The sequence below is a fragment of the Emydura macquarii genome, unplaced genomic scaffold (assembly GCF_026122565.2).
Source record: "Emydura macquarii macquarii isolate MOO-44397 ecotype Brisbane River unplaced genomic scaffold, CSIRO-AGI_Emac_v2 contig_1230, whole genome shotgun sequence".
NCBI classification, from domain to species: Eukaryota; Metazoa; Chordata; order Testudines; family Chelidae; genus Emydura; species Emydura macquarii.
The window spans coordinates 22,271,906-22,342,797 of record NW_027131367.1 but is presented as its reverse complement, the minus strand read 5'-3'; the positions used below and the strand labels follow the sequence as shown (position 1 = coordinate 22,342,797).

Below are 70,892 nucleotides of genomic sequence, written 5' to 3'. Positions count from 1 at the left end.
CAGCTCACAGGCCCTGATTCTCCTGGGGGACTTCAACCACTCCAACATCTGCTGGGAGAGCAATACAGCAGAGCACAGACAATCCAGGAAGTTTTTGAAGAATGTTACGGACAACTTCCTGGTATAAGTGCTGGAGCAGTCAACAAGGGGCCGTGTTTCTCTTGACCTGCTGCTCACAAACAGGAAAGAATTGGAAGGGGAAGTAGCACTGGGTGGCAACCTGGGCAGCAGTGACCATGAGATGGTCGAGTTCAGGATCCTGACAAAAGGAAGAAAGGAGAGCAGCAGAATATGGAACCTGGACTTCAGAAAAACAGATGGGCAGGATCCCCTGGGAGGCTAATATGAGGGGGAAAGGAGTCCAGGAGATCTGGCTGTATTTTAAAGAAACCTTATTGAGGGCGCAGGAACAAACCATCCCAATGTGCAGAAAGAATAGCAAATATGGTAGCCGACCAGCTTGGCTTAACAGAGAAGTCTTTGGTGAGCTTAAACACAAAAAGGAAGCTTACAAGAAGTGGATGCTTGAACAGATGACTGGGGAGCAGTATAAAAATACTGCTGGAGCATTGCAGTTAGCAAGGAATGTAGAAGGTAACAAGAAGGATTTCTACAGGTATGTTAGCAACAAGAAGAAGGTCAAGGAAAGTGTGGACCCCTTACTAAACGGGGAGGCAACCGAGTGACACAGGACGTGATGTGGAAAAAGCTGAAGTACTCAATGCTCTTTTTGCCTTGGTCTTCACAAAGTCAACTCCCAGACTGGGCAGCACAGAATGGGGAGGAGGTGAGCAGCCCTCAGTGCTGAAGGCACAGGTCCAGGACTATTTAGAAAGATTGGACATACACAAGTCCATGGGCCCAGATGCAATGCACCTGAGGGTGCTGAGGGAGTTGACTGAGGTGATTTCAGAGCCATTGGCTATTATCTTTGAAAACTTGTGGCGATTGGGGGAGGTCCTGGATGATTGGAAAAAGGCAAATCTAGTGCCTGTCTTTAAAAAAAGAAAGAAGGAGAATCCAGAGAACTACAGACCGGTCAGCCTCACCTCAGTCCCTGGAAAAATCATGGTGCAGGTCCTAAAGGAATCCATTTTGAAGTACTTGGAGGAGAGGAAGATGATCAGGAACAGTCAGCATGGATTCACCAAGGCAAAGTCATGCCTGACAAACCTAATTGTCTTCTATGAAGAGGTGACTGGCTCTGTGGATGTGGGGAAAGCGGTGGATGTGATATACCTTGACTTTAGCAAAGCTTTTGATACAGTCGCCCACAGTATTCTTATCAGCAAGTTAAAGAAGTATGGGTTGGATGAATGGACTATAAGATAGACAGAAAGCTGGCTAGGTGATCGGACTCAACGGGTAGTGATCAATGGCTCGATGTCAAGTGGGCAGTTGTTATTAAGTGGAGTGCCCCAGGGGTCGGTGCTGGGGCCAGTTTTCTTCAACATCTTCATTAATGATCTGGAGGATGGAGTGGACTGCACCCTCAGCAAGTTTGCAGATGACACTAAGCTGAAGGAGCAGTAGATACGCTGGACGGTAGGAATAGGATACAGAGTGACTTAGACAAATTGGAGGATTTGGGTCAAAAGAAATCTGATGAGGTTCAACAAGGACAAGTGCAGAGTCCTGCACTTAGGACGGAAGAATCCCATGCACTGCTACAGACTGTGGACCGACTGGCTAGGCAGCAGTTCTGTAGAAAAGGACCTGGGGGTTACAGTGGACAAGAAGCTGGATATGAGTCAACATATGGATATGAGTGTGCCCTTGTGGCCAAGAAGGCTAATAGCATATTGGGCTGCATTAATAGGAGCATTGACAATGAATCAAGGGAAAGATTATTCCCTTTTATTTGGCAATGGTGAGGCCACAAGTGGAGTATTGTGTCCAGTTTTGAACCTTCCCCCTACAGAAAGGATGTGGAGAAATTGGAGAGAGTCCAGTGGAGGGCAACAAAAATGATGAGAGGGCTGGAGCACGAGACTTATGAGGAGAGGCTGAGGGAATTATGCTTGTTTAGTCTGCCGAAGTGAAGAGTGAGGGGGGGATTTGATAGCAGCCTTTAACTACCTGAAAGGGGGTTCCAGGGAGGATGGGGCTAGGCTGTTCTCAGTGGTGGCAGATGACAGAACTAGGAGCAATGGTCTCAAGTTGCAGTTGGGGAGGTCTAGGTTGGATATTAGGAAAAAATTTTCCAGTAGGAGGGTGGTGAAGCACTGGAATGGGTTACCTAGGGAGGTGCTGGAATCAACGACCTTAGGGTTTCAAGGCCTGGCTTGACAAAGCCCTGGCGGGGATGATTTAGCTGAGGTTGGTCCTGCTTTGAGAAGGGGTTGGACTAGATACCTCCTGAGGTCCCTTCCAACCCTCATCTTCTGTGATTCTATGTGCATGTAGGTGTGCATGCATGAGTGTGTGTGCTTCCTCACCCATGGTTTGCTAGTGGCTCTACTGGTAACTTTGCTCTTCTTGCTGTCTAATTAAACTCATTCAGAGGGGTGTGCAAACTGCACCCCTGTCCCTATCACTTGGGGAGTCTGCAGGACTGAGGCCTTGCTTTCTAAGGCTAAGCGCAGCAGCTCTGTGGGTTGGTTCTCTGCCTCCTGCCCTATTTCACCAACTAGACACCAGATCCTGAGCGGGTGTAAATCAACGCGGCTGTGTGGTGGTCAGTGGGGCTCAGCTCAGCCGAGGATCTGGCCCCACCTCTGTAATAACGAAGGATGGGTAAGCTGAGTGCTGACTTGGGTTCCACACACGTTTTGATGCTTTTCCAAAGAATATTTTCCTTTAAAAAGTGGGTCCACCCAAAAAGTGACGCTGGCCAAAGGGCATTAGGGGGTTTCAGGTGTCCTGGCTCTGTCAGTGTTTGTATCAAGTGACAGATTCAAAAGAAGTTTATGCCAATTGCCAGCCTGCAAACTCAGTCTCTAGCCTGGAAGTAAAGCAAAGCAAAACTCTCTTCTTCTTATGCATCAAGGCTGTCATAGAGCAAACAGGGCCCTTAGTTTCAGGGTAGCTCCTTTGCCCTGAAATCTGCCCTCAGTGATACCTGTGGTGCATATGCATTGCCCTCTTTGCATTGCACTGGCATAAGTGGTTGGCATAAACTTACTGAACTTAAACAGGTCTTGTTGCACAAGAAGAAACAGAATCCATCTTATTCTCCCAGATCTGGGTTAGTTCTGCAGAAGGAAAAAGTAGTAAAGTAGCACAGACTTCTTTAACTCACTGAAGTCAGTCCTATTCTACATAGATTTCTTTGTCGCATCTTATGCCACTCTCCTCACTGCCTTATCTGAGCACCTTCGTTTAGTGCGTTATGCAACGTGACTAACATCTGTATGCAGTGTAGTTGTAGCTGTGTCGGTCCCAGGATACTAGCGAGACAAGGTGAGTGAGGTCATATCTTTACTGGACCAGCTTCTGTTGGTGAGACACAAGCTTTTGAAGCACACAGAGCTTCTTCTTCAGGTCTGGGAAAGTTGCTCCCAGCATCAAAGCAAACTGCAAGGTGGAACAGACAGTTTAGTCTAAGTAGCTAGCACAGATTGTAAGGGGCCATTCAAGGTAGAGTGGCCCGCTTTGTGTCTCTAACCTTTCTAACTTAACATGCAGACAAAGTGGAGCTGTATTTCAAGTTAAATTTCCCTTGGAAAAATAATGTTTTAATGTAGAAGACACATGGATTGCTAACTAAATTTCAGCTTCTGCTGCTCAAAGACTAAAGATTCTTTTTCTTGCTTCTACAACAACTGGGGGAGTCCAAAGTTTGACATTAGTGCATCCTCTCAGAACGAAGGGGAATTCCTATGTGTAAAGCTTTTTGGAGCTCTTTTCTAAATCTAGAAGCCCATGGTTTGTGAGTGGGTTCTAAATTTGGCCAAACAAGGTCACCCACCCAAACTCTGTAGGTGAGACTTGAATATGGAAAACCACCAGCAACATTAGCAATAATTGCCATCCTTGATAGATACTGTTCATGAGCACCCCAAGGCCTGGAAAATCCTCTAGGGGGTGAAAGGAGGGTAGAGGTCAGTGGTGCAGCCCATCGTGTAGGAGTATGAAGAAGACCCGCCCACTCTGTACTTGTTCTGTGGATAACAAGAGCATTCCAGTCTCCTGGGCTGCTGGGCTGGCCCCTTTTCCAGCAGTAAATTCACTTTTAAAAACCAGAATCATCCAGAAAAGTGGTGTTGCTAGCTCTGGGGATTTTAGCACAAATCTTGCAATGCCAAGTGTTCTTCCTGAAGCCCCAGTTCCTAGAGTCATGCAACTATGGGAGAATCTCCACTTAAAAAGAAATAAAGGGAGTAAGTTTCTAGCCCTTGTGGATTCACAGAAAAGCCTGAAAATGTGACCCAAGTGATTTGGGAAGCGTAGGATCTTGTGATATTGGAAGCACCACCACTGCCCAGAGCCCACAGTCTCTACAGCCAGGCCATGTGCACCAAGTGCATAGAGACTGAGCCAGGTATTTAACAAGGGATGAGAACTTGTTCTCTGGGCAGGTTTTGTGAGTCTCTCCTGGCAGTGGGATGTCTACCCCTGCAGGGCAGTCCGGCGAGGCGAGAGAAGCGAGCGAGGAGATGTGGTCTTTGTGTGACCAGGGTGAGGTAGAACAGTTTGTACAGCTAGTTGGTTTCCCCCAAAAGGCTTCTGACTTTCCAGGAGTGGAGAGGAAGGAATGGTTTTAGGCCTCGAGTTGGCTTCCCTGGGATGGGCCCGAGGAAAGTTTGCTGATTTCTGGCCTGTGTTAGGTCTGTGTATTAGTGGGGAGGCAGAGAAGCAAAGCCAGTGCAAATTTAGCCTATGATCTGCACCTTTCTAGACAGAGCTGAGCTGCATGAGCTCAGATGGCTGGGGGTATTTGTTGCCTCCATGGTCAAAAAAAGAGCGAAGAGGAAGTAGAGGTGGCGTCATTCACTGTACGCACTCGACAAGTAGCTTAAAAATAGAACAGAGGAAAACATTAAGCCGGCGAGGGTCCCTCGGCATTCATCATTGGTTTAAGCCCACGTGTCTCCCGGTTAATGACTCACTAATTGGACATTTATTTTTAACTCCTGAGACACAGATATAGCCAGAGAAGTGACTCTGAAAAAGCCCCAATGAGCTTCTGCTCCTGTTTCGAGGATTAGGTGCAGGCCGTTAGCCTGGCCCCTCTCATTGGGTCCACCCAGGGGTACTCCCAGGACCGGACTGCAGGACTCCTGGTGTGTTTCCCGCAGGCAGTGTCTCAGATCGTTGAGCTGTTATCAAATGCCTTCGGTCACGCTGCTAGCAAAGCTGCCGGGTTATTTCTCTGTGGGCAAGGGGCCACCTCTCGCAAGTCACCTGATCACATTTCCAAAGAAGGAAAGAGAGAAGTAGAAAAAGCGAAGTGTGCTGTGCTGCTGTCAAGGTGAAGGTTAGCCCGAGCGAGATAAGGAGGGTGGGTGGGCGTGTGGCAATGCGCTCGAGAAATCTGAAGAGAGCAGCGTTGTGCGCTCTCAGGAAGCGCTGCTGTAGTCAGAGACCTCCTTCCACTCGGGGCTTGGGGCTCAGCCAGGGCTTGACTCACTTAATAATAACTCTGAGTTTTTTGCCTTCCCTCTGAGGATCTCCCAGCACTTTCCAGACATGAATTAGTTAAGCCAAGCAACTGGCCCTGTGCGAGGGGAATAGTGCTGTCCCCCACCATGCTGAGTGGGAAACTGAGGCACATAAAAACAAAATGATTCCCTCCCTGCTTTAGGTCCTAGACCAAGCTACCAGCCAGACAGCATGGAGAGGGATGGTGTTTATTAGAAATTGAGCCAAGGAAGGAGCTTTTGCCTCTCATTTTCTCTGCTCTTCCATCTGCTGCTGAGACAGTGAAGCCCCCACTTCCGAAGCTAAGCTAGTTGCTGCCCGGTGAGCAGTGGAAGTCAGCATGGATGGCAGAGAGCCAGCTCTGGTTACCGGTGCCTGCAGCCAGAAATAGAGGCTTGTGGGGGATGGGATGGATTTTGCAAACCGCAGCTTTTGCAGGAAACGTTTCATGAATTGCACACACTCAATGAGTCATCACATTGATCTAGAGCAGCCCAGTGCTGCATGGGGCTCACTCCAGGGCCAACCCCACAGTGGGAGTAAATTCTTGGCTTGGTAGTAATTGTTCACAGGATTGGGACCTAAACTATAATTCCCCCTCCCCAGTTCCCTTGGCTGGTTGGAGCTCTCCAAGTTCAATCTCTTGGTAATGTTCCGTCTGTCTATCTGTCCTTCCCCAGTCCCCCAGTGACACTGCATTGCGAATTGAGCAGTTATCACAGTCTCCAGAGAGCAAATGCAGTTAATTTATTCCCCCAACGGTGTCAACCTGAGATCAGGTTCAAGACAGCCTCCTGCTGCTCTAATGGCCGTGGTAACTGCTGGGGTGACATACACCACTGCCGCCAGGATACTTTGGCTGCGGCTCTTTCTGCCCTTGGACAGCGAGCTCTTATTTCAATGACCAGCCATAAGGCTCGCTCTCGTTAGACCAAGCGCTACAGCTGGATTGCTGCCTGCTGTTATTGCTCTGATGCGGACACTGCTTGGCCCATTACGTTTCTGTGCAATGTTTTTCAAGTGCCTCCATGCAAAACGCTGCAGATGAATGTGCCCGGCTGTAGAACAGAGGTTCTCAGCCTGGGGGTGGCAGACAGATGCCAGGGGGCTGTTAGCACCTTGTCTTTCCTATATTGCTTAATGGAAGCAGGTCCCAATATGGAACAAGCTGAAGCCACTGACATGGGGCACATGTTCCTTCTCCACACCCCGCTGTACCAGTCAGCACCAGGAGAAGGAACACTCCTAAATGCCCTCTCGCCAGCTGGCTGCTGTGTGTTTAACGTGTCAGCAGTAGAGCTGAGCAGAAATCAGAGGTTTCTGACATTTCAACGGTTGTTTTCTTCCTGAAGCAGGACGAAACGGCCACATTTTTGGCAGAGTGAAAAATTTAGAAAACTTTAGATTTGGAAATGGTGAAACATTTTGAGTCAAGTCCGTCTGACGTTCAGCCGCAAGCTGCCACCGTTATGTGGCTCCCATAATGCAGCATGTGGCCCAGGCAGAGGGGAGGCTGTGGTGCATTATGGGAGATGTAGTCTGGACCAGGAGCCAAAGGGAAAAATGGGAGCATGAGGCACCTTGATGTCAGCTCCCACAAGGCATTGCAGCACCAAAGGCAGATGCAGTTTAATGCTGAACCAACCCAAGATTAAATATTTTGCTTTGACTAAAGTTTGCAAATTTGTTTTCCCATGGAAAATTTTGATTTTGCAGAAACCTTGTGTTGAAAAATTGTTTCGCCAGCAAGTTCCTGACCAGTTGCCTTTTTGCCATCACCAGTCTGCTGTGAGTGCACTCAAGGACTGGGTCCCATGTGCTTCCAAGCCAACTAGGTCTGGGCAGAGTCCAGGGTCCATAGGCACACTCAGGGGCTAAGCCCTTTTGTCTGATCCCTGTCCATAAGGCCCTGCCACCCCACTGCCTTACACCCTGAAACCAGAGGCTCAGGCCTCCTGAGCCCCCCGGTAACTGATAAATTCACCCCCAAAACTCTGCCAGGGCTGTGGGTACTCTGGTCTTCCTGTTAATGATCCCCTTTGGGTCAACCAAGCAGAAAAGCAAGGAACACAGGCCTAGCAAAGACACTTGGCTCTTGAAGTTCTTGAGAGTTACAGATCTTTGGAAACAACAAAAGTCCTCAGCTGTCCTGCCCCTGGTCTGATCTGACTCCTTCAGCATGCCAGGCTTGGCATCCTCCTGCCCCTTTGCACCTGCTCATCCTTCTTACCCGTGGTGTTGGCCAGCCCCCGGCACAGATCAGGATCCCATCTCTGAGCCATGTGCTCAGACTGAGAAGCTGCTCAGCTGTCAGTTACATTTGCCTCTTCCCCGCCATGGCCCTGTGTGGAAACCCTTTGTTCCATGGGGGTGGGCCAGTAGTTGGAGGGGTTGGCTCCAGGCTGTGGGCCTGCTGGCTCTTCGGCCTGGTCTATACTTACAGGGAAATTCGGCGGCAGTCGACGGGAGTTACACAAGCTACGCAAGGGCAAAGTAGCTAGCGTAACTTATGTCTACTTCCTAAATCCTCGTCTGCGCGCCGTCTCCACTACGTTGCACCCACGGGAGCTGCGTACCCGTCGACACAGCACTGCGCTTTGTGGGGAGGTGGTTTTATTGAATCGACTTCCGGATCGATTGAGCGGGTCTTCACGTCCGCTCAGTCCATGTGGATAAATCGATCTGACGGCGGCGAAGTTGTTGCCCTCAGTGAAGACGTACCCCCCGTGTTAGTCCTTGGGTGAGATGTGTCAGACCTTCCCTGGGCAGGGCAGCTGTCTGGAGGGCAGTGCAACAGGCTGTCTTTGAGTGTGTGCAGGCTTGTGCGACCGCAGTACTTCCACCCCTAGAACCAGACAGTGTTCTCACTCTGAAACAAACATAGCCCACCACCCGGTCCCTCTCCGCACCACCTGGCCTAGCGACTGAAGCGTTCGGAAGTGCCAGGAGCTTGCGTCTGCACAAAGAATCCTCCTGAAGCTCGTCTGTGACTTCCTCCAGTCCCCATCTCTTGTCCTCCTCACGTGGCCTCCCATCCACCACTGTCCTGGGGCAGGCGGGCTGGCAGGTGGATAAGCTGCCAGTGGAGTTCCTTCTTTTCTCCCATTCCCTGCAGCCAACCTGATAACGTCCCTTTGTAAAAGTGAGTGGCTGACAGCACGCGCTAAAGTGATCCTGCCCCACACAGCTACCACTGCCCTCAATCCCGACCGCAGCCTCCGCTGCTATCCCCTTCCTGGGCTCACCTTCCACACGCACTCAGCTCTGCCAGTCTCGACCCCCTGCCACTCCAGACCTGGGCTCCCCACACCTCACTCTGTCCCAACCCAGAGCCCCCCTGCTACGCCAGCCCTGTTCCTGCCCGCAGCCGTGCCAGCATTCTGCAGCATGACCTGCTAATCTAGTCCTCGGCCCTCCTGAGCCGCGACAGCCAGGGGCCAGCCGGGCCAGAGTGAGCGTGGCGGCGTGACGCAGACAAATCTCCCTTCCTTCCTTTTCCACTTCTTGTTTTTTTCCGTCTCTGAAGAGAACAATGAGGCCTCAGCGCCAGGGGAAGCCAAGAGGCTTGTGGCTGGCTCCTGTCTTGGTGCCCTGCAGAAACCCCGATGAGCACAGGAGACGCTGTGCAGGAAGGTGCCTCGCAGCCTCTGGCTCTCTGAGACACTAGCGTGATTAGGAGGTGTCTGATGTGGCCATGGCTGGTGTTGCTTCTCCTCAGGTAACATGCCAGGCTGCCCTCTGCTGTCCTGTTAGTCACAGATCGGGTTTGTGCATTGCACGTCTGGCTGGCTGCAGGACAGCGTGTCTTGGTGAGGTGACGGGTAGGCAGCGGGGTGGGGGCAGGAGGGATTTCACCCCTCCAATCATTTACATCCCTGACGGGCACCCGCCAGCAGCTCAAATCCAGGGGCAGAGAAACACTACAAGCAGCTGAAATAAAGCTGCTCACTTTTCAAAGTCAGCTAAAGCCCTGACTCTGCAGATTTTGCCCTCATGGGGTATGTGCTGTCCTGACGGGGGCGCCTGGACGCTGGGTTCAATGCCTGGTTCTAGCACTTACTTCCTGGGTTGCTCTGGGGAGGGCAGTTAATCACTTTGGGTTTCTTTTTCCCCACGTATAGAGCAGATAATGATATGCACTCCAGGACGGGCTGACGTGGGGGTCTCACTGAAATACTCCACCCTGCTTCTTCTGGGGAGAAATCTAGTGTCCAGAGAGCATCAGTTCATTTCTTCTCCCTCAGTCAGGAAGCGAGACAGAGCCCTCTGGCAAACAGACTTTAAGGGAGTGGCACTGGCTGGAAATGTTGAAATCACGTCTCTGAAATGCACATCAAACAGGTTCTCCTCTAACCTAGACAAGCTTCTGCACCAGGATAACTCACTGTTGCCCTCTGCCATCATTCCCCCCCAGTGCAAACTGCGTGGGCAGCACTAGCAGAGCAGGGCGGTAACATTCGCACCTGGCGAAGGAGAATCAGTCCCGCGGACTTCACTGGAGTGACACCTGATTAACACGGGGATAACTGGAGAGCTCGGGGTGACACTGTACACTCAGCTGGTGCCATTCAGCGTGTGTGCGCACGTGCGGGCTGTGGGGCATTGGAGACCTTGTGGGGACTGAGCGTTCGATTTACCACGGGAGATTTTTGGAGAATCCCTGAGCCTTGGTGCGACCAGGCCCCTGCCGAAGGCACAGATCGGCTCTCCAGTGTGTTTCTAGGAGAAGGCCTCTCTGTAGGGATGCAACGGCAGTCGCCATGCAGGGGAACTCCCTTCCGACCCTCCCTTCAGTCTGGCTGGAGAGCATGGGGCAGTCCGGAGTCCACACGTTAGAGACTCTCTGAGTGAGCGCTTCCGTTCGCAGCCGTGAAGCCTCTCTGCGTGGAGGGGCGGTGCTACAGAAGTGACCACGCCAGGTAGTAGGCTCTGCTTTACCAGCCTGTCCCGGGGCTGGCCCCTGCAAGGGGAGGCAGGATGCCGCCTACCCATGCTGGGTTTCACTGAGGTGAACGAACCCATCTCAGCCCCTGTGAGCAGCTAACTGCCTAGCTGGCGGGGTGGCAGCTAATTAGCTTAAAAAGCTCAGCTGGGGAGGTGTGGCTGGGAGGCCAGGGGGCTGCCCACGAGCCGTGCTCCCAGGGACAGGCGCTCGGGGTGGGAGCTAGCTCCCAGAGAGCTGCAGGAGGCCCAGCCTGCGAGCAGGTGGCAGGAAGGCCCTGGCTCCGGGCGGGTATCCACTTTGGGAAGGCCTTGTGGACATGGGCCTGCCATGCTCAGCCGGCGTCTGCCTCCCTGCTCGGAAGCCGGGTGAGGGGCTTTCTTATAGTTCTGCTGAATTTTCTAATGACCGAGACCCTCTGAAGGGGGCACGGTTCAGTGAGTGACGACCTTGCTGAACTTACTGAGGGCTGAGTCGGGGAAGTTAAGGCAGGGTCTGCCCGGCGCGGCGCCCAGGTGCAAGGGGGTGCGTGGGGCAGCGTGCACCTTTTACACGGCCATTCCGCTGTGCGCTGGCAGCTGGGCGTGCGCTCCCCGCTAGTCGAGACTGTCAGCTGCAGCTGCTGCCTTGCTGCTTTGGCAAAGCACCCTGCCATGCCCAGGGAAAAGCCCCGGGGTTTCCAGTGGCATTTCTCACTGTCTTCCTGTCACTTTCTGCTCCTCCTACAGGTGCCAGCCCGCCCGAGTTAAATTCCCCACCCGCTTTTATCGGGGATTCCTCCTTCTCCTTCTCCAATCCCCCAGGCAGTTCCCCTGGGTCGTTCCCAGTGAACGTGCTGTTGCTGGGCCGTGCAGCCTAGCTGAATTCGGGGAGGCGGGGTGGGCCAACACCCAGCTAGGACAAAAGGCCCATCCCCAGGTGAGGGAGGAGCCACAGGACCCAGAAGCCAGCCGATCGCTTGGACCCAAAATTGAAAAAATGGGAAGGGGCCTGCAGGTGAAAGGTGTAACGCCAGGGTAGCAGAGGGGGGCCCCAGCAGAGAGCCCCCGGCAGCACCACTGCTTGGTGAGGGAGTCCAGGGAGTCCGGGGGTGTCGCCCAGAGCAGAGGAACTCTGTCTGGGTGCGTGCTATGACCAGGAAAGGGAAAAAGGCCCTCCAGTCGCAGAGCAGCCCCCTTCTCCCATTGACCTGCCAGCTCCTGGGCTGCGGATGGCCAGTCTGGGCAGCGCCAGGCGGAGGCTGACAAGGAGCTTTCGAACCTTTGTGGGGCCCCGGATGGGGAGGTGCGTGCACAGAAGGTGATGTGGGGAGAAGTGCAGCCAGAGCCTCAGCAGGAGGTTCTGGAGGAGCCAGAAAAGGGGCTGCAGCCCGGTGCATGGGTGGCAGGCATTCGTCAGGGCCCCCCTCTCGCTGCAGAAGGGGCAGGGGGCAGGAACCTGTGAACCATGCCAGCCACACGGCCATGCTCAGAGCTCCAGGCAGGCGCTACCGACTAATAACCCCAGTGGGCTGAGGGACCGGGGTGGAATAAAGGCTGGCCCGTGGGGGTTGCTCACCCTCACGGGGTGGTAGAACATCTTGCAGCAGGGTTGGGGCAGGACGTGAGGGTGAGGAAATGCAGGGTAGGGGCATGAGGCCATGGAGATGGTCTCTAGGCGTGGTTCAGAGCTGGACTGGGCGGGTCTGACCTCGCCTTCACCCGCGGCTCTCTTGTTTTGCAGGCGAGACGCAGGATGCAAGGCCATGCAAGTGCTGAGTGAGAAGCTGCCACCTGCTCACCCCGCTGTCCGAGAAGTGCTGAGACAGGCACGCCTGGCCCCTGCCCACTCATGGAGAGCACAGGTCCGTGATCAGCAGCGTTTCCCTGCACGGGTGGGGCTGAGGCAGCTGGGAAAGGCAAGCTGGCCCAGCCTGCTCGGCAGCCCTGCGCTCTTCTGCAGAGCGAGGTGGGGAGAGACGTAGCCCACCGAAGGACTCTGGAGGTTGCCCAGCTGCACTGGGGCGGGGGTGGGTAGCTCATCAGTAATTCTCTCCATCAGGCCCAGGCAGGAATGATGGGCGTATTGCTAAGGCGCAGGGCCAGGAGCCATGGAGGAAGGCTGTTCGGGGGGCTGAGTTCTTGTCCTATTGCACGTCTTTCATTGTGGTTTAGTTTCCCCATGTATAAACTGGAGATGGTATTTACCTACCTACTTCACAGGGGTTAATACGCCTTGTAAGCTGTTGCTATCTATTTGGCTGTAGCATCTAGAGGCCCCAGTTTTGATCAGGACGCCATTGTGCTAGGAGCTGCACAAACACACAGTGGGAGACAGCCGCTGCCCTGAGAGCTCACAGTGAAACAGACAAGACAGACAAAGATGATTATCCCCGTTGCACCGATGGAGGAACTGAGGCACAGGGAGACTAAGTGACTTGCCCAAGATCACACAGGAAGCCTTTGGCAGAGCAGGGGATTGAACTCAGGTCTGCTGAGGTCAGCTCAGTGTCTTTACAAGTCAAAAGAACATCTAAGTGGGACTTACATAATGCAAGGACTTTCATTAACCTTGAATGGTCCCTTATAATATCTGCTAACTACTTATGCCAAACAATCTGTTCCACCTTGCATTTAGCTGTGACTCTGGGCGTACCTTTTGCAGACCAGAAGAAGAGTTCTGCGAAAGCTTGTCTGTCTCTCACCAACAGCAGCTGGTCCAGTAAAAGATATGACCTCACCCACCTTGTCTCTCTAATATCCTAGGACTGACACAGCTATAACTACACTGCATACAATATTTCACCAGGAACTTTTGGACAAACGCTATTACTTTTTTACTTGAGTATTAGCAGCTGAACTGATTTTATTTAAATTTCCCCAAAATATTCACCTTTGGGTTGGGGCTAAGCATAAGAAAACCTTCAGTTCACCCCAAAAAATCTGTTTCAGAAATGTTTGAGCCACTGAAAAAAGAGGGTTAGGATTGAAACAGCTTCTCCTCCCTACCTAGAGCATTGGCAGGTAAGGCAGGGACAGCAATGTGTGCGCACTCTAGTGACGGGCTCTCACAGTTCTCCAGACTACGTAAAAAGACTTGCAAAAAATTGGCTGATGATCTCGCTGAATAAGCCACTCTTAAACTGAAATTAGAATCTGCACGGGTTTAACTGAGGCCTGATCTATTCACACCCCCGATGTAGTTAAGCCAATCTATGCCCTGCTGCAGACACTGCTAGGTCAACAGAAGATTTCTTCCTTCAGTCTAGATACCAACTCTCAAGGCGGTGGATTTACTACATCAATGGAAAAACCCTTTCTATCACTATAGCACATGTCTACCCTACAGCGCTCCCACCACATGGGAGCCAGCTACATTAACGAGCCATCCCACCTTCCGACTGAGGTCGGGAAACCCTAGTGTTTTCACACTTCATTTTCTACACACAATCCACAAACAGCTCCCTCCCCATTCACAACCCCACCAACATGCCTCTTCATTCACAAAACCCGTCCCAGGCACTCAGTCACCATTCTACGTAAACCACAACGCGTCTTCTGCTCTAAAAACTAGAAACGCCACCATCGTCATCTTCATCACCTTCCTGACGTGGTTCTGAGATCGTGACATCTACACCTGCATACTGTGCTCAGCATGACAAAATCCACTCTGAACTTAGAATCATACAAGATTAGGGTTGGAAGGGACCTCAGGAGGTCATCTAGTCCAGCCCCCTGTTCAAAGCAAGACCAACTCCAACTAAATCATCCTAACAATGGCTTTGTCAAGCTGGGCCTTAAAAACCTCTAAGGATGGAGATTCCACCATCTCCCCAGGTAACCCATTCCAGTGCTTCACCACCCTCCTAGGGAAAATTTTTTTGCTAATATTCAAGCTAGACCTCCCCACTGCAACTTGAGACCATTGCTCCTAGTTCTGTCATCTGCCACCACTGAGAACAGCCTAGCTCCATCCTCCCTGGAACCCCCTTTCAGGTAGTTAAAGACTGCTAACAAATCCCCCCTCACTCTTCTCTTTTGCAGACTAAATAAGCACGGTTCTCTCAGCCTCTCCTCATAAGTCTTGTACTCCAGCCTCCTAATCATTTTCATTGCCCTCCGCTGGACTCTCTCCAACTTGTCCACATCCTTTCTATAGTGAGGGGCCCAAAACTGGACACAGTATTCCAGATGTGGCCTCACCAGTGCCGAAGAGGGGGAATAATCACTTCCCCTGACCTGCTGGCAATGCTCCTCCTAATGCAGCCCAATATGCTATTAGCCTTCTTGACAACCAGGGCACACTGCTGACTCATATCCAGCTTCTTAGCCACTGTTACCCCCAGGTCCTTTTCTGCAGAACTGCTGCCTAGCCCGTCGGTCCCCAGTCTGTAGCAGTGCATGGGATTCTTCTGTCCTAAGTGCAGGACTCTGCACTTGTCCTTGTTGAACCTCATCAGATTTCTTTTGTCCCAATCCTCCAGGTCACTCTGTATCCTATTCCTGCCTTCCAGCGTATCTACTGCTACCCGCAGCTTAGTGTCATCTGCAAACTTGCTGAGGGTGCAATCTACCCCATCCTCCAGATCATTAATGAAGATGTTGAACAAAACTGACCCCAGGACCAATCCCTGTGGCACTCCGCTTGTGACCGGCTGCCAGCTAGACATGGAGCCATTGATCACTCCCTGTTGAGCCCGACGACCTAGCCAGCTCTCTAACTACCTTATAGTCCATTCATCCAACCCACACTTCTTTAACTTGCTGATAAGAATACTGTGGGTGACCGTATCAAAAGCTTTGCTAAAGTCAAGGTATATCACGTCCACCGCTTTCCCCACATCCACAGAGCCAGTCACCTCTTCATAGAAAGCAATCAGGTTGGTCAGGCATGACTTTCCCTTGGTGAATCCATGCTGACTGTTCCTGATCACCTTCCTCTCTTTCTTGGATTCATTGAGGACCTGCTCCACGATTTTTCCGGAGACTGAGGTGAGGCTGACTGGTCTGTAGTTCCCAGGATCCTCCTCCTTCCCTTTTTAAAAGATGGGCACTAGATTTGTCTTTTTCCAATTGTTCAGGACCTCCCTCAATCGCCACGAGTTTTCAAAGATGATGGCCAATTGGTCTGCAATCACATCAGCCAACTCCCTCGGGTGCATTGCATCCGGCCCCATGGACTTGTGCATGTCCAGCCTTTCTAAATAGTCGTGAACCTGTTCTTTCAGCACTGAGGGCTGCTCACCTCCTCCCTATTTTGCACTGCCCTGTGCAGTAGTCTGGGAGCTGACCTTGTCTGTGAAGACAGGAGGCAAAGAAAGCATTGAGTACCCCAGCTTTCTCCACATGCTCTGTCACTAGGTTGCCTCCCCCATTCAGTAAGGGGCCCACACTTTCCCTGGCCTTCTTCTTGTTGCTAATATATTTATAGAAATCCTTCTTGCTACCCTTCACTTCCCTTGCTAGCTGCAACTCCATTTGTCCTTTGGCCTTCCTGATTTCACTCCTGCATGCTCAGGCAATATTTTTATACTCCTTCCCCCCCCCCCCCCCCAGATATCTATCCAAGCTTCCACTTCTTGTAAGGTTCCTTTTTGTGTTAAAGCTCACTGAAGAGTTCTCTGTTTATCCAAGCTGGTCGCCTGCCATATTTGCTATTCTTTCTGCACATCGGGATGGTTTGTTCCTGCGCTCTTTCTTTAAAATACAGCCAGCTCTCTTGAATGCCTTTCCCCATCATATTTGCCTCCCAGGCATCCTGCCCATCATTTCCCCGAGTCGAAGTCTGCTTTTCTGAAGTCCAGAAAAGTGGCAGAAAATTTGGTAATTAAGTTAATAATAAAGGAAATCTCAAGAGGATGGTAAATTTGGGCCAGGTTGTGTGTATAATGCTGTGAGGAGCAACAGAGTTGCTTTCAGTCCCATAATTTAGAATATAGAGCTCCAGGATTATCACAGCCTGCAGTTCAGTCCATATCAGTGAAACTGGATGCATGCTATGCCCAGGTTAAGAGAACAAAACTGTTGTATTCTGAGTCAGGGAATGTTCTAAAAACTCCATTCTGCGTCTTTCTGTTCAGAGGAAAAAGTACAAAGACCCTTTGCAAAGAATTAAACATGGCAAATCTGAATGATCTTTCAGATAATTAAACATGGCAAATCTGAATTATCTTTCGTTATTTTGATGCATTTCATTTATTTTATATATATATATATATATATATATATTTTATTTAATTTTATTTAAAGTAATTTTTATTTATTTAATAAATTAATAAATAATCAAATTAAATAACACTAATAATTAAATTAAATAAATTAATAGTTTACTTACTTACTTACTTACTTAATTTAATAATTTCATTATTTTAATCTCCTTTTAATTAATTAATGGATTATTTTAATGAAGAGAAAGGCAAGGTGCCTCTGGGGTTCTGGAGCAGGATTTTACAGCTATGGAATAAAGCTGCTTTAATTGTTTCATCTGAAGATTATTTCTCTTCTTTCTTCAGACCTGCCTTCTCCCAGCCGTTAGAAAATTGGATCTAGACACTACTAACACTTACTAATCTCCCCTGAAGCTGTCTGCGTCTGTCAGACTGTCATGCTGGTTTTAGAACAGCATATAGTTTGGATTTTGATTTAATTTATGTTGCTGTAGGGCCTGATCCAAAGCCCATTGAAATTAGTCGGAGTCTTTCCATTAACTCCAATGGGCTTTTAATCAGGCACTTTCCCCACCCTATTACTTTAACACACTTACTCTGAATATCTGGTCCAAATTTACTATCCTCCTGGGAGTTCCTTGGTTATTAACTTAATTACCAGATTTCCTGCCCAATCTTTCTCGTGTACTTAGCTGTTCCGTGGGTTCCTCTCTACAGAGCCCCCTCTATCAGAGCCCTTAATTCCCCGTGTTTCAGAGAGATGTTTGGGGGAATTCACTGCTGCCCTGTGGCTCCTCTGTGTTATAACTTGCCTAGGAAAATGGAGCACTCTGGAGGTCTGAGACAGTATGTGCAGAGTGGATGTTGTCAGGCTGAGCACAACATATGGCTGTAGGTCAGCGCTATAGTCTCAGAACCACGTCAGGCAGGCGACTAAGATGGTGATGGGGATTCCTCGTTTTTAGGGCGGACGGCGGTTCGTGGTTGATATGGAATGGGGACTGGGCGGCTGGGACAGGCTTCGTGGAATTGTGTGTGGGAAAGGGAGCTGTTTGTATGTGGAGGATAATATGTGAACAGTTTCTTGACCTCAGTCGGAAGGTGGGATGGCTCATAAATTGAAGGAAACCGGCAAAATGCTTAATGTGACGATAGGTGAGAGCGTTTGTTCTTCACTCAGTAAAGCGGGGCCGTACAGTTGTTGTTATTTGCATTATTGCCTCGCAGCACCAGCCCCAGTCATGGACCAGGACCCTCTTGTTTTAGGGGCTGTCCAAACCCAGAAGAGAAAGATAGTCCTTGCTTCTAATCTAAGTGAGGGGTATACGTCTTTCATTTGAAGTGTAGTGGCTACAGAGGTGCCTCATGCAGATAGGCAAACAGGTAGGGTGGGGAGGACAGAATTAGGATTTCTGACAGGACTTTAACTCTACATTTCCTGACGTTCAGATATCACATTGGTGACTGACACCATGCTGACGGGGTTCTCTGCAGTATATTACACCCTGAACTGTGTCTGAACAACATCTGTTTGCTTGGGAACGTTCCGCCCTGGCCCTAAATTCTATTCCTGGCCGACCCCTCAGCGGGTGCCATTGCTCCACTGACGCTAACGCCACACCAGAACGCAAAGGAGTTTCCGTTCTTCGTTTACAGATGCTCTGTTGCCAAATCATTTTTTTTCTGCAGACTCTCAACAACTCTCCGAAGAATTTCTGTTATATCAAAAGCTCTGTATAGGCCCTTTGCTCCTTATACTGCTGTCTGACTTAGGGAATTCACAGTGTGGATTTAGCAGCTTAGCCAGAGTTCCCAGGTCTGAACGTTTTGGCCTTAGTCTATTGAGACCATCTCTGAGGTGCCCCGTTGTGTAATCTTTCTGAACTTTCTACCTACCCTAAACGCAGGCGATACGAAGTAGGCGTGAGCTGGTCTGTTCCACGTGCTAGTCTTTACCCAGGCTGGACTGCTTGCTCATGTCCTTTTCCTCTCTTTGCACTAGAGGTGGAGTCGGACATTTGCCGCAGCGTGCATGCCCTCCTCCGAGAACTCGACGGACACCATCCTGCCTTCCAGAGCGAGCGAGGTAAGACAGGGCCCTCCCTCAGCAGGCCAGCCAGCGTCTCGCTCCGGCTCTCTGTGCCTCAGACGAGGTCAGTGTCAGAGATTCCCCTGGCTGTCTGTTCTGGTTTTGTTGGGATCAGAAGGTCCCAGGACATCAGTGCCCGAGCATCCTCCCACCACATTTAGGCGGAATCACTGGCAGATGCTCTACACCATTCTCTTCTCCTTGATGTGCGCACTTGGCTTGTGCGGCTGGTCCCAAAGGGACTCACATTTTCGACCAATTTTTGGTTCTGGGCACCCATTTTTCCCTCCGTGAAATCTCCTTACACCTTCACCATAGCTCCTCTGTACGCTGCTTCCAAAGCAACTCTGGCCAGCCTCCTCCAACCTTCAGCACACGATCTCCAGTAACCTTCATTAATCTGCAGGGCTGGATAATTAGACCAGGACGCTGAGAGACAGAGATCATGGGTTACATTCCCAGCTATGTCGCTGACTCACTGTATGACTTTGGGCAACTCGCTTAACTTCTCTGTGCCTCAGTTTCCTCATCTGTAACATGGGAACGAAACCCTTTTTTGTAAAGTGCTCCTCAGATGAAAGGGGCTATTTAAATACCGCAGTTACAGAAAGTTGAAACCCTGCACTGTCCATCAAGCAACTGGGGTCCAGAGCTTTGGCAACCTGAATTAAAATAAAAACAGGTCTTACCTGGGATGCACAGAATATGTTACTGCTGATCAAAATTAGATTTCATCCTGAATGAATGCTCAGTCTCTGCAAAACTGAAATAGGTGGATTTAATACTTGTTGCTATTATACATTATCCACAGCTAGCATTTGAAATGCTGCATGCTGGAAACCACAGCAATCTGAATGCTAGATAGACAAGTGACTCTGTGTAGATGTGATGATAATAATAATACCCCTCTGCCCTTCTCTAGCACCATCCCTCCAAGATCTCAAAGGGCTTTTTACAACTGAAATCATTACACACACCATCTCCTCTGTGAGGTGGGCCTGTGTTGTCATCTCCGTACTATACAAGGGTAAAATGAAGCTCAGAGCCGGGGCACCTTGTTTGCTGGGTGACCATGCACAAGAGGCAGAATCAGGAATAGGACCCAGGAGTCCTCACTCATAGTGCACTGCTGTAATTACTAGGCCATGAATCAAATTCCGAGAAAGAGATCTTGGAGTCACTGTGGATCACTGTTCTCTGAAAACATCCACTCAATGTGCCAGGGCAGTCAAAAAAGCAAACCGAATGTTGGGAATCATTAGGAAAGAGACAGATAAGAAGACAGAAAATATCGTATTGCCTTTCTAGAAATCGATGGTGCCGCCCACATCTTGAATACTGCATGCAGATCTGGTCGCCCCATCTCAGAAAAGATATCTCGGAATTGGAAAAGAGACAGAAAAGGGCAAAAAAAGAGATCAGGGGTATGGAAAAGCTTCCATATAAGGAGAGATTAATAAGACTGGGGCTTTTCATCTTGGAAATATTAAGGGGGGATATGATAGAGGTCCATAACTGGTATGGAGAAAGTAAATATGGAAATGTTACTTACTCCTCATACCACAAGAACTAGGGGTCACCAAATGAAATTAATAGGCAGTAGGTTTAAAACAAATAAAAGGAAGTATTTCTTCACACAGCACACAGCCAACCTGTGGAACTCCTTGCCAGAGGATGCTGTGAAGGCCAAGACTATAAAGGGGTTTAAAAAAGAACTAGATCAGTTCATAGAGGACAGGTCCATCAATGGCTATTAGCCAGGATAGGCAGGGATTGCTGTTTGCCAGAGGCTGGGAATGGGTGACGAGATGGATCACTTGATGATTGCCTGTTCTATTCATTCCCTCTGAAGCAGCTGGCATTGGCCACTGTGGGAAGACAGGATACTGGGCTAGATGGACCATGGTCTGACCCAGTATGGCCGTTCTTATGTCTGTCAACCAAAACAGGTCAATCTAACTAGATGACGCATGGACAGACATTCCCAGCTGCTGCTTGGGAAGGTGCACAAAGGACATGGTCACATCTCAAGCCAGAAGTCTGAGCCAGAGCCTAGGTACCCAACCTCTGCCCCGTCCACGCCTTCCTGATAAAGTTCCAGCAGTCTCATTTTCTTAGAACTGATCACATTCTCACTGCCCTCGTCTCTACACGGAGACTGCAGGTCCCAGCACGCACTGTTGCAGCTGAGTCCAGGTGGCATTCTGCTGTGAGTTACAGACCAGGGCTGCCAGGGTGCTGTGTTGTGTAACATCACAGGTCGAGCTCAGCGGGCAGGCCGCTGCTGAGCCGTCCCAGCATTGCCCACCGAACCCACATCTTTGCTAGGCAGTGGCTCCTGCCTCGGAGACATGCGGAAACAGCTTTGTTTGGCCAGCCCCCTGGAGCATGTTTCATGGATGTATCCAGTTCCGTGTCGGGGAGTTAATATGGACATTACAATTTTTGTGAAGCAAGGCACATGTCGCTCCAGAGGGCTAGCGGTGAGCTGGGGGACTCGCCCTCCTGCACACTTTCTGCCTTGCCTGGTCGCTGGGAACGTGGCATTAATTCATGTAGGCAGCCAGCTGGTTCTTGGTTTCCCTCACTGGGGCTCCTCAGCCTTCATTTAAATACCAAGACCAGGACAGCTGTAACGAGATGAAGTCTCTAATGCGTAGCCATCTGTTGTTGTTCTTGTTTTTATTGTGTGTAACTGTAGCACCCCTGAGCCCCAGTCATGTCCCAGGACCCCATTATGCTAGGTGCTGCACAAAACAGGGAGTGGGGGGGGAAAGACTGTCCGTGCCCCAGGAGTTTATGGTCTAAGTGTTGCCAACTCTCACAATTTGCTTCAAGGCTCCCGATGTCTGTCAACTTCCTTAGAGCCCCAGCTCCTGGGATCAGGAGATGGCATGGGAATCTCTGCTATTGTTTTTTTAAAAAGTAAGTTTCCAGCCCTTATGGTGGCAGAGAAAAGCGTGAAAATGGGACCCCAGTGCCACCTATAGGCTCAAAATCCAGAAAGCAAATAAAAAGAATCCACTATTTATCACTGGCTGAAAAACCAGGAGATTTTTTTGATGATTTGCTTGCGGTTGACGGTGCTATCATTGGCATGAGACTCTGCACTGCTGACAGCGCTGACGTGCACATGCAGCGCTGCCACGGATATAGCAATGGCTCAGAGATAGCATCTCTCGTCTCTTGCCATTGAGAAATGTATGCAGTGTTAAGTGTGGGAGGCTTCCGCTGAAGCCCTGTGCTGTAATGCCCCGTCAGAATCTTCAGGGAGGTGAGACTGATCCATGCCCAGACACCGCACTGCTCTAACTAAAGGCTTGTCTGCATGGGGAAACTAGAGTGACCAGACGTCCCGATATTAGGGGCTTTGTCTTATATAGGTAACCTAGCTCCCACCCTCTTCCCAATTTTTCACATTTGCTATCTGTCCCCCTAAACTTACCACTATAGTTGCACCAGTATACACCAGTTCAGCCATAGTATAGATATAGTGGTATAATTGTGCCAGTAGATTACTTGGTGGAGGCCCTGTCTACACTCAAAAGGGTTTGCCGGTATAGTTACAAGCTGTAAATTGGCAAAAAAAAAACCAAACCCCAGAAGAGATGCAGCTTGTACCAGCAAAAATCACAGAATCGTGTAAACATCAGCCTGAAAGGGACCTTGAGAAGTAATCGAGTCCCACCACCGGCTCTGTGGCAGAACTACAAAGGCACAAGCCCTAAGTCAGTGGTAAAGCCAGGCATAGAACCCAGGTCTCATGGCATAGCGCCCACCTCTAGCTACTAGGCTACAGCCCCGCCTTATCACTGCTCTCTGCTCAACGACCTTTCCCATCTTCTTGGTCTCACAGGGATGTTGCGCTGGACCTTGCATAAGAAAATTGACCGGGATCCCCGCAACAGCACCATCTTGGTTAAAATCCTGGTGAAAGAGCTGGAAAGGGTAAGAATGAACCGAAGAGAGAGAAATGTCTGCCAGGGTGCGTGGTACCAGTTAGGCCTGTCTCTGGCATACCCATCTCTTTATGGCTTTATGTGGCCCTCATTAGCATGGCATCTGTGAGGTCGCTAGGCCAGCTCTGTGCCTGCAGTGACCTTCCTGCTTTTATGGAGGTTGCTGGGAAGGAGGGTCCCTGGCATCTCTGGAGCTCTGACTTTGAGCACGGAGACATTATCTGCAAAGCTCAGTGCCTGGGATGGTGGAACCAGGGGGCAGTGGAGGCTGGCGCCCCTTCAATGGAATTATCGTAGGGGCTGAGCTGTGTTTCCGCCCCTGCAATATTTCCTCTGTTGCTGTGGAGGGTGCAAGAAGGGGTCGTCAGCCCCTACTTCTCCTCTGGCCCAGCCCTCTTGGTGCTGGGCAGAGGGGCACCTGGAGCCAGAGGTGAAGCCATGCTGGGCAGGAAAAGGGCAGCTGGGCAGAGCCACGTCATTTTGGGGATGAGGAGAGGGCAGGAGCTGGTGCCAGTTGTGGAAAAGCAGCAGCCGGGGCAAGGAGCTGGGCAGGCAGCTGCTCTGGGTGCTGGGGCAAGGGACATCACGCTGCTGCAGCCGTCCTGACCCCACCGCTTCCTTAGCTTGCCAGGTGCCCGTGAGGCCAAGGCAGGTGCCTGCCCCACCGCCTGCTACCGCCAGAGCTCCCTGGTGCCTATGCCAGCCCCAAACCTCGGCCCCCCATCACGCCAAGCTTCCGCCACCTCTGCTAGTCCCTCCACCCGGGTCAGCAGCTCAGCTGCCTCTCAGCTCCTCCGCCAGCAGTCACCACAGAGACAGTGACATTGTGAGAACTGGCCAGAAAATGGGTCTTTTTTCCATGGAAAATATCAACCATTATGGGGAAAACAACCACTTCTGCTGAAGTTTTCTGTGGAAAACTCCAACTTTTTGGTGAAAAATTGAAACCTGAAATATTCCGAGGCAGAAATGCCGCTGCGGTGCCTCATGGGAGTTGTAGTTCATGTGCCGCACGCTCCCACTTTCCTCGGGCAGGGCCCCGCGCAGGGACTACATCTTCCATGATGCACCACAGTCTCCCCTCATGGGAGTTGTAGTTCGTGTGCCGCACGCTCCCACTTTCCTCGGGCAGGGCCCCCCGCAGGGACTACATCTTCCATGATGCACCACAGTCTCCCCTCATGGCGAGGGAGGCAGTCACATCATGGGCTCTTTGGCCATGGTGCTGTCACAGATTCTAGCGAGTGTCCCTTCCTGGCCACCTACCAGGGCTGCCGTGAGGGGGATCCAGGCCTCTGTGCTCCTCGAGTGATTCAAGCTTCTGGAGCCGGCACAGAGCCCAGCCACTGCCCCAATCTCAGACACACTCTCAGGGCATCCCCACTGAGTGACCCCCGCTGTCCAGCTGCCTAGCCCCTCTGCACACAGGGCCGACCCAAACACGCCCCTCTCCCAACACTCCACCCAAGGGTGAGAAGCGTCTGGTTCCCAGTTCAGCTCGCTTGGTGCAGCAGTTGTGAAGCAGCCAATACACACGCACTCCGTGCAGTCGAATGCCTTAATGCTCCTTATGTTTAATGACGTAAAGCCCAGGAGAGTACAGCCCGACCCGAACAGGGACACGTCCTAAACCCAATGTCCCTCGCTAGCTCGCCCTTCTCTGGGGAGTCCCTGGGCAATCCTCTGTGTTCCGGCACCTCCTGGCCTACCTACCCCTGCAGCAGCCTCCCGTGTCTTAATATGGTGCAAAATGGCTCTCTCACCATCTCCCCTCCATGAATCCTGCATCGACTTCTCCGGGGGCATTTGTTCTGCTTTCTGGTAATTTTTTATTATTCCCCCCCTTCAGAGAAGAGGAGGAGGTGTCTTCTCCAGCTCTAACCAGCCCATTGTACCAAGCTGTTTTCCTTTGAACAGTCCTTGTGAGGCATGACAGGACCCGGCTCACCCAGGGTGGATCCACACACACAGGGGCTTCCCAGGACACAGTCATTTCATGATACACGCTCAGAAAACTGCTCGCTGTTCCGCTTGCAATCTTCCACAGAGAGAAGACACTTCTCCTGAAAAACGGGGTTTGGGCAAAACCCCAATTTTTTGTCAGAAACCAGCATCCATGGGTTTTTCTACCGGCTCTAGTAATTGTGTGGGGCTGGTGTGTTGTGGTCACCAGCCTGTTCCTGCAAGCTGCTGGCATGTGGTGTACCCCACAGTGCGGGGAAGCTCTGCTAGTACTGCAATGGGTGGCTGGGTCCAGATAGCAATCCGCCAACTCCATCCAGCCACCACGCTCCTCCCAGTGGCCCCCGCTGCCTTCCCATGGAACCCTCTCCCCCCCCCCGCCCCATGACCGATGTCCCTCCAGAGCTGGAGACGGAGAGCAGTGGGAGAGTCACCCTCTTACTGCCCCGCCCTGGCCTACCACTGCTCAGCAGGTTTGTTTGGTGTCACCTGCATGTGGTTAAAAGTCAAATGTCTGAATGGCTGGTAACGTAGAATGAAGGTGCTACAAGAAGCTGTGGGATTACTCTGGGTCAGGGCCCAGCTACGCCGGCTGCACTCTCAGCCTAGAGCACCCACCTTCTCCACCCATCCTGACCTACAGATCTCCACCTCTTCCCACAAGTGGGCCACTGATCAGATCCCAGACTGTATGCCGGTTCCCCATCCTCTTGAGGCCGAGAAACCCCAATATCTCACCTCCCGGCTTACATCTTCTGGCCCAAAGCTCATCCCACTTTCAGAGCATGCCTATCACATCCCCCACTGCCTGTAACATCCCCTTATATAACCTCGCTGCTCTTCTACACCCTCCTGCATCCACTAGAGAGAGCCCGTCTGCCCCTCCTCCCTCCCCAGGACATCACCCCACCTCCGGGTCAAGGGCCTTCACCTGCCCACTCTGTGCACTGCGGAAGCCGAGGGGCCGGATTCTCAGTGACACTGAGGCCTTGTCTACACACGACAGCTGTCTGGCTTTAACTAGACCAGGGCAGCGAAAGCAGAACCGCTCGTCCCAGTGCAGGGGCAGCTACTGCTATGGAAGTGCCTTCCACTGGTACAGCTCACTTCTGTCGGGAAGGGGAATAAGCGATAGCAGTACAAGGTCTGCAACCTCTATACCGGCATCACAGCTCCCACAATAGGGGCTGTACCAGAAAATCTATATTGCTAACAAATCACCCATTAGCTGACGTAGCTTTCCTGGTACAAAGCTCTTTGACCAGGCCCGAGGTCCCGTCACTGACAGTGTAAAGAGGCCTTAAATCGGCAGAAGTGGCCCATGAAATTACTCTCCATGACAGCAGTCTCCCCAGCCAGCTCAGAGATGACATAAGGGCTCTTAGCAGGCCTGCTCCCAGGCCCTGGCGTGGGGCCCAGGGTGCTAGGGGATGGCTGGGGGCAATGCAGGCTGCTCCCCATGGTGTTCTCTGCCGACTCTGCAGGCTGGTGCAGAGACGGAGTGAGGCCATGGATCCCCTCTGACAGCCACGAGGGCCTCGCATGGGCCATGCTGGGCAGGGGATGAGTGGGGAGAAATTCCTTGCCTCTGCTTGTCCGCCTGCACCCACAGACACACCCCCAGCCTGGCTCCGAGTGTTTAGCTCTGTGTCTGATGATCTCAGATTTCACTGCCATGGGCATGCTGCGGTGGCACCAGCTTCTGATTTGCCAGCGCTGCAGCTGCCGAGGCTGGCTGGCTGACACTTGATGCCATCGCGTTAGCAAGAGTTGCGTTCTGGCTCTCTGCTTATAAACTAGAGGGCTCGGTCTGAAACATAAACCACATGCTGTTTGCCAGCGTGCGTGCAGCAGGCCCCTTATCTCAGGGATCAGAGAAGATACAGTGAGCCCTCTCCGTTAGCAGAGGCTGGCTGTACTTCCTGTGCTATTTCTCCCCTCCGCTGCCATGGGTGAGTTGGCCTCCCAAGGGATGGCTGGCAGGGGAAAGAAGGAAGCGACAGGCAGAGAATGAAACGGAATAGAAATGTCTGAGAGCTCGGGAGGTGAATAGCCAGGGTGTACAGTGGGCTGGGTCACCGGGCATTGCACATCTGACTGATTTTGTGCTCCTCTGCTGACACACAGAGTCTCTCAGGCTCTTTCCAGGTTGTTATGCTATTTGCACTAGTGTTGCAAATCACAGCCACCACAGTTCTCAGCAAGGATCAGACCTGCGCTCTTCAGCGTGGAAAAGCACAAGCCCCTGCTGTCTGAGCGACGGGGGGACTCCTCCAGCTGGCCCAGAGCAGCAGGCTGGATGGTTGCTGTGGCCAGCTGTTAGTGGGAGACACCAGCACTCAGGCCAGGCCAAGGTATTACACATGCATTGGGCACTAGGCTCTCTGAGCCTTTCAAGGGGGAAACAAATCTCCTGGGTTTAGTATGTACCCTTTTGAACCATTGCGGGCTGCCAGAGCTCAGAGCCACGGTGGGATCTGCTGCACACTGCTCTGGCCTTGCAGGAGCTGATGCAACGACACATGTTCTCTTTCTGCTGCTCAGGATTAGAAACTAAAGCGAGCTGGAGATTTCCCATCAATATGTTTTCTCAGTTTTGGATTCAGTTTGGGGTGGGTGTGAAAAGCCAAAATCCAAAAGTGTTTTGATTTTCAGTTGCTGAAAACGACTTTTTTTTTTTACCCAGAAATGTTACATTTTTCACTCAGAAATAAATAAATACAAAATCCTGACCAGCTCTATTAAAACACTTGTCTGCTCCCTTCTGGGGATCAAGCTCAGCGCAGATATATTCAGACAAGCTGCCTGAGCCCTAACACAGTATTACAAACAAATAAAATTCTGTCACTGGTCAGTTACAGACCTGGCACTTGAAACCACCCATAACAATATATGAAAGACTGCAATGCACACGCTGTGTGTTTATCCTCAGACATGATCTACGCTGGACCGGGCAGTGGGATGTAGGGGTCAGGTTGGGGACAGAACCTGTCCCTACGAATCGATTACACTGTGCTTGGTGGTGGGAGCACAATTCAGTTGCTCGTTAATAAAAGAAACATGAATCTCTATGAATTCTTGGGCTTTCTGATGACTAGAAACAAATCTGGTGACCATTAGCCTTATTCCAGACTCAAAATGTTGGCCTGTTTGCTGCTGTAAGAGTTTTCCTGTTAAACTGGCAGGCAAAAGGTGACATTTATTTGGACTGAGAACCCCAGACTGAGCTGGCAGGCCCCTGCAGTTTCATTTGCTGAAATTAATCCTTTGTGCTTTAAAAGAGTGGGCTGCACTCAGCATTTCATTTGGGTTTCCTCAGCTTCAAGCACCACTCAATTGTTTCACCAGTCAGCAAGTCATTAAGCGGCGTGAGCTTTAGTTAACTGTGTGGCTTGGTTTTGCAGGCAGAAAGAGGAGATTATAGACATCACATCATCCCCCTGCTTCATACATTAATGTACACACTAATAAAGGTAAGAGCTGCAGATGGTATTTAATGATTCAGGGAAATTCAGAGCTATGGGGCCTGGTCCTGAGGTCACTTATACCTGATTTATAGCAGAAACGGAAGTGTGGCCTATTGGTCTGGGATATAAGAAACCTAGGTTGAATTCCTGGGTCTCCTACTAGGTGACCTTGGGCAAGTCATTTCCCTCCCCATGCCTCAGTTTCTCCACCTGTAAAATGGGGATAATCGTACTGACCTCCTTTGTAAAGCACTTTGAGATCTGCAGATGACAAGCACTATATGAGAGCCAGGTATTAGTATAATTAGGTGAAGTTAAAATGGGGCCCACCATTCACTCAGCCATGTATAACGCTATAGAATGTTTTTAAAAACATTACTTGTGCTGCGTGGTGGGATCCATTTTTCTGCAAGAACCTTACATTTCCCCATTCTGTGCATTTTAATTTTCAGTTTTAACAACACGGGGTGTGCAATAAACAGGGTTGGACAGGATCTTTCAGGTTACCACAGCCAGACTTTACAAGTATTTAGATGCAAAGATATAAAGATGCAGATAGGCACTAATGGGATTTTTGCATGTGCCCAGGCACCTAAATGTCTTTAGAAACCTAGCCCCCGCAGCCTTGCAAGAGGGTATTTCTAGATCTCAGCAGACTCTCTATTACTTCTTTGTCTCGTCTTAGGCGCAGATTCAGCCCTATTGACTTCAGCTGGAGTTGCACCCATGGCTGAATTTGGTCATTAGCATTGAGCCCTTTCATCCCTGGGCTGCTTGTTTCTTAGGATCTCATTTATGGTGAAGGGCTTCCCCCACAGGGAGTCTAAGTGTAGACCATTCTGTTTCACATGGGATCTTGTTAACTGTCCCTTTCCCATTCCAGGCTCCCTGCATTTCAGACGATCTCTATGAAAGAGTGTATAACTTCTGTAAAAAGCTACTAACCCTGCCGAAGCCTTACTGTACCATTGGCTTGGACTACGCGTTCCGGTTAAAAACAGAACGAATGGCACCAGGTTTGTGGAATTCATGGCTCCTGTCCTGTGGTGTGGGTGTGGTAGCTATGAAATAATGATGTCCTTGCTTTAGTAATGATTTGAGTCCCCAGAAGTGTGATAGGTATTTTCTGTGCACTGCATCTTTAAATGTCTTAAGAGCTCTCCTGGTATGCAGCGAGGGCTCCCATTCTGTTCTCTGAGTGGCAGAAGCAGAGAAGACCATCACACTGTGCTGTCTTCTCATGGAGACCTCAAGCTCACATTGAGTGATGTGGGCAAATGGAAGCAAATGCTCTTTCTTCGCGGAAAGGAAGAGAATTGGGCCCTGGTCTCAAGGATACTCACCATCCCAGTGCTATAACTATTATGGGGATTACAGTTGTGCCTAAAAGTATCCACTGAGATCAGAGCCACATTTTGTGAAGTTATTTTTTATTATTTGTATTACCATAGCACCTGAGAGCCCCAGTCATGGACCAGGACCCCGTTGTGCTAGGTGCTGTACAAACCCAGAACAAAAAAATGGTCCTTGCCCCAAAAAGCTCTCAATTTCAACAGATAAAACAGAGATGAAGTGGTTTCCCTAAGGTCACACATTGAGTGCAGCAGAGCAGGAACTGAACCCAGAACTTCTGAGTCCCAGCCCAGTCTCATCCCATAAAACCAGAAATTAACAATGGAAATTGATCTGCAACTGAAATGCAATGGACCCAGCTGGGCCAGTCCAGTGTTTGCAACTGTTACTAGCAACAGACAATTATTAAGCCACACAGTAAAACCATCCTTCTTAGATCTGTATCTTGAAATGAGAAATCTCCCTCTAACCTTAAACTGCTGCCTTTCCAACTTTGGCTCTCCCATCATCTCTATTTATTTTAAGCAGATGCTAAATACTGAAGGACCACCTAGTGTCTCCTGGAGAACCAATGTGTTTAGAAACAGTACTGCTGAAATCCTGTGCTTTCTATTTTCTCTGCCTTATTTGTTAAAATTATTCTTATTTATGCTTTTTCCCCCAATGGCTTCTGTCACCATCATACTAGAGCACAAAATAGGCCCTCCCCACACCTCCAGGAGATAGAGATCTGGTATTCCCATTTTAACTGAGGCAAAGGAGTCAGCTGAAGAATTGGGAGCAGAACCCAGATCTCCCCTAGCCCTTCTTTAACCCCAAGACCACGCTTCTTTGGCGACATATGAATGGGACGAGGAGCTTTAGGGCAGTTTCTGCATTGTCTTGCACCACAGCAAGGTGGGCAGAAAGCACCACCATTCCGACTTGGCCGCCGCAACTTTGTGTTGACACAAATAATGCCACAGGGTAAAAGTCAACTGAGAATCAGGACAAAGAACAGGACAATGTTGAATCAGGCCCTTTCTCCTGCCTCCACTTTTAAGTCTCCCCAATTTGTAATCGATTCAGCAAAGGAAGTGAAACAGGAAATGTGTAGCTGAGATTATCCCTAAACAGAAGATGTTTTCATGTGTTCCGTCAGAATTTCCTTTAGATTGTACTATCTTTATTCTGGGCTATATTAAACTGTGCTTGATTCTCCACTCACACCTGCTTTATCGCCGTGTAGCTCCATTGGTTTAGCAGAGTTACTCCTAACAGAGTTACACCAGGATAAGTGAGAGCAGGAATAGGCCACTCTCTTAATCTGGCATGTTACTATCTGTGCTCTGATCGTTGCATGTGCATATTTTTATTTGTTAGGGGTGTTATACCAAAGAATGGTTATTTCTGAACAAAGTCTGAAGAGCGAGCCATATCCTTATCAGGAAAGGTACGTACTGCCTGTTCTAGCGTGGCTTTTAAATGGCATTTTAATCTTGCAGCAAAATCTGTGCCTTTACTGCATACTGAACACAGCATTTAATGGCCCTGGGCAATACTATCAAAAATCTAACAGCTGTTAGCACTGGAGCAAAATCGAAGCCCACTAGTGATATTAAAAAGCAGAATATAATAGACTCCAGTGGCATATCAGGTTTGTTAAAACAAGCTTGGTGTCAGGAAGCTGGTGTTTGAGTATGCCAGCTGGTCTGCATGGCCCCAGGAGGCAAGCGGCTTCCCCTAGACATGTATAGAAGCACAGGAAGTGTCTGCAGCAGCTCAATGTAATTGAGCAGAATGCTGCTGACCCAAAACATGCAATCCAGTCTCAGCATGCAAATAATTACTCTGGGCCAAATTCAACCCTTGGGTAAGAGGGTGCAGCTCCACTGACTTCACTTGCATTGTATCTATGCACACGAGGGCTGAACCTGGCCCAATGGCAGACAGTTCTCTTCTTCTCTGAACCTCTGTCTGCAAAACTGGACCCAGCCATAGCAGAAAAAGCCAATGACCCACCTAGTCTAGTACCTTGCTCCAGATGGGGAACCATGCTGGCTTTAATCTCTTAGTTGTGCAGCGTTATACCACAGGATGAATTTCTTCCTGACACTGGCTGGCTGACAGTTTAAGCCCTGAAGCATTAAAGTAGCAGCCACCGCTTTGCATTTAAATGTGCAATGGCATGCCTTCCCTGCCCTCCCAGTCTTCACTGACTCCTGCCTTTTTGCATATTCTGCTTTGATAACCATATCCATTTATTTTATGCACCTGTTTTTTCAACCCTTCATTTCCGCAGAGTTTTCCTATTTGCAGATCCAGACGTGCTCTCCAAGGCTGTATGCGATGCACTAGTCACTGACGCCAGAGCTGCTCAGATGTATCAGAACCCCAGATCATGCATGTGCTATGTGATAATACGAGCTATGCAGGCGGCTCTGGGTGAGGACTGTGATGTTGAAAGTTTGCAGAGGATCCTTCAGGTAATGGGTTAGCCGCAACTTCGCATCACCGTGGGCTCGACCCATGTTTACATGAGGCCAGATGCTCAAAAGAGCTCTGCTCCCATTTACGCAACTCAATGAAGTGACCAGATTCTCAGTAGCACTCAGCCCCCACTGACACACAAAGCAGATTTTGCTACCCTTACACCCATTGAACAGCGCCTTGCTGTGCAAACGGTGCCAGTGAAGACAAGTGATTTCATATGGATATACACGTGTGTGTGGCTTCGTGTTGTAAGCACTTCCACTGTGCATTTGAAAGTCAGACAATAGAGCCGGTCAAAAAAAAAGCTAATTGTTTTTGCAGGACATTTGCAAAAAACAAAATAACATGGGGGCGGGCAGTTGTTTTCATTTTCATTGACATTTCCCACATTTAAAAAAATATATATTTGACAAAAACTGAAACCAAACATTGATATTTTTTTTTTCAGTTTTTGAAACCCGTTTCTGATGAAAAAAATGTTTGTTCAGTTTTCAATTTGCAGGTTTTCCTTGAAAAAAAACAGACAATTGAATTGAAATCAACAATTTTCCATGAAACCATTTGTTTGAGATGAAAAGCCATTTTTTTGGTTAAAAATAGGTCACAGCAGGAAAATGTGCAGCTCTCCGGAGCAGCCTTTTTAGGGGAGCACTGGGGAGCAGGCATGAGAGGCGTGGCACGCTAGTGGAGCCTGGCAAGCGCTGTCTATTTGGAACCCTCCAGCTAACATAAACCTGGCCAAAGTCTTTCACTTAGGAGCACCATCATCTCCTACAAAATCCTCTTCCTCTCATGTCCCACTGGGAGCAGTTCCAAGAGCCGGTTTGCTCTGCCGCTGAGTCTCCTGCCCTCGGTAAGGCCTCCAGCATGAACTGCAGCAGGTGCCCCTGCCTTGCAGAAGGTGGGGTGTATAGCTGGCTTAGAGCAGGATCAGTTAGTCTCTCTCCCTCCCAACTTGGCGCCCCCTGCCAGTCTCAGGTGCGCAGCCTGCCAGAACTGACCCCGATGTTAGGGCTATGGTGTGTCTGAGCCTATGTCTACACAGAGATAAAAAACCCACAGCTGGCCCGGATCAGCTGACTCAGGCTCTCACTCTGAGACTGAAAAATTGCTGGGTAGAAGTTCGGGCTTGGGCTGGAGCCTGACCATGCGAGGGGGGAGGGTCCCAGACCCACATGTCTACACTGCTGTTTTTAGCCCCATAGCGTGAGCCCAAGTCAGTTGAGCTGGCCTCTGAGACTTGTTGCCATGGGTCTGTTTTTGCTGTGTAGACATATCCAGGGAGTTCAATGCTATCTAATGGTCTTGTTTATGTCATCAGCTGTGAAATGATGGGGCGGGGTTTCAGTCCAGCAAAACCTAGTGGATGTCTTTTAGCTTCTCCCGTCTGTGTGTCTTGTTCACGGAGTGGATCTTATATTCACACCCCTGGTTATTAATAGCATCTCTCTGTGACAGGATAAGCCCACAGATGAGCTAGAGCACTGTTTCCGGCAAGTGGTGGCAGCCGTCGAGTGTACGGGAAGTGAGACAAATGCAGGCCGTGGCCAACATGCTGAGAGGCTGGAGAAGATCTACAGCATGGTGCTGAATTCCTCGGCAGCAGGTAAATATGGCGTCTGCTCCAAAAGCACAGGAGTCGAGGGGAAGTTAAATGAGGGCACACGTCCCGGGAGCAGCTGTGCAATCTGTGCCGTCTCTGGGGTTGACTAAACTTTCCTGAACCCTAGCAGTGCAAGTTCATCGTTTCCAGAGTGAACGGGATGCTAAGGCCTTGCGCACACCTGCTCTATCTACACCGGTACAGCTCCTGTAGTGTGGATGCGGTTATATGTGTATAAAGGCGCTTACACTGGTACAGCTTATCCCTGTATGGGATGGGGGATAAGATACACTGGTGTAAGGCACGTTCATGCCAGTAGGCCGCACCTAGAGGGTTCTGAGATGTACGTGGGACTCTGACGAACTGCACAGGGATATATTTTAATTACAGTTGATTAACTGCTGTGCACACATGGTGCTGCATTTCCACTGCACTGATGATTAATATTTTTTAAAAGAAAGCCTTGTTTCAGCCCCGATGCCAGGAGATGCTCCGCTGTTTTGAGCCTGGTCTAAACTTGATGGAACTGGCGAGAGGCTTACGCCGTTCTTCCCCTTTATGTGTTGGGCTCCAGGACAGGCTGGGGCTTAGAAGAACTAGACCTAGAGCAAAGCACTGAGGATTTCCAGTGCAGACGTGTGGGAGAATTGGCTGCTCCCTGATGTTTAATGAGCAGTTTCTTTTCCTCTCCCGTGTTGCTGGCGAGGCTGCGCGCTGTGCAGTCTCAGGACCCCTGTTAACAGAGTGCTTCCCGTTCCCGCAGGAGGCAGTTCACCTGAAGGGCTCCAGGGCACCCCGCTGCCCAACCCGAATATCAGCTTCCACTTGTGGACTGATGAAGACCAGCTCTGTGAGTGCCCGTCACTGACTGAAACGACACACTGGCAGTGTCTCAGGATGAAAAGCATTTGCCAAATAACGGGAATGCTGGTTCCAAGCAGGGGATCGGTGGCACAGTGCGTTGGGTTAATGCACCACGCTTTCCTGTGACCAGGTGGGGTGGCCCTTTAAGGTCAGTGGCTGAGCAGGGGAGGCCAACAAGCAGCTCACTTAAGGTGAAGGCTGCAAGGAGTAGAGAGGCTCCTACGGAAGAGCCTGGATCAAGGGAGGATACAGAAAGGGGTCTAGCCAGCTAGGTGGAAGACCTGGCTGGGGGTACCTGCTGGATCGGGAGCAAGAGGGGCCAGGTTTACCTGCTTTGATTGATGCTAAACTGTGTGTATGAATAGTAAACACATCCCTGGGGAAAGGGACTGAAGTATTGACACTGATGGGTAGTCACTGGACGTGGGCTAGCCCGCTGGCTTGCACATGACTGGGGAAACTGACGCAGGGACAGAGTCCTATGCTGGGTTTGGGGTGGTCTTGCTCTATTTCCTTCTTGAGGATTTGGTGAGAGGACATTGGTCATTGATTTGACTGGCAGATTTTGTTTGGGAAAGGCCCACAAGTGGGATAGCAGTGAGGATCCACAGGGCCGGACCTAGTTCTATGGCGTGTGAGGGCCCACAGCTGAAGTAGCAAGGGCAACTACAGATCAAGATTGGGTGCATTGACATGCCTGTGTAGGGGCAGCTGGTGTGAACTCCACTTGCCCAATGCCCGCCAGTGCTGTGTGGGGCTCCCCCCATTTATTTTGGGCTCTCTCTTTCATGAACCATGAAAGCACACACACAACACACCAGGTATGAAATGCAGGGAGGTAATGGGGTTTGTGTTTGTTACAGTGGCATTTCAGCAGACAGAGGGACAAATGTTCAGATCGACTGGCCTGGCCCAAAGCCCACTGGCACCGATGAAAGACTCCCGCGGATGTCAGTGGTCTTTGGATCGAGACCGTAGAGCTTAAAGTTAGGCATCTAAATCCACCGGTAGAAACCTAAAGCAGGGGCCTGAGCACTCGCAGCTTCCACTGACCTCAGCCCGGGGACGACTCCCGCCTGTGCACATAGCCCTCTTCACTCATGGCTTTCCTCCCACGTGCAGGGAAGGAGCTGGTGCTGTTCGTCCGCCCGCGGTCGCAGCCCTGTGAGCAGGACTACCTGAGCCAGGAGCTAGACAACTTTGAGATCCAGGACATCGTGTCTGACTGCGACTGCTGCGAGCAGACCCGCTTCTCCGTGCTCTCCAACGACAGCGGCATCGAACGGGACCTGCCTGCGACCAGCGAGGAGCTGCCTCTGCCCGGCGGCACCGAGGTGGAGCATGCCAGGCTCCACAGGAAGGGCGGCATTAAGAAAAGGATGTCCCCTTTGGAGAGCATGACCTTCCTGCAGAACAGCTGCAATGGCCCCGGGGCAAAGAACTCTGGGAAGCTGCACAGGAAGTCTGGCAGCACCGCGGTGCCTGTGCCTCACCTCCACAGACTGTACACTGCCCGCATTGTGGTTCTGGGCGATGACAGGGTCTTGGGGCAACTGGCCCAAGCCTATTACTCTCTGAGGTAACTAGAGGCTCCGGCCTCCTCTGACAGGAGGCGTTCCCATGCAGGGTGCGGTGGTGGTTAATACTGGGGAGGATTGCCCAGCACAGAGTTTGCAGCAGGGGTGGGATAGGTGCTGGCTGCTCCCACCTCACGCCACCACCTGTCAGGCTGCGGTTTACTCGGGAAGGGAAAGAGGGAGCCCAGAATGGAAGGGGGGTGCAGGCTAGTATGAGAGCTTCCCGGACTCACCTTTCCTGGTATGTAACACTGAAACTCCTAGAGCCCCGCAGGCCTCAGAGGCACCCGGCGGAGGATGACCCGGGAGCCTAGCTCTTTAGAATGGAGCAGCAGGAAGAGACGTGGTGGGATTCCAGCATTAGCATGCCACACGCCCCGGGAGCCAGGATTGAACCTGGGACCTCTGGTGTTAAAAGCAGGCGCCATAGCTCCCTGAGGTGACAGGCCCAGCACTATTAGCACAAAGGCTGAAGCAAAAGCATAAATGGGACTGGTCAAATATTTTCATTTGAAAACTTGTTCGATGGAAAATTGGGTTTTTGAGGAAACAAAAACGGAAACGTTTTCACTTTGGGTGTTTTCGGTTTTTTGATGAAAAGCTGAAATTTGCTCCTGGGGAAAAACCAAACATTTTCCAGCTCACAGACCTGTGTGCCCCAGCCACGAGCGTGCTGCATGGTGAGCGTGGATCACATTAATGCGGGTGGTAAGACCCCAACGTGCCAGCCGTTGGTGAGCCTGAAGAGCAGAGCTGGTGGGGAGAGGCGGGATGGTGCTGTGGTTAGGGAACTTGCCTGGGCTTCATGACCTCGGTTCCCTGCTTCTCCCGCCCAGACTTCCCGAGGGTCCTTGAACGAGCTGCTCCGTCTTTCTGTGCTCCACTCCTGTCTGTCCGTTGGGAGTGACAGCACTGCCCTCCCTCACATGGCTGCTGTACAGATAAATAAAGACCGGGAGGTGCTCAGCTGCTATGGGAATGGGTCCCAGATACGATAGGAAAGACCCCAGCGCCCTGAGGGGATTAGTGGTGGAAACTGTCCCCCTGCAAGGTGCTGAGGGAGCAGTGCTGCTGAACTTTGCGGCCCTAGCGGGAGGCAGCTGTGAGCTCCCATTCCCCTGAGGCAGTCAGCTGTGGGTGGCTTAGATCAAACATTGTAACTGTAAAAAAAAACAAACACAAGGTTATTTTTACATTTCAAGGAAACGAGAAACCAGACGCGTGTTCCTGACGCCGAGGCTGAACCTGCAGTTCTATTACATCCCTGTGGTGGAGGGGCAGCAAGGCACCTGGCCCACCGAGGTGAGCAATCATGCAGCGGGGGACTGGACCCTCTCGCCGCTCACAGCTTTGCTGAGGGGCTGCCAGGGCTCAGACTGAGCTGGTCCGAGTGTCTTTCGGGGGATTTAAGATACTCTGGAGATCCAGTTTCTACAGGATTTAAGATTTCATTCTGTGTCTACCCCTTGTGGCTCTGAAAAAACCTGCCAAATGGGACCCAACGTAGGGCTGTCTGCCTGACTCTGTAGACAGACCTAGTGATGGATTTAACATCTCAGCATTACCTATTTTGTTGCTAGTCATTTTAGCAGATGCATCCAGCTACTCTGGGATGGTAGAAGGAGCTAGGAATCATGCATAGAGCCTTTGCAGAGAAACACAGTTTTTCTTTTTGTCTGTCCCCTGCTTCCAATCAAAAACTAAGGTTGTGAAAATGAGTCTGTTTTCCTTCTGAGAGTCTGTGCCTGTCCTAGGGGAATATATGGCATTGAAGACATGTGGTCTGTTTCTGGCTCTGCCACTGACATGTTGTGTGACCATGGTCAAATCACTTCCCTTCACTGTGCCTCAGTTTCCCCATCTGTTAAATGGTGGTAGTATTATTATTTATCATTTGCATTGTAGTAGCACCTAGGAGTCACCATCATGGACCAGGACCTCATTGCGCTAGGTGCTGTACAAATACAGAACAGAAAGATGGATCCTGTCTCAAAGACCTGACAGTCGAATGATCTCCATGTTTGTGAAGCGCTTGTAGATCCTTGGATAAAAATTGCTATTTGTGAACAGCATTTTTTGCCAAAGGCTGGATCCTGCAATGAGCTCCAAGCACCAGACCCCTGTATTGACTCTATTGACGTCAGTGGGGCTGCACAGGGACTTTGGGGGTCTTTCTGCATACAGCTCATGGCAGGATCAGGGTCTAAATGTGACTAGAAGTTGGGACAGCCTGAAGCAGGGAGGATACCCTTTGGATCAGCACCACAGCTCTGAGCCCTGGGCAACAGGCTGCTGTGCTATCTTGGGCCCCATGAGAAACCAATGAATATTTACAGCTCATGGCAGTCTGAATTTGCCCCCGAGTGGCAGTATATCCTGACAGCCTGCGCACGTATTATTATTAGTTTACTTAATTCATTACCTTTCTTTATCTTTGAGCACCTAGTGCTGCGGGAAAGGTTCTAGCTACTCCACGGCAGCAGGCAAAGACTCTGCCCCCAAGAGCTGACAATCGAGATTTGACACAACACCATGAGGGTCATAAACCGACCAGTGAGGGTGCACAGTGGAGAAGGGATAAGATCAGGACAATAGGCCATGTCTACACTAGTGAGCTTACAGTGGCCCAGCTGTACCGATGCAGCTGCACCGCTGGAAGATCGCTTGTATAGTCATTCTACGCCAACAGGAGAGAGCTCTGCTGTCGGCACACTATAACTACTCAATGAGCTGCAGTAGCTACGTTGGCGGGAGACGCTTTCCCACCGACATAGCTCTTATGCCAACGAAACCTATGTTGCTTAGGGCTGTGGTTTTTTCACACCCCTGAGTGACATCCATTTTGCCAGCCTAAGTGCTAGTGTAGACATAGCCTTACTGAGCATCTGTCTACACTGCATTTGTGACTGCAGCATGTGTAGACATACCCAGAGCTGGCTTTGATCTAACTACTTCAAAACTGGCTTGTGTAACAATACAGCAAGGCTGCGGCAGCATGGGAGCAGCCACTCAGACAGATATGTACCCAGGGTCCTGTGTGCGGGGCTAGACCATGCAGCTGCCCCTGCTGGCACAGCTTCACTGCTGTTGTTACTTCAGCTAGTTCTGATCTAGCTGTGATCCAGCCATATCAAAGCCTGGTCGGAAATGTCTACATGTGCTGCAGCCACACTTCCCAACTGCAGTATGGATGTATCCGCAGTGAGCTGTGAACCACGCACACCGGAACGTGCATCGCCCACGCTGGGATGGCTACAGAGAGCCGTTTAGATGAGGTGGCGCGGGCTGTACAGGCACGCTGAGGACTCTGTGTACGTACTCACGTTGTTGAAGCCATTGCAGCTACACTGCCATGTTTTTAGCCATGCTGGCCCAGGCAAAGCCGGCACGTGAGTCTATCCAAGCTTAGATTGCAATATAGACATATCCACAGAGGGAGAAGGTTTGGTTGATAGCAAGAGTGCACCCCAATAAAAGCAGCCGTTCGTTTGGCGTCGGGTGTCTTTAACCCTTTCCTCGAGGGATATTATTCTGGGTCTAACCAGCAGGTGCAATGAGCTGACTGTCCTGTGCTGTGTGTTTCTCCGCCTCCAGGATCATACTACGCCTGGCCAAATGGAACTCTGCGAGCTGGCTGTGTATCTGGGGAGAGCTGACCCTTGGTATGAGAGCAACATCAACACACTGTGTCACATGATCCCCAAGCTGGCCACCATGGTATGAGGGGGAACCCTTCCTTTTGTGCACTGCTCGGGTCCTGTGCGTCAGAAACCTCTGAGTGAACTTCTCAGAGCTAAAAGTCCCCATCGTGTGTCTCTTTCTGAGTTCTATACTTTCTCAGTCATGTGGAAAATACACAGAGAGGCCATGCCACACATTTGGGGTGCGCGGTTGTGCTTGTGCAGATCTGTGATTTCACAATATTTAATGATTTGTTAAGGTTTGTGATCATTTGTATACCTGTAGCAATATTCCAAGGGTAGTCATGCAGGGCAGCTGAATGGTGGTGGGAAGACGTCATGCTCTGAAGAGGATGACATGGCAGGATGACGAGCAGTATCCGTGCTGGGGCACTTCACTGAAGCAGATTCTCTTTGATTGAGGCTCAGTGTTGCAAACTTAGTAACTGGGGAGCGGGGAAGCAAAATGAGGCATGTGTCAAAAAGCCTGTCTGTGTAGGGGATTTGCAGCTCTTGTTGGCTGGCTTTTTCAAATCATTGACAGTTCGCCTTTAAACAGGGGCAGTTGGGTGGGATGGCAAAGGGTGGAGACTCTCCTCTTCCGAGGTCTTGCTCTGACTGATCTGCATGCAGAAATCAAGCGCTTTCGGTGGGTGGGTGCCTCATTGTGGTAACTTACCGAAGAGAGAGTCGGGATCTGAGTGATGGTTTCAGAGAAGTGACTGCAGGTGATGCAAACTGTGCTTTCCACACAGCCCTCCTCCCTGAGCAAGCTCCCCGTGTCTGACCCGTTCATTATCGATGTGATTGCTTACTACGTGCGCCTGGGCATCCAGCCAGTCTATTTCCAGGTCTATGCTGTTAAGGTCAGTGTCTTGTCTGTCATCCTTTAAGAGATCACACTAGCAGCAGCCAGTAGCCCACAATCACACTCTAGTTCATATCCCGTTGTGGGGGAGGGTTTCCTGGCCAACCTGTGCAAAGCTCCCAGGTTTTTCAGGACTTCATGCAAATATCAGCTTTGATCTACATGGTCTCCAGTCCCATCTCTTACCTCTGAGCTCCTGGTTCCAATCCTCCTCCAAATCTCATAAGGAAGCTCAGTTTGAGCCATTGGGCTCCATCTGGGTCACCTCAGGACCATGCAGAAAAGCTAATTTCATGTGATTTTTGGCACTGAACCATAAATCAGTTCCAGGTGCCTGTTTAACTGGACGCAGGTTTGTGTGCAAGCCCCCTTAGTTCAGATTCTGCGATGAAATATGGAATCATGTGACTCGTGGGTGGTTTTGCCAGACGCTCTGCAGGGTCTTTGGATTTCCTGAAACATTTTATTTATTTCCTGCCGTCGTCTCTGACACAGAATTCAACATGCGACTAAAACAATTAGCAAAGGACTCTGAGGAGACCACCTGGTTAGATCATTAGCAGGAACTGAATCCAGGGCTTAGAGGCTCCAAAGCACTTGAGTTACTCTATCACTTCACCTCCAGGGCTAGTCCCATTAGCTGGGAACAGAACCAGGTGTCTGGCTATCTTCTGTGGATCAGCCCCAGAGGGGGGCAGGTAACTCACCTTGTCAGCACTGTACCTCACAGGACTTTATCTCCTTCCTATAACTTTGGCATTGTTCAGCCCCCACCTCACTTAATCCTCATGTCGTATGGCTGGTGATCTTGTTATTTTTAAATTATTTTTATTCCCCAATTTTTCTCCTCCGTGATGCAAAGTCATCGCCAGGTGACTCACTGGGCATTTCTCCTAACACCAAGGTGCCTCAAACAGGAATTTCCAGCCTCACAGCTGATCAGCATATGGGTACAGAGACTGGGGTCCTATGTAGGAGCCCACACTTAAGTCAAGCGTGACACTTGGTGGTGGGGTGAATAGTGCCCTGGGGAAATCCCCCTTCTTTGCACTACTGGCCAATCCCATGTTCTCTTTCTGGAAGTTCTTACGCTCCCTGATACTGTGTTTAGATTCTGCGATGAAATGTGGAATCAGGCAACTCTTGGGAGGGTTTCTCAGACTCTTTGTAGGGCGGTCCTTTCTTCCAGAGCTTAGCTCTCCTCTGTGACTAAGGAGACGTGCATGAAATTCCACTGTTATTCCTCACATGTACATTGCCTCTGGCTGCTTGTTCCCCACATGAAGTCACACCCTCCCTGAGGTATCACTGCTGGTTGCTGCAGAGATGACTATAATGTCACAGTGGATCACATGTGGGGACCAATCAGGAGCTGTTCCCAGAGAAGTTCTTTTCCTCTTTCAGATTTTCTTCAGCAACGTGGCGCAAGAGCCAGCAGAGGACGTATTTCTCACCGAGCTGAGTGCCAAGGTGCAAGATTGCAAAGCTCCCAAAGGTGTGTAGTGGCAGAGCTGGCGCTAGGCATAAGCAGACTAAGCAATTGCCTAGGGACCTGAGCAGTTCCAGGAGGCCTCTATTCACTTTTTATTATAAGAACTTGCGTGTTTTAGTACTGTGTGTGAGGGGGACAGTCAAAAATATTCCTGTTTACGGCCTCCGATGGGCTAGCACCGGCACTGCATAGTGGGTCTCAGCATCTCCTCCCCTACCATGAGTTCCCCTTCAACCGTGCTTGCCTCTCTCTTTAGTAAGCTTTTCTCATGTGTAATCACACTCACCTCCATCACCTGGGTCCTGCCTCATGCAGTAATTGAGGCCACAAGGGCCCGGAGTGAGATGATAATCTAATGGCTGATGAGGATTTCAGCTCATGCATATGTCTCCTTGTGATGTCACAGGCTAGAACGCATGAGCTGTTCTTCCTCCGTCATGTCAATGCACCTGTGGAAAGGCCTGGCTTTTCACATCTGAAATCCAGGCTGCTCAGAAAACCCATTCGTAGGCACATGCTGTACAGGCTTAGAAAATGCACCATAGTGATGCAGTGGAGCACCTCCCAGGTGCATCTTAGAGTCATGGACTTGGCTGTATAGAGATACAACTCCCCTGACAGGATAACAGCCAGCCCACGAATAGCTAGTGCAGAGCTTTGTGCATGGCCATTAGATGTTTGTAGAGCTCCATCCCAGTAGCTGAAACTACCAGGTGCTTCTACGTACATGCTTCCAAGCAAAGCAGGGTCGGAGTTCGAAAAGTAGACTTTTTGGGGGAAGGGAGGGGGATTTGAAATGTTTTCCCAAGATGTTCTGCCTCCAAGTAGAGTTGGTAGGTTGGGGACACTTCGTAAAAGAACAGGAAAGGAAACTGCCTGGCTCCTAATTCTACGGTTAGAACTAAACTACAGTAATAGAGCCTGCTCCCATTAAAGTCAATGGATGCCTTTCCATTGCTGTTGGATGTATACCTTCAATGAGCAATGTTGCCATTCAGGCCCTGTTCCCATTGGTTTCCTTCTTCCAGATCATATACAGACAAAGAAGAAAACAATGCTGGAAGTCCCTGGGGCAGATCTCGCAGTAACATACAGCAAGGTAAGACAGGCCTTGCTATTCACTGTACTCCTCTTGACGCATCTGGGAGCTCTCTGTCTGCAGGGGCTCTGAGGCAGATCTCTGCGACAAGGAAACACTGCCTTTGCGTTTGCTCCTGAGAACGTGGCTGTTCTCCTTTTAGCACATGCATTGCTTGAGTGGCTTAATGTGCCAAGATATCCTCTTACCTGAAAAGAGATGTCGGTTCCTGGATCAGCCTGAGTAATGATGAGCCAGCTATTCCTGGAACATCCAGCCTATCCTGGAAAACTTGGTTGGGATGCACAAGACCAGCCCCTACTGGTTAATTGTAAAGTCCAACCTATGGGATTATGATTTCTAATGAGCCTTCCTTTGTCCTCCTATTGCACATCTACAAAGGAGGGGTACTTTTCAGTGAACAACTTGATCATCTATGGTAGTCGTCAGTTCTCTTTGGTTTGGGCCCCCAAAGGTTGACCATGTCAAGTTAATGTGTTTTTAAAGGACCCATCTACATTAGCTCCTAAGCAATGTTTAAAATCAAGTTAGCGAACACTAACACACATCTTTTTCCTAACCAGACAAAGCCTAAGGGCCCAATTCTGCCACCCTTATTTAGACTGCATAGCGCTTTACCCAGTTGGCAGTCTAATTAAAATCAGCGATGCTCCTCGCCGAGTAAGATATTGCTGAACCTGAATAAGGGAGGCAGAATCTGGCAGACACGTGGGCAATTCCGTTCTGCCTGAGCAGCTTCGAATCTGGTTTTTTAACATAGCCCTTTATAGTTATTTCCCCACCTTTTTTCCTCTCAATTTAGATGCATTTTCCCCACTCCTAATCTTATGCTTTTTCTATCAGCAAGAGGGGCTGGCAAGGTGCCTTTTTGGGTTTAAGCAGGGGCTGGGCATACTGTGGGTTTGAAAGCTTGAGCAGAAGACGAATGTTATCAGGTATGCTTAGGAGAGACTGCGAGAAAAACCGCAGAGGGAAGATACCCAGGCGGGTGAAAAGTGGAGCAGACTGAAAACCAGAGAAAGAGGGAGAGAGAGAGAGAAACCAAAGGAAAATATTAATCTAGCCTGTCCTAGTGTTCCCTGGATCAGGCACCCGGTTGCTTTTCTTCAGGCCAAACATGTTGGTCACCATGGAATGTAACATGGAATGAGTGAAATGAGCAAAATGAGTTTTATGTGCAGGTTTTGCTGAGTGATCGGAAGAAAGTGGTGGCTGTCTTGCTGCGATCTACCGGCCTGGTGATGAAAGCCATTCCCTCAAACGAAGCAGAAGGTGAGGATTTACTGGTAGAGCACTGTTCGCTGAGCTCCCAACTATTCAGTCCTCTGGAGATTCCTGAGCAGGACTTTGGAAAGGCCAAAGAAGAGTCCGGCCCCCAGAGAATCGGTCCCAGAGTGCTTGGTGCATGCTATGGCTGGGCTCATGGTCATGCATCTGACTGAGTCATGCCCCACTTTTAAGGAGCTCCCAGTAACCAAGGATGTAGCATAGCTACAAACTGGACTCAGTTATGCTTCTTTGTGCCTTTATATCCCACTTCTTGTGCATTTCTCATAGGTTTCTGTTCTGAGTACAAGCCAAGGTGGAAGGGAGAAAGAAAGAAAGAAAGAAAGAAAGAAAGAAAGAAAGATCTGTCTCTGGGGGCTAGACCTTCAGTTGGTGTAAACCAGGGGTCGGCAATCTGTGGCACGCGTGCCAAAGGTGGCAAGTGTGATAAGTGTGAGCGGCATGCTGCGCTGCTCCTGGCCCCAAAGCAGGGCCACGTGGTGGCCGCTCTCCCATTCCGGCCCCGCCACTCTCCCACGTGGCAGTGGAGGCCGGGAGGCTGCGGGACCAGGTTGGCGCACTGGGCAGGCCAGGAACTGCGCGGGGGCTGCTCCCCCCTTCCGGCCCCATCACTTTCCCACGTGGCAGGCAGGGGCCGAGAGGAGAGGCTGAGGGGCCAGGTCGGTGCGCCACTGGCCTTGTCCAGGAGCCACGTGGCGGCCGCTCACCTCTGCCCCCGGCCAGGGCACCGCTGGGCCCACATGGGAGAGGGGCATCCACCGGGAATGTCAGCAGGGACTGGCTCCTCAGAGGAGGGCCCAGCTGGTGCCTCCCCCAGGTACGCCACTGCTGCAGCGGGGGGAGATGGGGAGAGCAGGAAACTGGCCCCAAACCCTTCCTCCCTCCCCCCTGCCGCCGCAACAGCCTGGCCAGGGTGCTGGGCCCACAGCACGTGGAAGAGGGCTGGGGGGAAGAATTGGCACCCCCCTTCCAAGAGGTTGCCGACCACTGGTGTAAACTGTCATCGCTCCCCCTTTCTGTCAGCCCATGACCCCCAGTGGAGATACCCCTTGGGGTGACAGAGGATGGAGGCACTGCAAAGGCAGCACTCTCAGCCCTGCCTAGAGCAAGGGAACAGGACAGGAGTAACTAGAGTTGCTCTCCAGGGCCCCCTCAGACAGATGCTAGGAGCTGTACCCAGGCAGACAGATGGTCATTCTGGCATATACCTTTGGGGGGCGATGGAGAGCACAGTCTCTGCCAGTCAAAGCAAGGAAAGCTGGGCCGACCTGTGCTCCAATCTCAGTCTAACGCCCCGATTCTGTTGCAGATCTGATGTGCTTGAATGTAAATATTACTGAAGTCGTCAAAACCTCTAACCTGTCAGGAAGATCATTTGCTGTAAGTACCCATGTCCCCTTGGGGGTGGTGATTCAGAGCCACAAGCTGAGCAATGTTGGGCCAGGCCAGTGCTTGAATGAGAGCTCTCCCAGGAAATCCCAGACTGTTGCAGAGAGGGAGGAAGGAGGACCAGCCAACCTAGTTACACAGACATGCTGTAAGGGTCCTGTCCACACTGCAGAATAAGGTTGTTAAAAAAGGAAGCCAGCACCCCAAACTCCCATTGCACTCAGTGAGGGGTCCACCCAGGACGCAGGGCAGGGCTTAAAGTGCCTGACCCCACAGATGCTACTGAGGCTACTGCTCACTGCCATAAACAGCCTATTATCGGTCAGGGAGCTACTCGCTGCAGGAAATAGTGCACTCAGCTGGGCTTGCAGGATCAGGCCCATTGCTCAGGATCCTTTGGGATGAATGATGTAGATGGGAAAACATGTAATTAAAGGCATGATTATTAGAGATTTCACTTCTTACTACTGCAGAGACTGCAGACGGAAATGCTCCATTGCTCTGTGGAAGGAGGAAGAGCTATTGTACACAGCTATTGTACACAGCTGGTCAGAAAAGGGTTTAAGTTTGTTTTTTCCCCATGGCAAATTTCAGTTTTTTGTTGAGACTCCAGGCAGATCTGTCACTGTCCCTCGGTTCTGCCTGGATGGAACACCGTGCATTCGCATCTCTCCTCTGCAAGGCTCTGCCATTAGGGCACTGTGCCTTGGGCAGTGGTACGTTATGATCCAGAGGACAAACATCACTAGATACAGTGTTTGACTCTTGTTTACACGAAGGCCCCGGTACATTCACACCCACTTTCAGGCCCCTTTGTCCTGCCAGAACGGTGCAAAGAGGGCTTAGTGTAACTGAAGGTCTGTCTCCACAGCAGTCGGAGGTGTGAGGGCAGCTTGTGTGGGCTCGCCAGTGCTAGCTCCAATCTAGCTAGTGCAGCTAAGAGTAGCACTGCAGAAGCAGCAACATACCCTCTTGTTGGCTGGGAAGGAGTGTATGCACCCAGGGTCCCCAGCGGGTTTGTACAGCCTGTCTTCACTGCTACTTTTAGCTAGATTAAAGCTAGCATGGGCATACCTACGTGAGCAGCAATCACACCTCCAATCACAGAGTAGACATATCCTGAGAATCAGGTCTTTAGTGCCAAATGGACCAAAGGCATGTTTCTGTATCGCCTATTCCCATGTATTTCAGGCATCCCGGGTGAGATTCTGTGACTCACAGCCCAAGGGAAGGAGGGCTATAAGCCACCTTTGTGCCCGCCCAATCCTGGGCTACTCTGGGGCCTTCAGCGTACCTTAAACAGCTCTAGGGGCCTGTCAAAGTTATGGCAGCCTCTCCAATCTCTCCTGAGGCAGAGCTGCCTAGAATCTCTGCAGCGTGGTGTGCTGTAGCACTGCCCGACTCACCCTCGGCATGACCCCAGGCTACACCAGGGCTTGCAAAGTGATCCTCAGAAAGCAGTTTTGCAGTGCTTATGTGAGGGAAACGTTTCTCCACTGGACACAGGGGTTTTAGGGCCCCTTTGTGCCACTCCAGTCCTTTTGGCTGGCATAAAGGGGCTGGAGTAGGGGTGGGAGATCTCACCCCAGAACTCTAACACTGCAATCCCTTGTAAGGCTGCTTGAGGAACGTGCCTCCCCATTTGCTGTGGAAACTCCTGGCCAATATTTTCAAAAGTGGCCAGTGATTTTGGAGGCCTAATTTGGGAGACCTTAAAGGGGCCTGATTTTCACAGCTGTTGAGCATCTGCATTTGTCACTGACTTCAACTGGGTCTGTGCAGGTTCTTCACCTTTGAAAATCAGGTCCCTTTAATGAGCCTCAAGTTAGGCACCCAAATCACTGGCTGCTTTTGAAAATATTGGCCAGTTTCTGCCTGGGAGAATTAAAAGGAAGAAGCCAGTTCCCTCTGTTCCAGCAGTCATGTCTTGGTCCAAGGTTCAAAGAGAGATGTACGTGTGCTTGCACACACCATACGCACTCATCATCTATCGTGGAGCAGCCTTGAGAATGGAAGTGAAAAATGGAACAGGGCTTTTTTTTTTTCTTCTTTTTTCTGTTGCTCCAGTCAGCAACAAACCAGATCAGAACATGCAATATCAAAATCGAGAGCAAGGAGCCAAGGACCTTCACGGTGCGCCTGGACAAGGACTTCAGAAGGACCTACACGAATGTGGTTGGGTAAGGCTTAATAAGCAATGCACTATTGAGTTAAAGTTAGGCTCCCTCAGAGACACAGCATGTCTTTTCACAAGGCTCCTCAGGCCCCCAGAGGATGTGATGCTGGTTAGTGACCCGAGCACAGGCCTGGAAGTCAGGCGATATGGGTTCTAGTCCTGACTCTGCTGCTAACTTGGTGAGAAGCCTTGAGTGTGTCTCCCTGTGCCTACTATCACCAATGTAAAATGAAGACCATGATACTGACTCTCCTTCAGAAAGTGTTTTGAGATCGTTGCATGGAAACACTATATAAATACAAACTACTTTATCATATACACTACATGATAAAAAAGAGTGGCTAAAGCAAAGGCCCAGGGGCGGGGAGATCTGGCTCATTTCCCAACACCGCCATAAACTTTTTCAATGTCTCTGTATTTCCACCTTCCCATTTGTAAGGTGCAATAATACTCTCCTACCTCCCATAGGGGTGTTCAAGCCTAACTCATTAATGTTTATAAGAGACAAGGTGGGTGAGGTAGTATCTTTTATTGGACCAACTTCTGTTGGTGAAAGAGACAAGCTTTCGAGCCACACAGCGCTCCTTTGAGATCCAGGGATAGAAAGTATTATCCAAGTGTATTTTTGTGCATGATGCACTGGATTTCGATACAGGAGTTTTCATTTCTTGCTTGAAACTGTTGTATGATGTTGTTTGCGTTCAACCCCAGAAGTGGCTGCATTTCTGTGGTGGGGGAAATGATTCTTCTCTACGGCTTGTAAAGTCATTTGGGACACTTCAAGATAAAGGCACTGTAGAAATCTGAAGGCGGGAATGGGTAGTCTGCATGAGCAGATTTGATAACATATCAGCAAAAAAAATGAGGTTCTTCAAGTATTTGTGCAGGCTGGATTTGTATTTTAAGAACCAAAACTTTGCCCTAAATAGCATCCACAACAAAAGTGTACCATACACCAATTTACATGCATCCATCACAGTCACTTGCAGGGATTTGAACTCAGGCCTCCCAGCACAAAATTGCAAGCTGCTACCACTTGAGTAGAGCTGGTTGAAAAATGTCAAAAGTCAAAACTATTTGATGAAGAAAAGGAAGATTCTTTTTAGGTGTGAAAAATGTGTCCCGTTTTTCAACTGGCTCAACAACTGAGCTGAAAGAAAAGCCCTTGGTGTGAGAGCAGTTGGCTGTATAGTCAGAAATCAGCCACTAGGAGGAGATGTGATCATTCACTAGATCAGTGCATTACACATGCACACATAACTGTGCACATAAACCCTGCATTTGAATATGCAGCTCTGATAGCCAGGTGTGCAAATGGGTATTAATGCATCAGTATTAGTGCATATAGATGGCAGCTGGCAGGCAGACAAGTCAGTTTGGGTGCTCACAATCTAGGGACTGAAAATGAAGCTTCATTATTTTTGCCATTTTTTATTTAGGACAAAGATTATTGACATCTCTGACTTAACCTAGTTTCTGGCTACTCTCCTCTTTTGTCCTTTCCTTCCCTGTTTTCTCTCTCCCTCATCACATATAGCCAACAGTGAGTCTTATTCTTTTTCTTTCTATCTGTGTTCTTATCGTCTGTTGAAGAGGATTTTGAGGGAATTGGCTTCCAAGAAAATGGTTTCTTTCAAAGAAAGTGATTTAGGATTGCCCATCAAAGGAACAGTCATAGACTATAAGGTCAGAAGGGACCAGTATGATCATCTAGTCCGACTTCCTGCACAACGCAGGCCACAGAACTTCACCCACCCACTCCTGTAATAGACCCCTAACCTAAGACTGAGTTACTGAAGTCCTCAAATAATGATTTAAAGACTTAAAGGTAGAGAGAATCCACCAGCAAGTGACCCGTGCCCCATGCTACAGAGGAAGGCAAAAAACCACCAGGGTCTCTGCCAGTCTGCCCTTGTGGAAAATTCCTTCCCAACCCCAAATACGGCGATCAGTTAAATCCTGAGCCTGTGGGCAAGACTCACTAGCCAGACACTCAGAAAGAATTCTCTGTAGTAACTCAGAACCCACCTCATCAAACATCCCACTGCAGGCCATTGGGTATATTTACCGCTAGTAACCTAAGATCTTAATTGCCAAATTAGGCTGTCCTATCATACCATCCCTTCCATAAACTTATCAAGCTGAGTTTTGAAGCCAGCTAGGTTTCTTGCCCCCACTGCTCCCCTTGGAAGGCTGTTCCAGAACTTCACTCCCCTGATGGTTAGAAATCTTCATCTAATTTCAAGTCTAAATTTCCTGATGGCCAGTTTATGTCCATTAGTTCTCGTGTCCACATTGGTGCTGAACTTAAATAATTCCTCTCCCTCCCTGGTATTTATCCGTCTGATGTATTTATAGAGAGCAATCATACCTCCCCTCAACCTTCTTTTGGTTAGGCTAAACAAGCCAAGCTCTTTGAGTCTCCTCTCGAAAGGCAGGTTTTCCATTCCTCGGATCATACTAGTAGTCCTTCTCTGCACCAGTCTGAATTCATCTTTCTTAAACATGGGAGACCAGAACTGCACACAGTATTCCAGATGAGGTCTGACCAATACCTTGTATAACGACACTAACACCTCCTTATCTCTACTGTAAATACCTCACCTGATGCATCCTAGGACTGCATTGGCTTTTTTCACGGCCACATCACATTGGGTGTAGACAGGCTAGTGGTCAGTAAAAAAAGCCCTGTGGGTGGGATGTGCTACCCTCCAAGCCTGGAGGAAGGGATTTCCCATGTCAACAGCCAGAGGCTGCTGCAGACAATCTGCCACCCTAGGCAAAACTTCAGTGTGCGACCCTCTCCTTGCCCTAGGAGTAGGGCAGTAGATTTGGCTGACTGCCCCTCCATGACAGAGGGGTGGCTGGGCCAAATCTGAGCAAGTGGCATTGTCATCTGGCATTCTCAGTCACAATCCCACTCAAATTTGGCCCATCCACCTCTCTGTCATAATGGAGGGGGGGCTGAGCCAAATTTGTCACCTTAGGCAGCTGCCCAGTTGACCTATAGCCAAAGTGGGCTCTGGCAGCCCCATAACCTGAAAGCTTTGGGGCCCAGCTGGTATAAAAAAGATCCGACAAGAGTTTCTTACAAACCCAACCAGGGGAAACATTATGTGAAGCTCACGATAACGCTGCAGTGTGTGAAACATTTGCAGAGACTAGAAATGAGACCTTCAAGAAATAAGAGAGGGGCTGGCTGCTGTGAGAAGGGCAGGTGGTGCTCTTCCTCCCAGGTAGAAGCTTGTGTTGGGGGATGCTGCCATCTTTTGGATGAAGTGTAAAACCAAGGTTCTTGCTTCTTTTTTGCATAAAAGTCCCAGGGCACTTTTTGTGCAAACAGCAGGGTGTCAGCTTTGGTGTCATGGCAGAAGTCCAGTCTGACTTATTACATTCTGCATTAGTAAATTCCCCCAGCAGTTTCAAACCGATAGTTTTCTCCTTCACTTCCTATCCTAAAACTACTGGGCAGTGTTGTGGCATCATTAAAAACTGCCACGTCCTGCACCAGCAGTTCCTGCCTTTCAGTGATTGGAGAAATGAAGTGTTTATGTATTAGACAGGTTCAAGCCTCAACATTTGGATCTGGAATTTGAACATCCCAAAATTCAAGGGCATTGGATTAAAGGATTTTGGCTTGGGCCAAATGCAAAATTTGGATCTGGATTTGGATTTCAAATGCCTTCAAAGTTCTGGGAAGTTTGAAAGTGGAGTTTTGGTTCACGCCTATCTGTAGTACATACAGTTTGCATTCCCCGAATCAAACTAAGGCTAGCTTAAGGTACTATGTGAATCAAATAATAATAATAATATGAATGAGATCATCTTTCCAGCAAAACCCAGTGCAAGATTACAAACAGACTATAAATCTTAGTTACACGTGTGTAAATGCAAAGCAACAGCTAAAGCCAGTGGAGTTACTTTGGATATACACTGGTGTAACTGAGATCAGTAATTGGCCAATGATTCAGCACGTTCAGTAAAAATATCTTTCTTCTCTTGTAGTGTGGAAGTTTCTCCTTGCCTGGAACCTAGTTACTGCTTGCAAAAGATAAAGACAATGAGATTTGGCCTGCATGAACCGGAGAATGTGGGACTGGCCAAATACATACCCAAATCTTTGCTATTGCCCATCAACACATTTGCAGGCATCATCCAGTGACGAAGATAAGAAAAAATGGACATGAGAGGAGCTTGTAAAGAATCCCTCATTGGGTCACAATGGAACGAGGACTGAAGAGGACACTAAAAGCCACCGACAGTGATTTCACAATGATTCTACTCATAAAGCTACAACAGTAGATGGAGTTAGGGCTCAGAGAAGAAAGTAAAAATCAGGCAAACTGTTGTAATGCTGTGGCTTAGGCCTGAGCCAAGGAACAGGGCCTGAGGAAAGATGGGAGAGAAGGGAGCTTTCTCAGAAGAAGGACTGGAGACAAGCTGGCAGGGTTTGGCTCCTACTTGCTCTAGGTGTGTCACAAGGTGCAATTACTATTATTTAATATTTTATATAACAGTAGTGCCTGAAAACCCCTAATCAGGGATCAGGGCCCCATTGTGCTGGGTGCTGCACAGATACACATGAAGCCAGGGTCCCGGCTCCAAAGCAATATATTTGAATCACTTGGGCAGACAGGCAATTGCCTCAAAACTAAGTGCTCAATGTTCATTCAGCAAAGAAGAAAAACTTGTAAGGGCTGATTGAAATTGGCGCATCAGGAGGATCTGCCCAGCTCCCACTGAGGTCAGTGGGAAAAACTGACACCGATTTCCATGCTAATGGCTTTGGCTAGTATCAAACAAACTAACTCGTTTTAAAAGCAAACGCTCCCGTAGCAACAGATGCACAAGTACCTATCTTCATTCCTGCTTGTTGCCAGCTGAAGTCATTTCAGATACCCAGTGTAGATTCATTATCTAATCCAAAAAATCCAGCACCAACAAGGCTTCCCTTCAATCTTGATAGTTGTTATTAGGTTTTCCTTGAGTGAGACTATCAGTGTTTACTCCTAGAGACTAGATTACACAAACCCCAAATTGTTCTCTGCTCCCACACCTCATTACCAGTGTTACTTTGTCCCAAGGATGCAAGAAACAGCTACCCAAAGAAACCATCAGTGGCTTCTCTAGTTTCTTGGCCTTCATGTACTTTCTGTTTGATTCACTCTTTAGTGTTCTTATGCTATAGGTTGGTGGGAAGTGCCTGATGCCCAGAGCAGTTTACGGGTGGTAATGTATACATTAATGTATAATATATATATATATATATATATATATATATTACATTACAATAACTTATACGTTAATGTTAATGTTAATGTTAACGTTAAATATAATGTATGTTTACAGGTGCTAATGTATAGCGCATATTGGGCCAGGTTCTTTTGCAGTTCCATAAAGTCACGAGTGCATCTATACATTCCCAAAGAGGTCCTGCTCAGAGCCAAAGCAGCCTGAACAGAGGATGGTGCTGTCTGATGAAGCATGGCTAAGGTGCACATAGGGGAGTGCTGAGTCAGTGAATCCCAGCTGAGGGCTAAGCCTGCAAAACTCCATAGAGCTGCTGGTAGAACTTTAAGCTGCATCCCCCAGCCGAATCCCTACAGGAGAATAGCAGAGAAAACTACCCCAGAGTTCATAAAATCATAGAGTCATAGAAGATTAGAATTGGAAGGAACCTCCGGAGGTCATCTAATCCAACCCCCTGCTCAAAGCAGTACCAACCCCAACTAAATCATCCCAGCCAGGGATCTGTCAAGCCGCAACTTAAAAACCTCTAAACATGGAGATTCCACCACCTCCCTAGGTAACCCATTCCAGTGCTTCACCACCCTCCTAGTGAAATTTTTTTTCCCTAATATCCAACCTAGACCTCCCCCAGTGCAACTTGAAACCATTGTTCCCTGTTCTGTCATCTACTACCATTGAGAACAGCCTAGCTCCATCCTCCCTGGAACCCCCTTTCAGGTAGTTGAAGGCTGCTATCAAATCCCCCCTCATTCTTCTCTTTTGCAGATTAAACAAGCCTACTTCCCTCAGCTTCTCCTCATAAGTCCTGTGCTCCAGACCCCTAATCATTTTTGTTGCCCTCCGCTGGACTCTCTCTAACTTGTCCACATCCTTTTTGTAGTGGGGGGGGGATCCAAAACTGAACACAATACTCCAAATGCGGCCTCACCAATGCCAAATAGAGGGGAATAATCACTTCCCTCGATCTGTTGGCAATGCTCCTACTAATGCAGCCCAATATGCTGTTAGCCTTCTTGGCAACCAGGGCACACTGCTGACTCATATCCAGCTTCTTATCCACTGTAACCCCCAGGTCCTTTTCTGCCAAACTACTGCCTAGCCCATCAGTCCCCAGTCTGAGCAGTGCATGGGATTCTTCCGTCCTAAGTGCAGGACTCTGCACTTGTCCTTGCTGAACCTCATGAGATTTCTTTTGGCCCAATCCTCCAATTTCTCTAAGTCACTCTGTATCCTATCCCTACCTTCCAGGATATCTACCACTCCCCCTAGCTTAGTGTCATCTGCAAACTTGCTGAGGGTGCAATCTACCCCATCCTCCAGATCATTAATGAAGATGTTGAACAAAACCAGCCCCAGGACCGACCCCTGGGGCACTCTGCTTGTTGCCGGCTGCCAGCTAGACATCGAGCCGTTGATCACTACCCGTTGAGCCCGATGATCTAACCAGTTCTCTATCCATTTTATAGTCCATTCATCCAACCCATACTTCTTTAACTTGCTGATAAGAATACTGTGGGAGACTGTATCAAAAGCTTTGCTAAAGTCAAGGTATACCATGTCCACCGCTTTCCCCACATTCACCTGGCATGGCACTCTAGATAAGAGGTCCCCAAACTATCGGGTGAGCCCCCCCAGGGGCTATGAAGGAACATTGGGGGGGGGGGGAGAGATGAAGCAGTGACCAGATTAGCCCCCACAGCGGGCAGGAAGGGAATGCCAGCCTGCTCTGTGCGGAGCTCTGCTCTGGTCCTGCCCCCAGCCCGGCATCAGTTTTCAGGCATGGCTCCCAACCTAGCCTCCCCATTGCAGCCTGTGGCCCGGCCATGGCCCTGGCACCTAGCTGTGGTCCCTGGCTGGTTTGGCTCCCAGCCCAGCCCTCATGCAGCAGCCCCTGGCCTGGCTGCAGCCCTGGCTCAGCACCCAGCTGCAGCGCTGGCCTCAGTCCCAGCACCTAGCCGTCCAGCTCTGGCTTCCATGACCCCCGGTCTCAGTGCTAAACATGGCCACTTGGCTCCTGGCCCGGCTTCTCCCTCCCACCCAGCCCCTGGTCTGGCCCCAGCTCCTGCCCATGCTCTCGGCCCCTGGAGTAAGGGAGGGCATGATGTAAAAAGTTTGGGTATCACTGCTCTAGACAAATGTTTACAAACCAGACAGTTGCATGTTAGCTTTGAATATGTACTGATGTGGAGAGATTAATTATGTATTGTTGTATATGATGTAGATAGATTATAAATTATTTGTATAGGTGTAATGAATTATATAGACTGGAAAATGCAATCTTTTTACCTATTTGATTAAATGACATTAAAAAAAAAGAATGGGTGTCAATGTGTGTTTGTGTGTGCATGTGCGTGCAGGGGGAGATGGTCTGGATAGAAAGAGGTTACTTATCAAAGTGACCCAGTAAATTGTGTTTTCTATGTATTTCCTCTCCACGTCCCTACCGTGAGGTTGTATTCCCTGCATTAGGGAGATGGAATCCATTTCCAAGCAGTTAGCTTTTAGAGGAGTACACATAACCTGTGCTCCCATATTTTAGAAGCAAAGGTACAGAAACCCCCAGCCCTTCAGTTTCTCTTCAATTCTGAGCATATCCTTTAAATCTCCAAAGCGGAGAGATGGAGGAAGGGCTGCTGTTGGTGTAATGGGGTGCATACCCCACATGGGCACTGAAAAGGTTAAGGGGAGCTGGAGAGCTCAAGTAGGGCACCTGGTGGCAATTACAGCACACTCAATTAAGGATGAGACCCAGGGGGGAGGAACTAGGGGCTAACTAACATAAAGGAAGGGCCTCAAGGGAGAAGGAGGAAAGCCCAGAGGGAGAGACTAGTTGGCCTTAGGATCCTCTCCTGAGAGAGAATGCTGCTAATGTGCTAGGAGAGCCATTGAGAAATCACAGGGTGAAGCAAGAAGTAGCCTGGCTAAAAGGGCAGATACCAGATCTTCATGAGGGAAGCCCTGGAAAGTGTTTGCTTGCTACCAGAACTGGAAGGACTCTACAGAGCCTGAAAAGGTGTTGTGGAAGACCAGCCAAGCTAGGAAAAAGTCTGGGGAAGTGGCAAGGGGTCAGCGTGAGCAGACTTTAGCTTTATTTATCCAGCCTCTATTATCAGCCAATAAGTAATATTTTCAAAGGTGCCTAAGTGACTTAGAAATCTAAGTCTCATCTTCAAAAGTGACTTAGGAGCCTAGTGACCTTCATGGTGACTCAAGCTTTTGTCAGCTTTTGTTGATAAAACAGTGCTGGCGTACACACTGCAATCACACCCACCCACCAACAAAACTGCCCTGCTTTTTTGACAAAATAAAACCACTTCCATGAGAGACGTAGGGCTTTTGTCCACAGAGCTAGGGTGAGGCAGTCCTCCTCTTACAGCAGGGGTGGGGCTGTCATTCTTGTCAATTTCACTGCTCTGGAGCAGTGAAATTGACAAGAAAGCAGGGAGGGCTGGTTCTGCTCCTGGCTGGGAGCAGAGCAAGAAGCCCGGGCTGCTACAAGCCTGGGGCAATTGGTTCCCGGCTCCCAGCTGTGAGCTGGGATTGGGCAAGCCACGGGTTGCTGCAAGCCCAGCTCCCAGCTGCGAGCCAGGATGCGAGCGGCTGCGAGCCCGGACCGGGTGGGTGCGGGTGGCTAGAGCCTGGCTTCCGGCTGAGACTGGGGAGTCAAAGGGCAGTCCATAGGGAGCCCAGGAGTCTCTCAGCTCCCGCCACATTGCCCCGTAGGTCGGTGGACATGCTCCTGGCAAGGATGCACTCCACCGACCCAAGGAGAGCAGTGTGGACATCGGCGACTGCTGTAATTATAGCAGTAGCTGTAAGCTGACATTTCTTATGTTGATTTATTTTTCTAGTGCAGACAAGGCCCCAGAAAATCACTGGGATTCAGTTTGGTGCCTCCTCTCCCTGTGCAATGAAGAGAGAGAGGTGCTTCAGAAAGGGATTCAAAAGCCAGCCTGGTAGGTGGCTCCCTGCCTAAGGCAGCCAATGGGCGATGCAAAACCCAGGGTGTATCGTAAGCCCTGCCCTTCTCATGAAGTTCAGCATCGAAGTCTGGGCTGCAGGGGAGTGCCTATCTCTGCCTGGGGTACTTAGCTGAAATCCCTGTCTTGGGGCTAGGTGTCTAGGCTGTTTTTGCAAAAAGCCTGGGGGGAGGGGAAAGGAGGAGGATGACCTTACCACTGGGCTATGGGATATTCCGATGTTGGGCTCCCTCCATCTCTCCTGTTGAAGCTGCTCCACTATCAATAAATAAATCAGAGAATGATCTGGAGAGACAAAGCATGAGTGATTCTCTAGCCTGGTGGTTGGTGCACTCACCTGGAAACCCAGGATCCAGGACCCTTGCTCCAATTAATTTTTAAAAATTATGTATCCAATGTGAGAAAGCTTCAACACGAGAGACTGAGAGAGCTCCACACCAGAATATCCCATGGCTGGGCACTCACCTGAGAGGTGACAGATTCCTGTTCAAATACCTTCTCCCCCTCAGGGAGGGAGAACTTGGGGCCTCCCACATCCCAGGTGAGAACCCTAATCTGGGCTAAAAGTTTTTAGAAAGCTCTCTTCCTCCCACCCTCCCAGCTGTTTTGTGTAAGCTTGCCTATGGGGGCTGATCCAGTAGGTAAGCTCCGAGTGTGCGTACCAGCTAGGAACCTGCAGGTGAGTTAGACGGAGGAATGCCAATCTTTCCCCTGGATTTTGCATCGCTCTAGGACTTAATTTCCCAGATGCCTGGCATGGGGGCTGCAGCGTGCATGTGCAGAGGCACAAACATAGGGGCCTAGGGATCTTTTATTGCCAAAATTTAGGCACCTATAGGTTTGGCAGCGGCTGAGTGGGGGTTTTGTGAATTCCAGTGGCATCTGATTCTGAGATTTCAGCACCTTAGGTGGTAGTTAGGCACCAAAGTCCTTTGGTAAATCTATCTCTTGGGCACTTTTGAAAATATTACTCAACATCTTTACTTGCAAATTCTGCAATGTGCAGGCAGCAAAGACTCTACACTGCCAAAGAAGGACAAGGTGGCATATGAAGATGTTCTCACGTATATTTTAGGGGTCTCTATATAAGACCTTGAATGGCTGGGGCACTTGAATACATTTTTTAAAAGCTCCATGTGTTCCCTTCTGAAATCTTACAGCCTGCTGTAATGTTTAGATATCTTGGAGACTGGTGCCCCAGAAATATGAAGATGTAAATGAGTGAAATTTGAGTGAAATTTATTATAATTCCATTTATCTGAGATCTCTTTACATTGCAAACACTGCAGGCTCTAGTATCTTATATTCATGTGTGGCAGCACATGACCAAAAAGTGGATTCTAGTGGCATTAGATTCTCTCTAGTTTGGGGACATTTTGTCTAGAGCTGGTCAAAATTTTTCATTTGACAAATGAAAATTCTTTGCTTTTTAATTTTTTTCATTTTAACATAAGTTTTTTTTTATTTTCAAAACCAAAATTGACTCTGAATTTTTTAATACTACTTATAATTTTCTAACCAGATCATTTTGACCTTTGTGGAGGCTATATTTGGTTGACTTATTGGATAAGGCCCAGGACTGGTCAGAAAATTGGGTGGCCTTCCGCAAGTCACCATCTTTCTGTGTCTTAGTTTCCTGATCTGTATAAATGGGAATAATGACCCTTATTTAGCATTGTTAAACATATGAAGATCTTATTCGAGGTATTGCAAATTGCGATACCTATAGTTAAAGGTTGTCTGATGCATTTGATTATAAGACCGTTTTCTGTTGCTTATAAACTTTGCCCAACCTTAATCATTTGGCTGTAATCGTGAGTTCAATTCTTCCATGCTAACTGTCTGCCTAAGGCTGAAGATTTTTCAGAAAATTTCAGCAAAAATAGTTCACCTATTTCGCAGAATGAATTTAGGGAAAAATACATTGTTTTGCCCATGTTAAAAAATTCTTAAAGTTGTTTTGTTGAGAAGCCCAAGTGCTTCCGTTCTTTGGAGCAGAGAGTGAAACTTGTCAGGGGAGTCACGGATATGCCTTTTGCTGTCCCTCTGAAAAAAATCACCCACGTCTGACAAGATGCATAAACATGTTGCATCAAGCAATTTTTTTACTTTAGAACTTGGACGGAATTACATATGCTGGGCATGTTCACTTCAAGGCCAAAAAGCCCTAAAATCCCACATTGTATTTATTATGTGAAAATGAACAAAACTGCTCTGCTAGATCCTACAAGCTTGACTCTGTTCGCACTACATCATTTTTACACTTGAATAAATAAATGAAATTACTGCTAATTTATGCTGGTATTAGAGGAGAATCAGGTTCTACATGCCCCCTCCCACACCCCTTTTCACAAAACCATCATAAAATTCCAACACCCCCAGATTTGCTTGAGATTCTATACCAGTCCTCCGCCATGGATACGTCTGCTGTACACAGCAATCAAAAATGGAAATTACGGAACAGAACACAGTTTATCAACTCTACGCCTGGGATTCTGATCCTATAACAAGGCAGACTGGGCTTTGATCTTATCTGACTGCTGAAAATCTCTCACCCTCAGTCTTCTCCCCTCCAGGATGAGAATCAAAAAACTACAAAAGTAAATATTGCCGTGGCCAACAGAGGGTACTTCTGAAATCAAATTAAATATTTGGTTTAGGGATCATTATGGAAATTATGTCACAAGTTTTGTTCAACATCTTCATAGATTGCACCCTCAGCAAGTTTGCAGATGACACTAAGCTAGGGGGAGTGGTAGATACCCTGGAAGGTAGGGATAGGATACAGAGTGACTTAGACAAATTGGAGGATTGGGCCAAAAGAAATCTGATGGCGTTCAACAAGGACAAGTGCAGAGTCCTGCACTTTGGACGGAAGAATCCCATGCACAGCTACAGACTGGGAACCAACGGGCTAGACAGCAGTTCTGCAGAAAAGGACCTGGGGGTTACAGTGGATAAGAAGCTGGATATGAGTCAGCAGTGTGCCCTGGTTGCTAAGAATGCCAACAGGATATCGGGCTGCATTAGTAGGAGCATTGCCAGCAGATGGAGGGAAGTGATTACTCCCCTCTATTTGGCATTGGTGAGGCTGCATTTGGAGAATTGTGTCCAGTTTTGGGTCCCCCCCCACCACAGAAAGGATGTGGACAAGTTGGAGAGAGTCCAGCAGAGGGCAACAAAAATGATTAGGGGGCTGGAGCACAAGACTTATGAGGAGAGACTGAGGGAACTAGATTTGTTTAATCTGCAAAAGAGAAGAATGGGGGGGATTTGATAGCAGCCTTTAACTTCCTGAAAGGGGGTTCCAGGGAGGATGGAGCTAGGCTGTTCGCAGTGGTGGCAGATGACAGAACAGGGAACAATGGTCTCAAATTGCAGTGTGGGAGGTCTAGGTTGGATATTAGGAAAAACTTTTTCACTAGGAGGGTGGTGAAGCACTAGAATGGGTTACCTAGGGAGATGGTGGAATCTCCATGTTTAGAGGTTTTTAAGCTGCGGCCTGACAAAGCCCTGGCCGGGATGATTTAGCTGAGGTTAGTCCTGTTCTGAGCAGGGGGTTGGACTAGATGACCTGAGGTCCCTTCCAACTCTAATATTCTATGATTCTAAGTTGGCTGGATGTGCAGCAAAGCTCTTTGAGCTTGAAGATAAGGGTGATGTGCTTCCATTGGAGACATTTACCTCTCTACGTATTGATTCATGGCTCCCATCCCCACCCCGAACACACACACACATGTGCCAGTAAATCTTAGCAATGGAAAAAGGGAGAGATCAAAACAAAAGAAGGTAATAAAATAAGATTAGCAGGGTCTCCCCACAGCGCTGCTTATCTAACATGATGCGTTTTGTTGCAGGGTCGGTTGAAGAGAGAGATTGAGCCGGGTGGAGTGATAAGGAGCATTTTTTCGGTTACAGCTTCTAGTCCACTCGTTCCCCTTCGTCGCGTGACCAACAAAGTGAGCCCTGAGTTCACCATTTCACAACTTTTTATCTAAAAACTTGTAGATACACACACTTCTACAACGCCCCATATAATCCCTATTTGGTGATATAAATGGTTATAAAATGACTATTAATGGATAGGGAAGGCATATAATTATACCCGCCCCTGTTTGTTATTTACCACTTGACCTGCGTGGCAAAAGCATTTTTGCTATGAATCTAACAAATTAGCAACAAGGGAAGAACCAGGGGGAGAGGTCTGGGAAAGAAGAGAACTCTTCTTACTACATTCTTTGTCCAGGTGCTGGAGGGAGGAACAGAAAGAGGAACATAGCCTACTCCTATGACGACCTTGTTCTCTCTTTGAGTGATTGCTCATATCTATTCCAATATAGGTGTGTGCGCGCTGGCACTTTTTCCTGGAACTTTTTTCTCTTAGCAGCCCTGCAGGGTCAGCTCAGGTGCCTCCTGGAGGGCCGTGCTCATGCCGCGGTATATAGGGTGCTGCCGACCCCGCGGGCCCTCAGTTCCTTCTTTCCGCCTGTGACAGTTGCTGGAACGTCTGCCTCTTGCATATCGCAAGTAGCCTCCCTTAGCATTTAGTGCTTTCTTTGTTAGTTGATTGTGGTATTTACAACTCTTTAGCAGTTAATAGATAGTAAGCAAGCACCCTTCGGGGCTACATTAGAGCCATGCCTGGCTCCACTGGCTTCAAAGCCTGCACCATGTGTGCTAAAGTTTTTTCCGTGGGTGATCCTCACGACCGCTGCCTCCGATGCCTCGGAGAGAAGCACGGACGAGAAAAATGCAAAATCTGCAAAGCCTTCAAGCCACGCACCCAAAAAGAGCGGGATGCCAGGCTGAAGGCTATCCTGATGGAGTCTGCACTCCGGCCGAACTCTGAGCCATTGAGATCACGGGCAGCACCGAGCGTCTCCTCGGTCCGGAGCGCCCCAACGGCACCGGCACCGAAGCCAGCGGTGCCGAAGAAGAAGAAGCGGCCCGAGGCCGCATGTATGGACTCCTCCCTGCGACCGGTACAGCAGGGAATGTCACAGGAGATCCCCAGCCACGTGCTGTGGAGGTTACTACGGCACCGGCATCTCCTCGCAGGGAGCCTCCCCCGACTCCTTGGGGTGGGGGAGCGCCTCTGCAAGGGCTGTCGACGCCGGAGCTTTCACGGCGGCATGTGCCCTCATGGGCCTGCCCACGCCTCCATCCCCCTCTTGGCCAAGGGCTCCGGGACCAGTGTCTTGGGGTAAACCCGCGCTGGGTTGTCCAGTGGGTGGAGGAGACAGGAGTCGAGATCTCCCCCCAGATGGTCAAGGAGGGTCGAGAGTGCGGGCTCCCCTCCTAGCTCTGACTTGGAGTCATCAAGCGCCTCGACACCGCGGCACCGGGAAGCCCAAGCAGCATGTCTAGATGCTGATCATTGGTACTTGGCCTGCTACCAGATACAAAAGACTTATATAGGGGTTGCTTAGGTTCATTTACAAGTTGATCGTATAGTGGAATTTGATTAACAGTTTATACTTAACAGGAAAGACAATTTTATGTAAAATGGGGTACGCCAGATGTTTTCACAGGAAAGACCAAAGAGTCACTTGATTATACAATGTGGTTATCAGGTACCCTGGCTATCACCCAAAGATGGGTGGCTACACAATACATGTTCCAATGCTAATTTGTATGGAGTAAGTTCCTGTGGGGCCAGGAAGACAGGGGAACACGAACCGATACTTATCAGAACAGGAGATGTCTGTTCACAGACTTTAAAAGGCCTAAGGCTTCCAACAGAGAATTAGCATTTAGAATGTGGTTTCAGAGACATCCTGTGGGATTTTAGCATCTTTATCTTAGTTTCAGTTGGGGCATCCTGTTAATGGTTCAACCTGGGGCTTCTATTTCAGTTTCAGGCTACAACTTCAGGCCAGGCTTTCTATGATCAATTTCAGGCCAGGCATTCTATTAATCAATTCTATGATTAATTCTTTGACTCCACAGTACCTATTGGGTAGGTCTGCCCAGCTCCAGACACCGCTAGAACGTTGCCCTGATATGCTCCCTCCGTCCCTAACTTCAAGCCTAGAAAGTTGCTGTGATCAGCACATGATTATTGCTTGTGTAATACATGGCCTTTTTAGCCCAAGTCAGGAGTCCTGCGGAGGACAATTCGTGTCCAAAGCCTGGGCCCAACTCCCAGCCCTCCAGGAATGTGGCCCAGCACTGACATCCTTTGTCCCTGCGCCCACAGGTTTGTCTAGTGTAGAGGTGGCTAAGCTATCATGGTCAACAAAGCTGTAGAAAGGGCCTTACAGAAAGGCCTCTTTAACACAGAGGTAGAATCTGCAGCTGCTAGAGGTCCCACCATGCAAGAATACATGTTGATCTAAGCAGAGACCTTGCACATGAAGATCCGCTGTGTGGCTGGCTCCTATGCCCCTCAGTTATAGTACGGATCACAGCGGCTCAGTGAGTGCTGGGACCCATTGTCTCTGTGGAGCACAAAGAGCTGCTGTCTCTGAAGGAGCCACACTCAGTGCTTAATAGATGTGTACAATGGGAGGGAAGGGGGTGTCAGAAGAGGTCATAAACCCAGCAAAAATATTTTTTTTAACTGAACCAGGTTGCTGAGGGCTGCATGGTAAGGACCATCTTACCAAAGCTGCTGCTCCAGCCAGATCTTGAGAGACATGCCACTTTTTTTCAGATCACTTTCGGCACTGGCCTCGCTGCACTGGTGAGCCCATCATCCGCTGCTGGAGGGGGGCGGGGGGAGTGGAGCCACTCGCTGACCCCACCCAGAGGCTGCAAGTGACCGCCAGGCCTAGCATCACCAGGGCCCGTCACCTGGCCAGACCCCACGAGTGGGTGCCTGCTTCTCTCCCCTCCGAGGGGTAGGCCAGGCTAGCTCCTGACCAATGCGACAGGCCCAGTTGAAGGGGGGTTACGCCACTCCCCCCTCGGTGCTCCCCTTCCAGCACCTCCCCAGGCCACCGGTGGCCCAGCTGAGAGCAGGGCCGTCACTAGCCTGAGCTGGGTTGGGTGAGGGGTGGTGCTGGCCGGCCTGGCCCCAGATGGACTGAAGGAAGCATGTGGGGGGCTGTGAGAGGGGAGAGGAGAAGCTTATGGGGTGCGGGGGGAGGGGAAGGGTCTGCAGGGGGTGTGGGAAGGAGGGGAGACGGGGGGGGTGAGAAGGGAGGGGAGGGGGAAAGGTCTGTGGGGGAGGGGTGGTGTGAAGTGGGGGAGGGGAGGGGCGGGCCTGCGGAGGGAGTGGCTACGGGTCCCCGTCGGCAGTTGGCCCGGCTCTCCTCTCCGGCAGGGGGCGCTGCGCTCTCCCTGTGCCCCTCACGCTGCCGGCCTCTCTAGCCCGCGGGAATCGTGCATCTCTATCGCTGCTGGTCGTCGCCTAGCAGCCGCAGCCGCAGCCCGCTCGCTGCCGAGGTCGCCACGCGTTATCCGTGGGGTCGGGCGACAGCCGGGCCCGGCCCCTGCCTGGGCAGGTGTCGGGAGAGGCGCGAGCGAGGGCCCGCCCTCCGCAGGTGCAGGGGTGGGGCCGCCACGCGCAGGTGCCGCATGCGCAGTGTGTTTTCGGGTGAGTCCGCGCTGCGCAGCGGCGTGAGGTGCTGCCGCCCCCCAGCCCTCAGGTACGGGGGCGGGTCTCGTCTCCAGGGGTGTGCCCGGCGGGAGGGGCGGTTGTCCAGGCTCCAGGAGCCCCTCCGCCCGTGAGCCTGGCTGAGCCCTGCTCCGAGCCCGGGGCGGCGGGGCCGAGAGAGCCTAGCCCGTGTGAACAGGCACCGGTATGAGCACGTCCGCTCCAGAGCGAGCCTGTCCCCACAGCAGTGGGGCATCGGGTCACCCTACGGCCAGGGCGGGCCCGTCTCCGCGGGGCCACGGCTCTGCCTGCTGACCGATTGTCCCTGCAGAGCGGGGGCCCTGCCCTGTGCCGACCCGTGGCTGGGTTGAGGCGCCGCCACCGGGCAGCGTCTTATAACCAGGAATGGGGGGGGGCTGGACGGGACCTCGAGGTCGTGCTGCCCAGCCCCCCACAGCGAGCAGGACCAGGTAAGCCTGGACCCTCCCTGCCGGGTGTTTGTCCACCCTGTTCTTAGAAACCTCCAGTGACGGATTCCACCGCCTCCCTAGGGAGCCTGCTTCACTGCTTACCCGTGCCTGTCCCCTATACCTCTCCTTAGAGCAGGACACACATGAGGGGTTCGTTGCGTTCCCAGCATCCAGCAGCAACAGGCTTGGAGTGTGACTGGGCCTGAGCCTGGTCTCTCTCTTGTTAATGCACCTGTGTAATGCTTTGGTTAATGGAATTATTTCTGATTCACAGTGATGTAAGTGTGACCAGATTCAGGCCCTAGGTCTGTGTCACACACGCTCTGCCTCTAGCACCATAGAAATGTTGTGTAAGTTGCTTACTCACAAGTGATCTTATCACTTACCAAGATAGGGGGTTGGTGCCATTCATTTACCATTTTGCCTTGGGAACCTTCTCACTGCCACTGTTGAACAAATGATAAATACTAATGTTAATAATCCTCTGGACTCTGCAATCCAAGTGTTCTTCATCCTACAATATCGTTCTGCCCTGCTGGATGTGGAGAATTTAAAACATTTACATTTAAAAGAAGTCGTCTTTTTTAGGAAAAGACAGTGTATAGTGAGGATTTGTTAAAGGAAATGATAGAGTTCAGATGGAGCTCCAGGTATCATAAATCTAACCAGTTTGGAAAGTGCCTCTGGCACAAAATACAGTGAATATTAAATGATTTTTTTCTCATTGTTGCAGAGCAAAGTACAATAAGAAGAGTTTTTCAAAAGTGTAACTAACTGCACAACTGGCTTGATCACAAATATTAGATATTATGGTGATAGAATTTCTTAAGTGTCTTTTAGCTCTGTTACTATAAACTGAGGAATGGGGACAGCATTTGAACTGTTATGTGCTGTGTTCGAATTGGAAAAGGTACAGAGAAGGCAACGTAAATGATTGTGTATGGAACAACTTCCATATAAGAGATTCAAAAGACGGACTTTTCAGCTTGGAAAAGAACAACTAAGGAGGGATTGGAGAGAGTCATAAAGTCATGAATGGTGTGGAGAAAGTGAATAAGGAAGTGTTATTTACTCCTTCACATAATAAAAGAAATAGGAGTGACCCGATTACATTAATAGGCAGCAGGTTTAAAACTAACAAAAGGAAGTACTTCTTCACAAAACACACAGTCAACCTGTGGAACTCATTGCCAGGGGATGTTATGAAGCCAAAACTATAATGGGGTTCAAAAAAGAATTAAATAAGTTCATGGATGACAGGTCTGTCAATGGCTACTAGCCAAAATGGTAACGGATGCAGCCCCATGCTCTGGGGTGTTCCCAGCCTCTGACTGCCAGAAGCTGGAGCTGGACGATGGGATGGATCAGTGACTGTTCTATTCATTTCTTCTGAAGCACCTGGCATTAGCCACTGTCAAAGGACAGGGTACTGGGCTAGATGGACCATTGGTCTGACCCAGTATGGCTGTTCTTATGTTCAGCCTTTTCATTTAGACTAGTATCCCTAATCTCATCATTAGTTAACTTCATTTTTAAACATTTCAAAGCTTGGCATTTGAACTGCCAGGCTATAAGTAGTGCGATATTTGACTCTTTCTGAAAAGTCAGTTTCTCTTCTAACTTCTTACCTGTTGTTTATGAAATACTCAAAAAAGGGTTTATTTTTGTGTCTTTTTCATTTCAGGTCCCTTTTGGAAAGCATGTATCTGAAGCCATGAATACAAATAAACAGTGGGATGTTAACAAAGCGCTGGCTGTTGCCAACCTCTTCCATTTTCTTTACAGTGCAGGAAACGCCTGTGTGATTCCATTTTTAACTCTTTACTTCCGGCAGCTGGGATTGACTGCCCCTTTAGTAGGTATTACCATAGGAATTAAGCATTTAATATCATCTCTCTGGGCTCCACTATGCTCCTACTTTGCAAAAAGCCACAGTAAAAGGAAAGTTCTCATTACTGGATCATTGCTGTGTTCGGTGGGAACAGGTTTGCTGCTTACACTTGTCCCACCATTGAGCAAGGACATCATGTATAAATATTGTAATATAAGCCAGCAATCAAGCATCTTATTGAATGCAACAGAGGTGCCTGACCTGAGTCTGAACAATCTGAGTGCTGTAAATCCCAATACTGTTACCAAGAAAGAAATGGTGTCTGCAGAAACACTAAGAACAGCCACAAATGTTTTGGTGACTAGTGGAAAGCCACCACTAACAAGTTCAGCTTTCCAAGGATTGTTTAGCTTTACAGATACACTGAAGAAGAATGGTGCAGGAATTGGTGAAGTGGGTACAAGTGCAGACCATTACAATAATGGGCATTCTGGCAAGACAGATTCTCCTATGAATGCAATTAACCAGATGATACAAGAACTTGAGACACTTGCTTCAAATGAAACACCAATCCATAGACTTGAGAAGGCAACCAGCAGCCCAGCCTCTGGAGATTTGAATGTAAACAATAATCCTGAGAAAAACCTTTCTGTTGGTGGAAGTACTGAGTTTTCTTTATTTCAAACAAACCTTCACCCTGTTGTTGGAGCTTCTTATGTTTTTGGAAATCTGTCGGGTCACTGGGACAAAGTTCGGGATGTCAACTTTGAGCTCCTACAAGATATTAACTTTCTTGACAGAGAGCACCAGATTTTTCTCATGGTGCTAGGTGCTGTTGTGTTTTGGGAACTGTTGGCTGCACCTCTCGAATGGATAGTTGATGACAGCCTTTATGAATATCTTGACTTTGTTGATGCAACTGACAGATATGGGAAGCTTTGGATTTGGAGTTATTTGGGTGCATCTGGAGGAGCCTGCAGTATCACCATATTTGTAGATCAGTTGAACTGTTTCCTCAGTCCTAAAATCTCTCGTCTCACTGTGCACTTCTATGGTTATGCTCTACTGATCATTCTCACATTGCTCATCAGTGTCTTTCTTCCTATCCATGTTTCCAAGAAAACAGAGCATGTGAACAAAACCGTCAAAGCTCTGAATCTCATTGGAAGTGATGGCCGAACAATTCTGTCTGCTGTCACCGTCTTCCTTACAGGGGTCATTGGATCTACTGTGCAGAATTTCCTCTTCTGGCAAATGCAGGACCAAGGCAGCAGTGAATTATACATGGGTCTCTCAGTGGCAATTGGACTGATTGCTGAAATTCTGCTTTATATCTTTAAAAGCAAGTTACTAAGGGCTCTCTCAAGTAGTGGCACTGTTGCACTGAGTTTAAGCTGCCTTTCAGCACAGCTTCTGTACTATTCGTTCCTGTGGAATGCGTGGTCAGTTTTGCCTGCTCAGATTTTGTGCGCCTTCAGTAATGGTGCCTTATGGTGGGCAGTTAATATGTTGGTTGACGACGTAGCCAGTCCTGGAACAGAGAGATCTCTGCATATCGTCCTCCAAGGCCTCTCATATGGTTGTGGAGCTAGCCTGGGAAGCTTTGCAGGCGGATTTGTTGTGAGCAGCTTTGGCTTGGCAGTTCTGTATAGGGCGTGCTCTATAAGTTTGGCACTCTGGTTAATCTTGTTCCTGATAGTCCAGTCTAAATTGCCTCGGCAGAAAAAAATTAATTATTCTCGTCTCCTGGCTGCAGATCCTAGTGATGTGAGTGACTCTGATGAGGAGAAGGAAAGGGACTGGCTGGTGAAAGCTATGAAAGATGAGAACTTCAATAGGAATTGGTAACATAATCACATTTGATCAGCTAATCTGCAGTAGAACAAATTCAGGGTACAAAGGTGAAATTATGAGGCAGAAGGGAAAGAAATGTCTAATAATGATAAATAATTCATAAGTGGCGGAATATACAGTGTACATATTTGCTTGGAAAGTCATGTATAAAGACCATATTTTATAAATCTTTTATTTTCTTAAGATTAATTTACAGTAAATATTTGTAGCACTTTAACTTAATCATTACATTTCCAAAATCCAAGTGGAAGGCCTTTTGAGATGTCCATTTACTAAAACGAATGCAGTTTAGTTTTTAATCAAAAAGGCAAAATTTGGATGCACATTTCTCAGATCTGTAGCTGCTGAAATTGGGAACTGTACCTTAGCACAGTCTCATCAATGTTTTAAAAAGACTTACAGTGCACTAATGTCAGTAAAGCACCATCCCTCCAAGACTCACTCTTCAACAAACAAGGATTATTAATCAAAGAAACATCCTGTATGCTTTATTTTGACCTCTAAAATCAGTCTTGCTATAGGCTGGGTCTCAGTGAAAAGTTACATTGGCATAGCTACGTCGGTCAAGGGTGTGAAAAACCACACCTTTGGCTAACATAGCTAGGGTGACAAAACTCCCAGTACGGACACAACTATGTCAACAAAAGAGTGCTTCTGTTGATATAGCTAAAATATTTGGGGAAGTGGTGTCCCTGCATGGACAGAAAAAACCCTTCTGTTAGTGTAGGCTGCATCAACAGGCAGAGGCTCTGTTGGCATAATCTCAATAGCATAGACACAGTCACAGACTGTACATGTTTATGGTGGCAGTGTAGTCTAGTGGATAGTGCACCAGACAGTCTCAGAAGACCTGGCTTCCTCTGCCACTGGCTTGCTGGATGACTTTGGGCAAATCACTTTCCCTCTCTGCATCTCAGTTTTCCCCATCTGTAAAAAGGGGATAATGATACTGACCTCTTTTGTAAAGGTCTTTGAGGTCTATGGATTAAAAGTCCTATATGAGAGCTAGGTATTATTTAGTTAGGAGTGTAATTGTTTAGGTGGCTGTGAAGACTATGCTGACAAATCAATGGGCTTCCTTATAGTCAATATTTTTAAAAATGGGTGGCTGGAGTACAGCCCCAAATGTTGGCTTACTGAGTTCAACAAAGCATCATGTGGCCTCCCTTATCTTTAACATATTGTGTCCTTGGACCTCTGAGGACCACCTATTTCGTCTTGATCTGAGTAGCGTCTGCTTGAATCAAGATGCAGTAATGCATGCTGGTGATCTATGTATGTACTTAGCATGGTATTGATAAATGTGCTTAGTGCTGAACTGCTCCCATTAAAATCAATAAGACCATTGACTTCTGTGGGAGCACAGTTAGGCCCAGGCCAAGTGCTTTTGAAAATCCCATCCATACAGTCCCCATCACTGAAGTATCACAGACCTTAGTAAATCAGCCTTGTGAGGTTGGGACGTAGTATCACCTGCATTTTAGATGGAATCAGAAAGATGGAGTGACTCACCCAAGGTCAGACAAGGTGTTTTCAGTGGCGCTGAGAACTGAATCCAGATCTCCTAAAACCCAGTACACTCCTGTAACCTAAGTGCTATCCTTCCTCTACCTGGACTCTGTGCAGACTGCATCTCCATATTAAGGTTAAGAGAGCACCATCTTTTATATCTTTCAAAAGATAACCGATCTCTGCTTTATTTTGTGCAAGTTAAATGTGGCACATTTTACACCCCTTTGATTGTGGTAAATTTGGGCAACCTGTGTTTTTAAATACACTATTTAGTAGTTGCATTTGGATGGGAATATATCTGCTGTTCTCAGGGGCTGGTAAATGAATAACTTTAAAGAGCCCCTAGATTTGTCCAATTATAATCTCAAAAGCATGTAAATTTCAACATAGTTTTCTTCATAGGCATCTACAAAATAAAAATGATTTGGCTGACCACACCAAAATGGGC

The 70,892-nt window shown here is 49.2% G+C and overlaps 2 protein-coding genes across 2 annotated transcripts; both read left to right on the top strand.

Moving 5' to 3' along the window:
- The first annotated feature begins 29,090 nt into the window (after positions 1-29,090).
- On the top strand, positions 29,091-53,242 carry PIK3R6 (phosphoinositide-3-kinase regulatory subunit 6). The gene is made up of 15 exons (XM_067547878.1): positions 29,091-29,163; positions 30,863-30,932; positions 31,782-31,965; positions 33,431-33,578; positions 34,339-34,425; positions 35,562-36,018; positions 37,219-37,318; positions 39,611-39,733; positions 40,452-40,562; positions 41,969-42,059; positions 43,085-43,155; positions 44,337-44,427; positions 45,752-45,822; positions 47,899-48,011; positions 52,013-53,242. The coding sequence occupies exons 1-15, from the start codon at positions 29,154-29,156 to the stop codon at positions 52,167-52,169; spliced, it is 1,884 nt and encodes a 627-aa protein (XP_067403979.1). The 5' UTR covers positions 29,091-29,153; the 3' UTR covers positions 52,170-53,242.
- Positions 53,243-66,853: 13,611 nt separating this feature from the next.
- On the top strand, positions 66,854-69,760 carry MFSD6L (major facilitator superfamily domain containing 6 like). The gene has a single exon (XM_067547877.1). It carries the CDS (start codon positions 66,962-66,964, stop codon positions 68,924-68,926), a length of 1,965 nt encoding a protein of 654 aa, XP_067403978.1. The 5' UTR covers positions 66,854-66,961; the 3' UTR covers positions 68,927-69,760.
- Positions 69,761-70,892: the final 1,132 nt, after the last annotated feature.

What these genes read in the sequence shown, in the direction of transcription:
- PIK3R6 (XM_067547878.1), top strand. An exon ending in GTTTGCAGAGGATCCTTCAG is followed by an intron (nt 31,966 to 33,430) that starts GTAATGGGTTAG and finishes TCTCTGTGACAG; the next exon opens with GATAAGCCCACAGATGAGCT. An exon ending in TCCAGGTCTATGCTGTTAAG is followed by an intron (nt 40,563 to 41,968) that starts GTCAGTGTCTTG and finishes TTCCTCTTTCAG; the next exon opens with ATTTTCTTCAGCAACGTGGC.
- MFSD6L (XM_067547877.1), top strand. Translation starts at nt 66,962, where the DNA reads ATGAATACAAATAAACAGTGGGATGTTAACAAAGCGCTGGCTGTTGCC.